The following is a 60948-nucleotide window of genomic DNA, read 5'->3' as shown; positions in this document are numbered from 1 at the left end:
GGTGCACTTTAAAAGCAAAATAAATAAGCTATGGCTCTATGAAGAATGTTACCCTCTTGTTAATAATTTTGGGCCCTATGCACACTATTCCTACACCCCATGACGATTTGTGCAAATTATGGGTGCGACTTCTGGCGTGTAGTATCAGTAAACCAACGTTTTCCATGATGATTACGTTCATAAGCGGCAAAATAAAGGCGCTCTAAGCGAATTGAAGCGTTTTAGACCATAAAACATTTTTTGTTACATACCGGAAACATCTCCTCACTATCTGCTTGCTGCCTGTCCGCTGATCAAACTGTAAAAAAACGCGATCTCTGTAGACAGCCTAGGCTTCACAAACGGCAATATCAACAAGTGGCCAAACCTATCATCACAAAACAAAACAAAGTATTCCAGCCAATAAACGACAAAAAGGTTTTGGGGGTAGGGGTTGGGCGCGTTCATGAAAGCACGGAAGGGAGGGGGAGGAGTTAGCTACGCTCCGTCTGTTTGAAAACAGTTTCAAACTTCAACAATAACTAACGTCTCGCAGATTCGCTTAGAGAGCATTTAAACATGTGGGAACACAGCTTGTTACACCTCAAACACAATAATGTTGTTATCCACATTATTTTCAAACGCGGGAGTAAGAGATGTGACGTATTTCCCTTCTTTGTGTGGGAGCTCAGTTTTAATGGCCAGCCAGCAGAAAACAGTGTGGTGGGAGCACGCATAAAACATGATTAAAACAGTTATGGTAAATATTTACTACACCAGCCATGTATGAGCCAGTGTGAGGATGAAATTAAGAAGTGTCCTGATACATCATATGAAGATATATTCAATCGTTTCATGTTGTTCCTAGGGGTGACGGGTCTTCAATGCATGCAAGTTTTTTTAAACTGGAATTTTAATCGACTTGAGTTTTTATGGCGACACATCAAGCTTCACGCGATCTGACAGCAGCAGTAACTTATCCTTCTCATTCAACACATTGTAAGCTATTTAATCTAAACATAATAAACATACTAAACTACTTTTACATGTATTCAGTATTGTTTTCGTTTTATGGAAATATTATTATGCAGTAGATAAGACATGAGATTATGAAAATATTTGCTTATTTAAAATAATAATTTAAAACAAAAGTAAGTGCAAACATATCATGGACTATTATAAACATTAACAAATAAGCAGTTTATGTCATATATAATATGTACTGTAAACGCATTTTTGTAATAATATATAGTAGCAGAATAAATAAACCAGAATATTTTTTTCAGCATAATTAGTTGTTTTTGAATAATTATTGTATTTATTGTTCATTGTCAGTTTCTACGAAAGGTTTTACTGGATGGATGTATGGATAATAGATACACGTGCGCCAATACACATTCAGTGTTTTTAAGAGATTTACTGCATTTGTATTAGCTATTATGGCAACCCCTAACTGCACAAATTACGCCGGTCTTCCTGGATTTCATAATAAGCATTAAAAAGCCAGTCACAATCGTGTCCCTCGCAATACGACTACCATTAGCTTTAGTGGCTCACTGGAAGTTTTATGAGCTCAAAGATGGCGGTGCCCGCATTTAAGTCAGAAATCAGGTGGATAAACAATTTGATCAAAGACACTGCATAGATATAAATTGTTATGAAAAAGCAAAAAAGTCAACAAATTTATTTAATGTTTTTCCAGCAACCCTAAATCAAAAAGAAATTTGTAAGTCATTTCCCAAACATTTCATTTTACTTTTAATTGACACATTGTAACATGTTTTATAATTCCTGTAAATATAATTAATCTTATTTCCACCTTATTTTGAAAAACAGATTGTGTCACGTGTATCCTCGGGCTACATTCACCAAGTCCGACCATACAGTCTATGAGTTTGATGCAATTTAAATAAATTGCATGTTGTGCTTATAGCCTCTCTTCAGGTAAGACTATCATACTGTAACACTTTGTAAAGTGAAAAACAATTACAGAAAGTCTCTAACCTGCCTGTCAGCTCGCTTAGGTCCTTTTAACTGCATTTACCTTAAAGACTCTAATACGTGTGGACTCCAAATTTAGCAGCTAGCTTGATTGTTTTCTCACAAACGAGTGTCAGTGAAAACTAGGGCTGCAGCTAACGATGATTTTAGTAATCAATGCTTCTATAGATTATTTTAACAATTCATTGATGCGTCATTTAAGAAGTACTTTTGCTTGGCTCAACGTTGGCTTTTTGCTTAGTTAAAGGAATAGTCTACTCATTTTCAATATTAAAATATGTTATTACCTTAACTAAGAACCGTTGACACATCCCTCCACCATCCGTGCGCGCGCACGCAAGCGCCGGAGCGCGCCGCGACGCCCCGACAGCATCCAGCCCAGCCCCATTCATTCAATGGTACCAATCAGAGATAAAGTTAGAAGTGACCAAACACATCAACGTTTTTCCTATTTAAGACGAGTAGTTATACGAGCAAGTTTGGTGGTACAAAATAAAACGTAGCACTTTTCCAAGCGGATTCAAAAGAGGAACTACACTGTATGGCGCAATAGCACCCCTGGGAGCACTCCGACTCCCCTGAAAAGTCCGCTCCCCTTCTCCCTCTCATAATGGGAGAGGGAGGGTGTTACTGCGCCGAGTCCAGGTACTCCCAAAAGTGCTATCACGCCATAAAACGCAGTTCCTCCCCCAATTCCGCTTAGAAAAGCGCTACGTTTTATTGAAAGAATGGGGCCAAGCCCAATGCCATCGAAGCGTCGCAGCGCGCTCCAGCGCCCACGCGCACGCACACAGACGACAGAGGGATGCACCAACAAATCCCAGCCAAGGCAACAACATATTATTGATATATGTTGAAATATGAAAATATGAAATAATATTGAAAATGAGTAGACTATTCCTTTAAAATATGTGATTTATGTGGGTCTTTTCCAGGAGTATGACGTGTTGATTAAGTATTAATTAGACATGTTTTTGATATTTGTTTTAGTTAAATTAAGTACAATCCGAGTAATGCTGAAACGTTTTAAATTAAATTGGGGCGCTGGTGTGTGTCTCGCATTGAACATTACGTCGCGGCAGTTGTGTGTGGCCTTGCTATGACGACCAGCTGCATTTAAGGGGTACTATCTCTGAGTATGATCTGCAATGGAAAATGGAGCACGGACAGAGCTGGTACGGGTAATGGTTGTTTAAGTACCGTTCATGCTTAACATCTAGAAAATGCACATAGGCTTAAAACATGGTCAACTCCTTCAGTCAAACACAATAGAAGCTAAGTTCTTTCCAGTAACAAACAAACAAGTTAATATATAATCAGTATTAATATAAAGATGTGAATGTGCATGCTAAAAAAAGTTCATTTGGCAGATTGATATTCACCCACGTCCTTTCAGAACTCCAACGATGGCTATGATCCTCTGTAGTGGCTTTCACCAGGCCTTGTCCTGAAAAATAAATAAGATGTATCATGCTTGCAAAAATTCCTACACATCAGCCGTGGCCACATTGTATTGTTTTCAATTTACACACAATGGCAACTTTGCCTCCCTCATCGCCAGAGCAGAGCCATTATGTTGCCGCTCAACAATAATTTCAGTTTGGAGCTCGAATGAAAATTGAGCATGAACAAACTTTGCCTCTATTAATGCTTCTAATGCAGGAACATTAAAAGGCAGAGTCCACAATGTTTGAAAGCCAATGTTGATATTTGAAATCACCTAAACAAACATGCCCCTACCCCAATAGACTCCGGACCTTCTGTTGATAGACCCGCCCCACACATACACAACCCGGCAAGGATGTCGGTTAGTAGACACGCTCCTTACTGCTGATTGGCTATAAGTGTGTTTTGGTAGTCGGCTCGTCTCCTTTTCCAAAGCGTTTTTCAAACATTGTGGACTCCGCCTTTAAGGGGTTAAAATGTCTTAAAAGGGTTCAAGCTGCTCTGTAGATGTAATCAACAAAATCTTAAATCCACTTGTAAATAATCTGGATAAACCAGTTGGATTTCCATACAATCCTCACCTTGTGTTCATTAAGACGTGCTTTTCAACTTTTCTTCGAACTCCTTTGCCGCTTCCCTCTTAGCTTCCAGGGTATCAGCCTATCATGTTCTCAGCCATCTGGGTCACCAGCAAAGTAGAGTTTAACTTCACCCGGGCGATTTAAACTGTAGAGCAGGTTCAGAGGCTGGCTGTGGGAGAGCTGTCTGGTCTGGTTCCGACTTCACCACCTGGTCCTTGGCCTCTTGATCCTTGTCAAACTGAACACAGAATATGAACCATAACATGGGTGAGAAAGAATTGATAAACCCCTTTAGGGTCATATGGACAAATGTACAAACATTAAAATGCTACACATAACGTTAACTTACCTGTCCAAGTGGATTTCTCTTCCAGAAAATGGCCCTAACGTGATTTCTTGTTATTGAACAAAGCATTTGGTTTGTTAGATAATGATAAACCCTAACACCATCAAATAATTTTACCTGCAGCCACATTTATCCTATTATGTCTGAGGGTCTTTCCCTTAACGGTTTCCAGCAATTAAAGAAAGGACTGGTGAAGGTGACATGAATCTCCCCTTTCAGTGCGCCACTTCAGGAGAAGAAAGACAAAAGGACAGAAAGTTGCTCAGATTTGTAGAATGAATGTAAGAAAGTTTATTTGGTTACTGAACATAGGACGAAAGATATTTACAGCAATTTCATTACAAACAAGGGGGGCAGCCGGAAAGGTGTAGGCTAAAGCCATGGATTATTACGCCTACCCTGTGTTACTTTATGAAATACAGTATGAAAATCATACTTAATACTATCCTTGGTTTTCGAATAGTACGTGGGTAAAATTGACTTACTGTAGTTGGTGAATGGGTCTTTCTGTTGGTTGTTCTCCCCCGATAAAAATCTTATTCCAATGCTTGATCTAAACAAGTAAACAAATCAAATATCTTTTCAATGTCATTATAAAGAGGTTATGTAAACATATACTCTAACGAATAAATGACTGTTTTATCACTTTAAGTTACTCATTCCCACGCTTTTTTTACCCCTCATGCGTTTGAGTTTTAAACTAACATTAGCTGACAACATTAATCATATAACGTCATATAAAACACAGCAATGTCAGATGGTAATGTACTACGAACACATTGAAATACGTGCTAATATCGCTACGCTAATAGCGAAGCAGTACAAAAACACACACAGCGATAACTTATTTAAGTTATCCTATGAGGTTGCAGTAACGTTATGCTACCCGTGTCCCTAAACGTTAGAGTGTTAATGAAAATGATCTCTTACCTGATATGCAACGAGCACCACTTGAGTATTTTTACAGACCCCGTACGACCCCTTCTTCTATTCACATTCCAGCTTTTGTTCTTCATTGACACATCAACTAAAATTCGCTGAAAATTTAAGAATTTAACAGGCAGATATAAAATAATCCAGGTCTGACAGAGAAATCAACGCAAAGCAGCAGCTGCTCCGACCGATAGTAACGGACGTATTTTCAAACTTAAAATAGGGGCGCAGAGCCGCGCACGATATCAACGTTTAAACAACAACTGACATTATTTTAATCATATCAACGTTAAAGGTAGATCATGTGCCGGCTGGGTAAATATAATTTACCTTTAGTGAAAGCTGAATATCCTGAAACGTCTCTACTCTGGCCACTGCCAGTATGGCGCGATCTTACGTTATGACGTATATCCCCCTCCCAAAGTCAAGCGATGTTATTGGTCGAGATTGCCTCTGCCGTACGATTCGTCCAATGATTGTACAACATTCAATTATTTGAATCTGCGCGCACTTTCTTGATACCTAAAGCACAGAGAGAGAGACTAGAAAAACAATTACGATGATTGTTTACACTTACACGGTTGTGTAATGTTTCAAGCATTTTAATGTCTTCAATTGCTTCACCCCCAGTTTACCAAAGCTCAAGTTTATGCTACAAGAGCCTTGGTTGAACTGTTGAGCCCCAGAATAAATTCCTAGTCTTTCACACATTGTTCACCTATTGTAAATTAAAAAAATATAGCACCCCATTGTAAAGCTTTATTCATAGTGTGGCTGTTTTCCCCATCAACCGGGAAAATTGTGTAGTGGCCTAATGATTTCACTGCAGTGAGGGCCTTGAATTTTGTTGAATACAGATTGACTTTGTGTCTTTAATGTTTTTAAAGTGAACATGTGCCAATATAGTCTATGGTCAATATATACGATAACAGAAAACCACTGTCAGGGCAGCATTTCAAACAGACAAAAAGGACAATTTCACCATTAAAAGCCAAGCCAAAAGAGGACATATCAGGACACAAGATTCAGTCCTTTCACATCAACAAGCAGACAGGCATTAGGAGGTTAGTAGTTTCCAGCATTCTTAAGCCTGGTTGTCTTGCGGAAAAACTGTCCCAAAGCATGATGCTCAGAGACTTGAGGCTGCAGCACCACTTGCCAGACAGCAGCACCTGATACAGTCCATGGGTGGGGTCTGAAAATGTTGCCATTCAATTTTTCTCTGCCACTTATGAAATTGTTACAGAACACTTCAGAATTGTAAACACTAAGTCAGTGCCTGACAGTAAAACACGGTAAATATGATGCATAAACAATCACTGACTATTCTTGATTTCAGAATAATATATTAAACTTAAGCTGTGCAATTATTACCTGTACAATAACTGTATAGGCCTATTTAGCTGTGCAACAATACCTCCTGCAGTATTTCATCTTTCGAGGCAATATTTTTAAATCTGTGTCTGTAGTATAACACACAGTAATTATTATGTTCAATTTTTATTTACAACATATCTGCATGAAAGGTAGCCTACATAGCTCTTTTTATTTTTTATTTTATGCATATATTTTTTATCTACCACTCTTATTTCTGCACTTGTTGAATCTTAAGCTGATGTGGCCAGCAAAGTTTATCTTTGCTTCTGAAATATAATACATTTCTTAATTGTATATTTCTGAATTGGTTGCAGGGGACTTGGAAGTTTTGCAGTTGCCCTGTATTTGATAGGTGTGAGGTGCTAATTTTAATTCCCAGCTGTCTGCATGCCATCTAACTGACATCAGAAGCCAAAGTTGATAAGATACAGACACAAAGTATGTACTGCAAAGTATGTACTGGAAAAAGAGCCTCAGGCCAGCATCTGTAATAGACTTTGGGGCTCATGGGCATGGACTCCGTAAAAGTGGGATGAAGATCACAAGATGGCCATTAATGACTGTGAAGACTTCTAACATGTTAGGATAGTACAAGCTTGTTTTACTCCATTCAGGTCGTCTGGCTCTGTCTGGCTCTGTTCTAAATACCCACTGTGTACTGGTATTTTCATTCTGTATTTAGGCTATATGTTAGGGGAGTGGGCCTATGTATGATGTGAACTGGCTGCATTGTACTTTTTTTATTGCTGTGGTCGAAAACGGAAGTGTCCACAGCTAGCCACCGCCCGCCATTTCAGCAGCAATGTATAATGGCAATGGCATGCAACACGTCAGCCAAGTATGGGCAATGATGGCACTAGATCCATGATGGCAGGTAACATTTGGGCCAATTGTGGGTGGGAAGTATGTGGCCCAGATCAGTTTAATGATTGTAAGCCACATTTGAAAACTGTGATTTACAATAAATAATTATAAGAATTTAAGTATTTTTAGGCTTTCTAAATCTTAATGTAATTTAACCCTTTTTAAATAGTTTTGTAATAAAAGAAGCTAATGTATTTGGACAATTATGTTTGTTTACATTTCAGTTACATAAACATGGTTTCAGATCATGGTCAAGATAATTTTGTTCAAGTGATCCTGAACTTCCAGACGTTTTTCTTTCTGAATTTTAAAGTATTGATAACGTTTCTTGAGCTGTACCATGGATTGTTTCTATTTAAATTTGCTTTTGCGCGATTTTCATTGTAGCAGGGGGTTTATTCCTGCTCAAGATTTCTAACTTCAACGACTGTAAAGCTATCATTGTTTACGATAAAATGTCAGATAGCCTACTGTATATTGTATTTACGCATGTATATCTTGTTCCCCAACGAGAATTTTGTATGTTGGTGCTTTTGTTAATAAAAAAAGTTAGATACTGTCTGTATAAATAAACGATATATGTTTCACTGTGCTTTTTGCCTGCCGAAGTGTTAAAAACGATCGCGTTACATTAAGATGCGTAGTTTATTATGCAGTGCATCAAGAACCTACAAGCGGATGACATCAAAGTACTGCGAGAACGACTCGAAAAATCATGCGCAGGATTCTGATCTCAAATCCCTCTCGCGTTATTTTAACGTCATCCGTTTGTCCGTTCTTGCAACGCAGCAATATGTAGAACACCTTATCAAAAATGATTGAGATGGCCAATCAAATAAAAAAAAGGCGAGTGCCACTGGCCAATCACATAACAGATGACGAGCTTTCCTCTGCTTTCCTGTTGACGCAAGCCGAGCGGCGGCCAATCAAATAAACCAATAGGCGGGGTAACCATTACAGGAGCAACGCTGCCTGCGGCCATCATAACGGACACAGATTTCAAAGCGGGTGAAAGATACTAGTTGCCAACCGCCAATAAAAGTTAAAGAAGAAGAAAGAACAAGATTACTAGTAAGTACCTGAACTTGAGTATTTAAACTTTTTCAATCATTAAAATGTTTTAGTTTAAATGTCTAACAAACGAATAAAGGGATGCAAACGTTTACGTGATCATGTGGTATGTGTTAGGCTATTGCAGTTTGACGGCCATTATTAGCTGTTTTCTATATGTTAGGCATAAGAATTACTGTAATCATATTATTAATGAAGTTAATTAAATTGGTTATCTGGTCTTCCCGTTGTTAGAACATTTATTTTAAAAAAAATATATTTGAAAATGTATTTCTGTAACGTTTTAATTTCTTTTTTGGTGAAAGTGTGTCAGGTCTGTGTTCATCAAGACTTGGAAGACTCTGGAGTAGGACAAAAAGGATGATGGGGTGTAAATTCCAGTAGACACGTAAAACATCAAGGTAAATTAAACGTTGAGGCTCATGTTGTCATCTTTTTGTTTATATCCACCTGTTTCTTGACGTAAATGCGGGCGCCGCCATCTTTGAGCTTTCCGGTTTATGACTTCCGGTGAGCCACTATAGCTAACGGTAGCCTATTACGAAGGACACAAGTGTGCCGTTTTGTGCAATTAGGGGTTGCTATAATAGCTAACACAAATGCAGTAAATCTCTACAAAACATTTGTTTTAACCCCATCCAGTAAAACCTTTCATAGAAACTACCAGTAAACAATAAATACAATAATTGTTTAAAAACAACTAAAATGCTGATAAAAAATATGCTGATTTAACGTTAGCTGATTTATTTATTCTGCTACTATATATTATTACAAAAATGTGATTACAGTACATAATAAACATGACATAATCCGCTTAGTTAATGTTTATGATAGTTCTTAATGTGTTTGAACTTATTTTTGTTATGTTTTAAATAAAAAAGCAAATACTTTCATAAGCTCATGTCTCCACCTGCGTAAGAAGCGATATTTTCATAAACGAAAACAATACTCAATACATATGGAGTAGTTTAATATGTTTATTAGGGTTTGTTCAAATAACTTACACGGGTTGGTTGAATGATACTGCTGACTGTGTCAGAAAGCATCTTTTGCAGCGATTTTTGTGTGAGCATATCAATGAACACCCCTGACCACTCGGTGAGTTTCACGTCTTTGTAAACGAAAGTTTAATGCATTTTAGGAAGGATTGTTCCAGTGCACCTATAGACCCATTATAGAGGTGGGAGGTGATACAAGAAACACCTGAAAATTCTCGGGGCAGCCACATATCTCGAAATTTCAGTCAAAACCGTTCTATTTCATCATAAACAATCCGAAAACAGGGCTTTAAGTGTAAAATGCCGAACTTGTCATTTAAGTACATGCTCAGATCTCATTTGCTTTTGAGTACCTTAATGAAAAGTACGTCTTTAAGGTCTAAGCTATGTTTCATTTTATTTAGACATTTAACACTTTCGTCCAAAGCAACTTCTAATGGTCTATCTGTCTGTTTTGAAGTATATCTTTATGCTTTTAATTGCTGTATTATATGGCTTTGGCTTAATAACAAATATTCATTTGCATCTATTTTCTTTAATATAACAGTGGGCTGCTGTAATGTTTACGTCTATGGAAAGAGGAGCTGAGAAGCAGTACTTCTTGTTGAGGACAATCTTGAACACTTTCTCATACACATTTATTATTATTATTAGTGTTGGATTGTTTTTGTTTCAATTTTATTAATTGTATTGTTTTAATTTTTCGATCGATTTGAAATTACCTCAGTTAGATTCATGCTAATACTTTAACTGGAACTTGTATCTTTGCGTAAAGCTGACTGTAGAGTTGGTTTCACATACACATGAAGTTGTAGTGTTTCTAATTAACTTAAATAACTTTTAAGTTCAGTTTGGTTCAAACTTGTATTTACCCATGGTAATTCATTTAAATTTTAATTCATGCTAATATGTTAATTTCAATGAAAACTTCTGTATTTGTGTATAGCTGGTCATTTGGGCAAACTATGTTTCACACACCAGTGTAACTGTCACAATGTTTTTTTATTTTATTTTTTATTATCAGTTTGTTCTAAACTTCTGTTTGTTTACTAAGAATTAAATTGCTTTGTAATTTAAGTTGTTGGTGTTAGATTCATGCCAATAATGTATTTGAACAAACTAGTATTTTTGTTTATTGCTGGCAGTTTATATTAGAATGGTTCTAACACATACAATGTGGATGTCGTAGTGTTATTGACTTGTGTGTTATTGATTAATAAAAATGGCAAATAATTTCAAAGTAATTTTTTGTGTTATTTATTAACATAATTTGGGCAAGATCAGGCTGAGTTATGGCTCAGTTTTGGAAGTTCTGGTTAAATGCTGGTTTTAATATGGTGACTTATGGCTGAGAACTGGTACCAATGTTAGAACCTGATCTGGGCCGGTTATGGGATATTATCTGGCCCTTGTCTGTAATCCAGAACTGGGCCATTGTAGGGCCGTCATTATTTGTTGTATGTGGGCCGAGGAAAAACTTCTTTTACTTTTGCCAAAATTGCTATGTGGGTCCTTAAATTAATGGGATAAGAATGTAGATGTATTGGACAGTTGCTCTTAAATACTATAAAATAATGTTTATATAAAGTAAACCCTATTCAGTAATGATAAAGTAATGTAGATATATTGGATAGTTGCTTTTATTTACTATAAAACAATTTTATATAGATATATTAGATAGTTGTGTGTAATCACTATAAAAGTAAATTTATTCAACGTAAACCTATAGATTAATGGGAAAAGTACGTAAGTGTATTTGATAATTCCTTGTAATTACTATAAAAGTATGTTCATTTAAAGTAAACCCTGTAAATTAATAGGTAAAGTCTGTAAATATAATTGATAGTTGCTTTTAATTACTATAAAGTAATGTATTTATAAAGTTAACTTCATTCATTAATGAGAAGAGTCTGTAGATATATTGGATAGTTGCTTTTAATTACTATAAAAGTATGTTTTTTTCAAATTAAACCCTATACATTAATGGGAAAAGCATGTAGATATATTGGATAAATGCTTGTAATTACTGTGCAATATGGTTTATATAAAGTAATGACCATAAAAATATGGCTTTGCAAGCTATTATAATGTGATCTTATTTTTTCTACAGTTCAAAAACAAAATTTAACAGGAATTTAATATTAATAGATTTGATAATCCCATAAAATAAAAGCCTAAAGCTGTTAAAATACGGTATTTAAAGTAATGTTATGTAACTTTTTTTGTGTTTTACATCTAAAAATCTGTACTTTGACAGATAGTTCTTGTGGATGTAATTGATAATGTTATGAATTTACCAAAGAATACTGTGTAAAAAAAGAAGACTTCATTTAATTTTATCATTTTGAGGTATTTCTGCAATAATATCCAGTTTATATGCAGATTTATTCATTTCTTTTACATTCTACAGACATTTTTTAATGGGATTTTCTTTTCATTCTTCAGCAGTGGAACTGTAAAAATATAGTAAATTTTACGGAAAATATCTGTATTTTAAAAAACAGAATTATTACGTAGAATAACTTAAGGTTTTTTACTGTAATTTGAAGGTAAGTGTTTGGCAACTTTGCTGCCAGACTTTTTACCCTTTTTTTACGATTGTTTTTTTTACATGTATTTACCTTAAATTTAAGGTTTCATATTAAAAAAACATATAGTTGTCTTATTTTTAAATATGTGATTTTTTTGTATTTTTACATAGAATTCAATGTAATTTAACATTCAAGCCAATTAAAAATAAGAATAATCCTGTAAAAAAACTATGATTTCTCATTAAGTGAAATTACAGTTTATTAATTTTATTTTATGGTTAATGTTTTTAACAAAAGTTTTTTTCTTTATTTTAATGACATTTACACGTAATGTAAAAAAAACAGAAAATTTCAGTAAAATAATACAGTATATTTCTGTGAAAAAAAATTTTTTTTTTACAGTGTAGCTATCCTAGCTATTATTAGGAAGACAGGTTTTTAAATTCAGATGCACATTTTCAGTTTTATATCTCAGTGCTAATTCAATGTAGTGTGTCAAAAGAAAATACACACCATGATTATGTTGACACACTATAAACTGTGAGTTTAAATTAAAGCCCTGAGTGATTATACTGGAATCAACAAAGCTTTCTTCGTACTTCATTACTCCACATTCCTCTTAAATGAACTGAAGAAAGGAACAGCAGCAGAGCTTTAAAATATCTGTCAGTATTTGTTAAAATACAACTGATGCCAAGATTGTTTTAATGTCAATATGGTGTCCCATTGTTTGTGTGTGTGGGGGGGGTATATATGGTTTACGGGGATATGAAGAGTGTATAATGACATGTTTATAATAAACATGTAAAGTGAGGGGCTGAAAAAACATACTAAATGGTACTTTTTCATAAATTAAAGACTGCCAACAGATTTTTTGTGATGGTTGGGGTTAGGGACTTGGGTAGGGGTAGGGAATAGGATATACAGTTTGTACAGTATAAAAAACATTGCGTCTATGGAATTGTAAACCACATACTATGTGTAGACCACATACTGACTGCACTGTAAAAAATTGCAGCATGAAGTTAAAACAACTTGGTTTTGCAAGTCAATTCAACCTACTATTTTAAGTTGGGCTCAAGTTGAAATTGTTTAACTTATTATTTTAAGTTTAAGTAACATTAACATTAATGAAATGCTGCATATTTTTTTACAAACTGACACCAGGATCCGACGTTAATCCAACGTCAAAATCCAACATTGATCCGACGTCAAAATCTGATGTTGATCCGACGTCAAAATCCGACGTTGATTCGAAGTTAATCCAACGTCAAAATCCGACGTTGATCAACGTTAAAATCCGACGTTGATCCGGCGTAAAATTTGACGTTGATCCAACATCAAAATCCAACGTTGATAAAACAACAAAATCCAATGTTGATCCAACGTCAAAATCCAATGTTGATCTAATGTCAAAATCCAACGTTGATAAGACAACAAAATCCAACGTTGATATGACAACAAAATCCAATGTTGATAAGACATCAAAATCCAATGTTGATAAGACAACACAATCCAACGTTGATCTGACGTCAAAATTCAACGTTGATCTACGTCAAAATCCAACGTTGATCCTAACGTCAAAATCCAACGTTGATCCGGCATAAAATTCGACATTGATCCAACATAAAAATTCGATGTTGATCCAACATCAAAATCCAATGTTGATAAGACAACAAAATCCAACGCTGATCCAACGTCAAAATCCAACGTTGATCTAATGTCAAAATCCAACGTTGATACGATGTCACAATCCAACTTGATCTAAAGTCAAAATCCAAAGTTGATCTAATGTCAAAATCCAACGTTGATACAACGTCAAAATCCAACATTGATGCGACGTCAAAATCCAACGTTGATACAATGTCAAAATCCAACGTTGATCTAACATATGGACCCAATATTGGGCAGACGTCAAATTTTAAACTTTGCTTCCACAGATGACTGACAGATGAAACAGCACCGTCAAGTGTGCACTGTTCAATTAGTGTTTAGTAATCTCATCTTAACCAAAAAGTACACATTCTCTTCACTCTATGGAAACGCAGGAAATAAACAATAACTTACGCAATTTAATGCCATAATTTTAAGAAATTAAGACTTGCTGCTCTGATTTAAGACTTTTTAAGGCCTGCAATAAAGTCTTAATAAACCCAATAGATTGAAAGCTAATATTTCATAATGAATATTCACCGATTTAAAATAGATTTTTTTATGTTGTCAGTTTGCAGAATCTACTTGCATACAGCCTACATTTGGATTTTGACATCAAAAGTGTGTGTGTGTGTGTGTGTGTGTGTGTGTGTGTGTGTGTGTGTGTGTGTGTGTGTGTGTGTGTGTGTGCGTGCGTGCGTGCGTGTGTGTGTGCGCCAATGCATTTAATTAAAAATCTATTTAAATGACACTGCATGGCCTGACACTATTAACAAGAAATATATCTCTGGCAGCTGTAATCAATGTAAAAAGCAAAAATCCAACAAAACTTGCCATAAAAAATATTCCATCACTCACATGTAAACTTAAAGACCATTCAAAAATATTCAGTATTTATTGTGCACAATGACATCATGTACTTCATCAAACACTGTGAAGTGCTAACAGACAAAAGCTTACAGCTAAATAAAGAAAAGTTTAAATCTCTCTAATGATTTTTAATAAAAACTGACAATGCAATGATGGACACTTACTATTACCTCATCAAACATTTTGTCCACAAAGTCTACAATTTAATAGCGCTTCTGTGAAATAACAAAGTGAGACAGGATGACAAATAAAGGTTTGATTGAAATAAGCATGATGTATGAAGCCCTTTGTGAATAACAGAATGCAGTGCTAATCCAAATACTTTCTCCAGATGTTTATGTCATACAAATGTGTTAATAATATTCATAATTGTGAACAACAGTGTGTCATTTATGTTAATTAACTATGGAGTTTTAAGATTATTTGTGTGTGTGTGTGTGTGTGTGTGTGTGTGTGTGTGTGTGTGTGTGTGTGTGTGTGTGTGTGTGTGTGTGTGTGTGTGTGTGTGTGTGTATGTGTGATAATACAGCTAAAAAACAAATTGGAAGAAAAAATGTTGATGAAAACAATGCATCCAAGTGACCCAGTTTCTCTGAGATTTGCTTGTTTTTCATGCACAAATGTTCAGATGAATGATCTTCACAGAGTAATGCCGTATCTCCCGTCCGCTTAATCTGCAGCAGTTTTCCAAGATTTCTTGTTTAAGTTTGAAAAATCCCACTGTTTTTTGGCCTCCTCTGGACATACATCAGCTCTGAACCCGTCAGTGAGGCAGGATGCTGAGCTCATGTCTGAGGAAGGACTCTCAGTCTCATTATCTCTCCGTGTCTTTCTTTCAAATCTGGAAGTATTTTAGGTCTGGATTTTATCTCTTTTTTCTTTATCCCTTTCTAATTTTGCCAGACTCTTTCTCTCTCACTCCCTCTGTCTCTCTTTTTCTGTTGGCCAGCAGTCACATGCGCCCAGGGGGTGGTGAACAGTTGTTACTCTCAACTATAATCCCTGTTTTTAGTCTCAGTCACTCAACAGTGACTCTGTATAATGTCTGTTTTACATGAAAATGAATGCTTTTTTAAACCATGTCCATGTGTTCATCATATCTGGTTAATATCATTGACCGCATTTAAGTCGGTTGTTGTACCTGGTGGTCGGTAAGATCTTTGATTCAGTTTTCAGATGCTGTGAAAATACCCCTTAAAATGTATATCTTGTTTTCAAACTCATGTACTTATTGTGTAGACAGAAAATATCTCGTGTTGTGCTTATTATGTGTTTCTTTAGAAGTTGTGGCAGATCAATGTATTATAGTTGTTCGTCTCAGATGGTGTTTAACTGGGCGGCCAAACTCCACTCCCACATACTTTCAGGGCTTATGTAATAGTGTGATAAGCGAAAAAGCAGCTGCTGAAAAGGTCTTGAAAAGTGAAGGAGAGAGAAAGAAAGAAAAAAGAAAAGCCTGTAGAGGTTCTGATGGCTGGCCATGAAGATTCCACTGTAACACACCTTTGTATATTTAAAACTCCGTTCTCCATAAATCATGTGTTGGGAAAGTTTGTGTCACAGGGTAACTGAAAACATCTTAACCCTCAAAAGCTTCACACATTTAGTAGAAACACAAAATCTCCATATAAGTGTTGCGCAAGGATTCACATATTAAAAACTTCTTTCCTCACGCTTTGATTGAATTTTTCCTTTTTAGTCTTGTGAATATGTTAGAATGAGGTTTGGCAGAAGTGATGCCTATGCGTTGTAACAGTTTTTTGAAAACCCTCTGGAAAATATTCTTACATCAAATCTGTCTGTAAAAGTCAATTTAATTTTCCTATTTGGTTATTAACATTAACAATAGATCAGTCAAGGGTCACAGTATAACTGTTACAGAATGCTAAATCACTGTCCTTTTACTGTCTGAATCCAACAATCTTTCAGAAGAAAAGGTTACATGTTTTGTTGAGAAAAACAAGTTAAACTCAACTCATTCTGACCATGCAAAGATGATATAAATGAGAAGTGTTTAATAAATTTACACAGATACAAAAATATACTGAACAAAATATGCTTCAGAAGCGCTGTTAAAATAACAGCCTCGTACAAAGCATATGGGAACCAAAATCTGAAGGAAAAAACTGAAAAAGATTGATGAGGATTTCTGGTTCCCAGCTTTGCATTGGTTTTATGTTAAAACAAAGACTTGTTAATGTTTAATGTTCATTTAACTTTGAACAAACTGTTGCCAGTACATAACATAAATTTGCAGTAAGTTACTGGCAAACAGCTGTATAACTATAGCAAGTTTTTACAGCGTATTAAAGAATACCATTAAATCTTCGAGGAAAACATAAAAATTGTTAACAACCCTAAGGGAATTTTCTGGCTTTGTAGTGATTAAAATTTTTTGATTTTCTTTTTCCACATAATAAATATTTTTTATGATGTTTGGACTGATCATATTTCATGTTTGCCTGTAATCATTCACAACTTTTGACACAAAATAAAGCTGTTATCTCACCATTAATAATAAGTCTCTCCAGTCAAACACAGTTTGCACATGCCCACTAAGCTTGTAAAAACTGTAGCAGAAGGCCTTCAAATAAGTTAATAAAAAAGTTACTTTAGCCAAACCCAGTCCCGACTGATTATGTAACTTAATTGTCCTTGGATCAACAAAGCATTTAACCTTGTCTGCTTTGATACAGTCATACATGGGAATGCTCAATTAATATTTCACTCAGTCTTATGTCCCGTTTACATTACAAGCGGCATGCAGCGACAAAGCAACACAATCCCATACATTTTAAAGGTCACTTTCTTCCTGATCCCATTTTTTAAAACCCTAGTTAGTGTGTAATGTTGCTATAATATAGCATAAATAAATACCTGTAAAATGATAACGCTCAAAGTTCACTGCCAGGTGATATATTTTCTTTAACAGAATTCCCCTTTCAAAGCCTACAGTGAACTACCTGCTAATGACGTCAGTAGAACCGTTTTCTGACTAAACTCCGCCCACAGGAATATGTCAGTCGGCAGCTAAGCTAACGGCAAGCTAAGCTGCTATCCAATCACAACACACTAAACAAGCTATACAATCAGAACTCATTACGTATTTCTGAAGGAGGGACTTCATAGAACAAGGAAGACATCAGCCTGTTTTTAGGACAGTGAAAATAGCGGTAGTCAGATAAGAAAAATGTGTGAAACATACCACGTTTTTTTACATGTGAAACATGAACACATGTTATATTGAGCACTGTAAATACAAACAAAGCTTCAAAAACACAGAAAGAACGGGAGCTTTAATGGAGAGCTTGAAATTTCTGGCGACACGAGCAACAGTAACTGTTAGCGACCGGATGGAGAGTGTTCAGCGAAGCGACAAATTTGAGAAAACCCTCAAGTTTATGCAATTGATGAGTGAGTTTCTGGAGCGACTACCAATGGGAGTGAAGCGTGGCATTCAAGTCATCCCTGCTGAAAAAAACAATAAAACCATTACATATTCTAATGGTTTCCATTAAAATGCCAATAGGAACCATTAGTTTTTACCATTAAAACCACTTCACTGTAGTGTGTTTTGGGCAATATTACATTAGAACCAATACATAGAACCAATAGAACCAATACATACCATTAGAGACCAACAAAAACCAATACACTTTAGTGTGTTTTGGGCCATATTCCATTAGAACCAATAAAATTCCCAATAAAACCATTAAAATTTTCTGTAATGGTTTTATAGTTTTTAGAGTGTTACTACGACAACAAGAATTGTCCCCTATATTGTTTGATGTCTTGTAGTTTAATTGTCTGGCCTGTGGGTATCAAGCTTTTGTTTTTCAGGGGAAGTTTATGGCTCAATTTATTTTTATATTTATTACGATCCTTATGAAAACTTGTGAGTTTCACAAGTGCTAAAATGAAAAGGCTTGGACAAGAGCAACGGCCAATGCCTCTCGTAAAGAGTCAAGAAAGTAAAGCAAATGTTAGACATTCATTAGTTTCTTTAAGAAAAGTTTATACTTGAAAACAGCCTTAAACAACCTCTTATTGTAAGACACTCGCTAGGACCAACTTCCATAAGGGCTATTCAATTGGCGGCCCGCGGGCCAAACCCGGCCCCCAAGGTAATTTGATCCGGCCCTTTATGTAGTCTGTAAAAAAGACATCTCTAAAATAAATTTAGTAAGTTAGACAACGGGCCGTACAGTTACGAGTTGATGCGCGTGCGTCTGTTTCATGCAGCATGAGCTGCAGAGCGCGAGTCACGTGACTGGCGCGAGCAGCTGTGTCACGTGATTATATTCCCGCTTTGGTCCACAAAGCGATCGCCTCCCCCGCTCGCGCCCGCGTCTCAAGACGCGATAGCTGACAGTGGTGAGTTAAGAGACCGAACTCTAAGGTTGTTTTAACTTTATTTGTTGTATTTTCAAACACCTTTTCCGATAATTGTTGTCTGATATGTTTATGCTTATCCACAATGACGTTAGATAAAGGAAACTCGTTGAAACGATTTTGTGAACTAGATAAAAAGATCCTGCAGTTTCTCCAAAATTCAAAGCAGACAAAGGCTCAAATATTATGCGAGTCATCGTTCTCACACAAGAATGCAATTAAAACGAGTAGCAGTAGTCACCCATCGCTCACAGCCCAGCACCTGCACCACTGTATGTGTATCGCGCTGACAAACATACACCTGATTTTACTGCTCTTGCGAAATCTAAAAACATATTCTGTTTATTAGAAGGTAGCCTACTGTTTGCCAAGTATTAAGATGGCTGTTGTAGTTTAAATAGGGCTACTGTAATAATTAGCTTTTGACAAAAAAACATCATAAAACAATTATGTTCCATATTATAAACTTTTTTGCTATGTGCATAGTGCACTGAAGTGAGTAAATGAGTTAAATTCTCAATAAGTGTGATATGGATCTTATTTACCTATTTAAATGAAGAATAAAGCTTACTTGGGCATCTTACAATGCACTTATGTTGTTATGCAGTTTTAAAATACAACATATGAACATATCTGGATGTAGAAAAAGCCTACTTTGACATCTAACAATGCACTAATGTTGTTGAATGCAGTTTCGAAGTACATGTTTGTAGAAAAAGCCTATTGTACAATGCACTGATTTTGTTGTTGTGCAGTTTCAAAATACAACATGAATATGTTTAAATGAAGAAAAATGTAGTCATCATCACTGTTATATCTCCGGCCCCTCATTTAAGATACTTTTTATGAACTGGCCCCCACGACAAACTAATTGAATAGCCCTAAGCAGTAGGCGAGGCAAGAAGTATGTGAAAAAAGTACCCTGCTACTATACTTCTTGCAAGATTCTAAAGTGTGCATTTGATGGACACTTTACTATCCCTTAAAGGCGGAGTGCACGATTTCTGAAAAACGCTTTGGAAAAGGGAGTCGGGATGACTACCAAAACAAACTTGTAGCCAATCAGCAGTAAGATGCGTGTCTACTAAATGACATCGTTGCCTGGGTTGCATATGTGTGGGGCGGGTCTATCAAAAGAAGGTCCAGATTCTATGGGGTAGGCGTGTTTGTTTAGGTGATTTCATATGGCAACATTGGCTTTCAGAGATCATGGACCCTGTGGGAAATCAATGATTCGTGAGATCTATTGTAGATGTTGAACAGTCATTTACAGTTTACATTTTATAGTTTATTGCCAGAATTAAAGGTTACAATTTAATCTGCATCGAAGTATGCAGTCTTTGAAGTCCACGAAGCTAACTGAAATAAGAATGGAAAACAAAGGACTAATTTGGAGGCCACATCGGAAGGCCCATTGGGACAGCCTTCGTTGCAGCTCGGTGACATCATTGGCCTTCAAATACGGCCATCGGAGAATGCTGCCGAATTGGGACGCAGCCTCAGTCACACTTTGTGAGTGTTTTAATGTTTGATCGAGTAGGTACTTCATTTAATTCAGTATGCGATTTTGAACGCAGAGACTCCATGTCAAACGTTAATGTTTATTAATAACATTAAAGGGGTAATTCAACCAAAAATGAAGATTCTGTTATCATTTACTCACTCTCATGTTGTTACAAACCTGTACAAATTTCTTTGCTCTGATAAACACAAAGTATAATTTGAGTAATGTTCGTAATCAAATCATTCATGAGCCCCATTCACTTATATAGTATTCTTTTTTCTACTAGAACAAAGAAATTTGTACAGGTTTGTAACAACATGAGAGTAAATAAATGATGACAGAGTCTTTATTTTTGGGTAGACTATCCCTTTAATCACATTTCCAATTTGTGGGTATACAACACATTATAATATAATAATTCTGTTGCTGAAAATCAACACTTAAAAAACCTTTATATAGTTGTACTTATACAGTGCTGTAGGCAAAGCCGTCTGTTGTCATTTAAGAACAATCACTTAAAAGCAACCAAGACAGAGGGAGAAGAACAACATGCCACCTGCTGGGACAGTGTAAGTATAGCAACCTGTATTTATAAATCATATATTCTTTAAAAAAAAACATCTCAGCCCATCCCTTCTGATAAATTAAATCCCTTTAAATAAATTTAATTACATTTAAAACACATTTAATGTAAACAATGCATGTATGTATGTATGTACACATACATACATGCATATATATCCATGTACCACTCACTTCAATAGGCCTACACTTCAGTGAAAATGACTTATATGTAAGTATAAACACAAATGGTTGATTAGATTTCTGGTAAATTAAAGAACACTTTCAATTTTGTATACAGTTTTTTTATTTGCTTTGGTACTATTTTCACAAGTAAGGTGTACATTTTCAAAACTCTTAGTACAAAAATCCAAACTGATCACACTTGTAACGCAGCTAGTCATTCTTTCAAAACCTGATGTAATGCTTTCAGTAAGTTGCACATGTTTTCAGTACACATAATCATTGTTCCAAATACAATATTATTGTAATATGTAATGAGAACATTTGGTTTACAGTTTTTTTTATTCGCTTTGGTACTATTTTCACAAGTATGTAGTACAAAACTCAAGGCAGATCATCAAAAAGTCAGTTTTTTCAAACATGTAATCACATTTTCAATTGACTTAGTACAACACACAAAATGATGCATTCACTTTTTCACCACACTTAATCATTGTGTCATCAAAGAAATACATTTCATTTGAAGTAATTGTCTTTCACAATGCAATGCTCACAATACTTTTGATATGCTTCTCATCTAATTTGCGTAAATACATTTAACCAGCACTAAATCCAACTGATCTTAATGGTTAATCACTGAACCATTTGGCAAACCTATATATTTTCATTTCAGCAATATACAGTATATGGATTTTGAGAACTACAGAAATAAAATGTGTGTTTGTACAAACATATAAATTATGTGTAACCACACATGATAAAATACTCTTTATTGCTAATTGATTTTACATAGTGGTAACCACAACTGGTCATTACAGTAGATATACTGAAAAAGTGGGGGTGTAAACACTGGCAATTTCTTTCAACATGGAGCAGGACAGACAGCAAGAAGATCTTGTGGAGAAGGGATCCGTCAGGAAGGTGGGCATGGGCACCCACAGAGACCTCAAAGAGGTGGACAAAAATCTACGGCCAAATGCTCAAGACAGGCTTGATCCAAATTACTGTAATGTAATGTAATGTGTGCACTAAATGTTATGTTCTAATTCAGTTACATTACAGAAAGTATAGCTATGTTACAATTATATCTGAAAAATAAAAACTACTGTAATTTGCTCAAATGATTGTAGAGGATGTCTTCATTGATCCTTCATTTGATTACACACAGGATGGATATTTTGGAAATTATAGATTATGTAAGTAATGTAAGTGTATTGCCTAATATGAAACTGTGTAATATGTATTTTTTAGTACTGTAGCATATTAATTTCAGGACTTTTAAGTCTGGTTTGAAGCATGTATCTTGCAGTGTTTGCTGTTGGATGAAGTGATTGTTAAAATTACTAAACTGAAAGAAGATCATACTGTTGTGTTTCGGTGATTAAACCAAATGTTCTCATTACATATTACAATAATCTTGTATTTGAAACAATGACTACGTTTACATGCTGTCAATATTCGGGTTATGGTCGAGTTAAGGTCGGGTTTCGGGTCTCTGAAACATTCGGAATAACCCGTTTGCGTGAGCAGAGAGAGTTACCCCTGTATAAATGGAATTGGCAATATCTCGATGTAAACTGTGATTGAAAGGTAAATGCGGTGATTTTGCGTGCGCTCACTAGTGCGCTTTGCGGTTTTACTGCCTTCATTTACTAAAATAAAAGTATTATTTAAATCCAGAACAAGCTGCACCGATGTAGAAGCAGGGTAGGCTAAGTTACATGTCTTTCCTTTTTTTGATAAAAAGATTAACAAGCTATATACTAGCCTTCAGCTAAATATATTTTTGAAAAAAAAAATAATTGAACAACAATTTTCTAACAAGAAGGTTTTTAAGTGCAAATTTACAGAGCATCGGTAAATAGAGAACAACCACGTCTTAAAGAAATTTAAATTAGACAGTATTTATGCACCTATAAATGTACAAAACGAATGCAATAGCTTACAGAAGGCAATGAATATTTATTTATGGCATTTTCAATAATATATTAGTAGATAAATTAACATATATAAAGTATGAAAACGAATAAATCATTATTTTGGCTAAATTAAGCTGGAAAGATCGTTTTTATAATTGTCATCCTTTCAGAACAAGCTTTTATGCTATCTATAATAACTTACATTATATCCTGAGTGTTACTTGGCCGAAAATATGTAGAAATACATGCAAGTAAAAAGTACAGAACAAAAATGTTTAGCTCACGCGGATAGAACGAAAAGCCGTTAATTAAGCGGACTGAGGACGTGCAGAAACAGAGTCGGCAGATAATCATCAATGTTTAATGTTTCGCGCAGGTACTGTTGATGGTAAACGTTCATATCTAAATGTCAGGTAAGAGTCAAGTATTCAGTCAGTTAATAATAAAGCCACCGCCGTTATTGCAACATCCTAATCCACAGAGCGGACGCTGCATACAAAGAAAAAACCTAAGGTTTTTATTTTAAGTGGTTTTAATGCTGGTAAGCAATCAGTTATATTATGCCGCTTTGTATTTGTGTGGATCAGTTAAATTAAAGTAATTTTAATCTTAGAAACTGCATCTATGCAGACGACGCTATGCAGTTATTCTGTCATCTTTCACTTTTTTTCACACGTTCACTGTATTTAACGAAATATGAATAGCATAGTATTACATTTTGAATTCAAATTCACAAAAAAAACCAAGTTACTCTCATAACTATTGACAACCTATTTGAACTTTATTATACATGTATGATGTGGAAAAACAAGAAGGGCATAGCAATATATTAATTTAACGTGCAAAGCGCGGTTGTTGCAATTGGTTTCCTCCTCGCTCTGAAAGTGTATATAAGAAGTTCCTCTACTCAAAAGACCAAGATTCCTTGCGAATAGAACATGCGCAGAACACAAATCAATGTTCCTTTTGATGCGAATATCCCGATGCGCGTTTACATGACCAAAATTTCGGGCTAGAAAAGAGGTAACCAAGGGGTAATATTCGGGATTTTAAAAACAGTAATATTAGCATATTCGGGTTTTTGCCGGTGTTTACATGGACGTGCGCGACCGGGTTATTGCTAATATTACGTATTTGAACGGGTTATTGGCTGCATGTAAACGCAGTGACTGAAAGCATTAAATCAGGTTTTGAAAGAATGACTAGCTGTGTTACAAGTGTGATCAGTTTGGATTTTTGTACTAAGAGTTTTGAAAATGTACACCTTACTTGTGAAAATAGTACCAAAGCGAATAAAAAAAACTGTAATCACTGAAACACAACGCTATGATCTTCTTAGTACTTTTGACAATCAGTTCATCCAACAGCAAACAATGCAAGATACATGTTTCAAGCCTTAAAAGTGCTGAAATTAATATGCTACAGTACAGTACTATAAAATACATATTACACAATGTCACATTAGGCAATAAACTTACATTACCCAACATTTACATAATCTATAATTTTCAAAATATCCATCCTATGTGTAATCAAGTGAAGGATCAATGAAGACATCCTCTACAATCATTTGAGCAAATTGCAGTAGTTTTTATTTTTCAGATATAATTGTAACATATGTATACTTTCTATAATGTAACTGAATGAGAACATAACATTTAGTGCACACATTACATTACAGTAATTTGGATCAAGCCTGTCTTGAGCATTTGGCCTTAGATTTTCGTCCACCTCTTTGACCTCTCTGTCGGTGCCAATGCCCACCTCTCTGGCGGATCCCTTGTCCACAAGATCTTCTTATTCCTTGCTGTCTGTCCTGCTCCATGTTGAAAGAAATTGCCAGTGTTTACACCCCCACTTTTACAATATATCTACTGTAATGACCAATTGTGGTTACCAATCAATTAGCAATAAAGAGTATTTGACAGTATCATGTGTGGTTACACATAATTTATATGTTCGTACAAACACACATTTTATTTCTGTATTTCTCAAAATCCATATATTGCTGAAATGAAAATATATAGGTTCACCAAAAGGTTCAGTGATTAACCATTAAGATCAGTTGGATTAAGTGTTGGTCAAATGTATTTACGCAAATCAGATGAGAAGCATATCAAAAGTATTGTGAGCATTGTATTGTGAAAGACAATTGCTTCATATGAAAGGTATTTCTTTGATGACACAATGATTAAGTGTGGTGAAAAAGTGAATGTATCATTTTGTGTGTTGTACTAAGTCAATTGAACATGTTTGATATTTGACTATTTGATGATCTGCTTGAGTTTTGTACAAACAGTTGTGAGGTTTTATCACATACTTGTGAAAATAGTACCAAAGCGAATAAAAAAATGTAAGAAACAGACTTTGCTTCTCTCAGATGTTGATTTTATAAAATGTAAACTAGGTCTATTATATATGTATTAATTAATATACACATGTATATAATATACCTATGTGTATATATGTGTATGTATATAGACCAGTTCAAAAGATGCAAACAACACTGGTCCAGAAGCACCTCCTGCCTCCGTTTTTTAACACTAGATAAACGTTGGGATAAAATAAACCAACAGAACATATAAACCTAAATTAACTGAAGTTAAACAAACATCTTAAAGATAATAATATATGTGAAATAAAAAAATAACTGTCACAAACTGTAACAGGAAGTGTTTCTGGACCAGTGCTGCTTACATCATTTGAACTGGTCTATATATGTGTGTGTATGTGTGTGTGTGTGTGTGTGTGCGTGCGTGTGTGTGTGTGTGTGTGTGTGTGTGTGTGTATATACCTTATGATAAATCTAGAACAAATAGGAGGATAAACGTGAATAATTAAATGATAAAATGTATACTTTTAAATATAAACAAATTTGTCCACATTTATATACCACATATAAAAATGTTTACATATGGCTATATTTAGATTTCTGTATAGAATGTGTATTTTACTAGTATATATAGTTATATTAACCAATAGCAAAATATCCCTCCCTCTCATATAGGCTTATCTAGAACTTCCATCAAAATGCAAAACATGACTATGACAAAGCACATACTTATGACGCACACATGCTCATCTGCATGTAAAAATAGCCTGTGTCTTTTGTGACCGGATCAAGCCGGAAAGAAGAAAGCAGATCTGCATAACCTGTGTTGCCATGGAGACAGGCACAGGTGGAATGCTCAGAGGCCGAGCACGGCAGGTTCTCCTTCCATCAGGGAATTACAGATTCGTAAAGATCTCATTAAACCTTCTCACTTTTAAACCCACCCCCTGGATTAACCTGTGAACAGTGAAAAGGTGTGTTTGACTGACGCAGGAACAGAAAGTGACACGAAGCTTAAGCTGACGCACATGCATTGTTTCGTTGTTTGCATCAAAGAACTTTGATGCAGAGGTGTGGTCTGCAGGTGCAAATTCAGGTAAGTCCAGTTCCCGGATAACTAAGCTAGATAGATCCCTCCCATTTTCTCTTGTGTTTGAATGCACTGAGTCTCTGAGTCCTCAAACGATACTGCTTTAACCTTCCTCGAACATCTCACCTGTACTCATCACACAAAACTCAGGTAGGTACACGGTTTGTAGCCTTAATACATAGAAACATAATGTGTGTGTCCTTTCTTAAATATCGGACTGGTTGGGTTTGTTGTAGTTGCAGTAAAATGGAGAAAAGGGATTAGATGTCAGTGGCATGGAGGCTATTGAAATGCTAATCCTTATCAGAGTTTGGATCGATAAGACATAATAAATCATCTTTGGGATCTGTGATGGATGACTAAACATGTAAAGATTTAGTATGTGAATTCATTAGTAGATGTTATTATTACAGACCCTCCAGAAGCTGGATAGCTATTTAAAGTAATTTCTCAAACAAATCTATGGCAAACAAATCTTGCTTAACCACACATTTTCCATTAAATATGCTGAACCGAGTTTATCTTTGAACCGATTTGTTTCCTATCTGACTTTATTCTGCTATGTGCATTATACTTTTATAGGCCACGTCATGCCACAAACTCTTCGAAAACTTGTTTTGGTACATTCTAGGAGTAAAATATATGGCTCTAGGATGTTTTGTGAAAAAGGGGACATGTTTAAAATTGTGTCATAATTTTTTTTGTCAAACTTTCACATTGATTTTAAACATGTGTAATAATAATATTAATAAACAACATAAGCTAAAATAACTCATTTACCAAAAGCAATCGGCAGCTGGTTTATATAACATGCATAGCTGCTCTGAATTCTGGACACATCTTTTGAAATCTTTTGAAAAGTGTGGAGGGTTCCCTAAAGACAGGTCATATATGATTACGTATCATAACTTCTGTAGGATTATCAGTTAAATGTAGGTTTTGTTTGTGGTTAAGAATAATGGATGACAACTGATAAACTGGTCAAACAAGAAATTTCTGTGGAGTATCAATGACAAGTTACTTACGTAGTCACATATGAATCATAGGTGTGTCACTTAAAGATCATTTAAGTCATTATATCATTAATACATAAACATTATTCATACATATCAATTAAGCATTACTATCATCTTGTATGATATGTGTATCACATCTTCAAGACATTTTTTAAATCAGTAAACCCCTGTCCTTTTCATATTTGCGTTGTTTTTTCTCAAAAATGTTTAAATATAGTTTGGGTGTGTACCTTACCAAACACATAACAACTCATTGTCTGCTCAGTACACTTTCAAGGTTGATTGGCATGTACCACTCACATCAAGAGGCCTTAGATACACTTCAGTGAAAATCACTTATATGGGAGTATAAACACAAATGGTTGATTAGATTTCTGGTAAATACACTTTCATTTTGTATAAGAAACAGACTTTGCTTCTTTCAGATGTTGATTTTATCAAATGTAAACTAGGCATATTATTTTAGAGATAAATAGCTTTTTAACTTTAAGCCAAAACCATGTGGCAACAGAGTGGTCACCTCCTGGAGATCACATGACTCTGGCTGCTATAAAACAATATTGAATGCACCTTCTATTTTGTGAATTTTTATTTTCTTAGGCTTTACTTTGACCACAGTATCATTTTGTTAACATGAACAATGTCTTCTTTGGCCAGGTAGGGGAACCAGACATGAAACTGCCACTGGGCATCACGCTCGCACTTACGCTTCTGATATTTCAGAACTTACAACAAGTGTCCACTCAGATTCCTCAGGAGTGGCTGAGAATTAGCAATACATCAAGTGAAGAACAACCAACAGCTGCTGAACAATCAGGAGAAAATGAATTAAGCAATGTAGTTACATATGCCATACCTCTAAACAGTGAGGAAAATGATGGAGAGTCATATGGCTCTATGGTTTATAATGAACAGAATCCCGCAGTGACAGAACCGATGCCTCCAGCGACAGAAATTATGCCTGGTAGTGTCACAGAGGATGGTAGTTCTCCAACACCACCTCTTATGATGGCATATAATTCAAGCTCTGAAGTCTTAGAAGCAGAACACAATGAAACAGAGACGCAAGAGACACCATCACAAACAACCCCATCAGTACCAGACCAGACCAGTCAAATTGATCTTAATGACACACATCCTGATCCAAATCCAGACGGTGAAACAGAGACACCATCACAAACAACCCCATCAGTACCAGACCAGACCAATCAAATTGACCTTAATAACACAAATCCTGATCTGATGCCAGACAATTCCACGGAGGACAGCAGTCATGAAGAAACTGGATCTGGATACGTGCCCACAGAAGTGAGCCCAACCACCACAACGAAAGATCCTGCAGATCAAGAGGACGCGCAGAACACTACTACAGTGATACCACCTGAACCACCAACAGAGGCAATGACTCCACCTGCCGTCCCTGAGGACTGGACAACTGCTGCCCCAGATACTGAGAATGCAGACGCCAACCTGACTGGACCTTTTGACACCAGGGGTGAATCACCAAAAGGTCAGACTTACAAATTATTCCCAGGAACAAGCACTGCAACACAAAACTTTACATTTGTCAGACAGTTGTTTACAAAATCTAACTTTTTCTATCGAAACATTAGAAATGAAATGAATTTGATAAACACAGATAGTGTTTGACATTTCATAAGCATTATATCACTGTGCTCTCTCAAAGGTCAGATAGTTTCAAAGCACGCAAACCTTTCAATTTCAGCCCTCAAGCTAACCCACATTCTCAGCTTCTTAATTCAGTTATAAAAGCCAAATTTGCTGCTGTTCCTCTGTATTGGATTGGGTTTCAGGCTTTGTTTGTCCCCTGTTCAGAGTGTCCAGTTACTGACACCCTCTTCTCTAACAATAAGAGTGGTGTTCACCCAGTAGATATTGGGAGGGGCTCCTTTCGAAGTCATGTGTGGAACAATTAATGTTAGCTAGAAAGTTCAAACTGCAACTTGAAAGTTGCAGTTCTATATTATTAAATTAAGCAATACTCACTTCTCATGATGTAATGTGATGTCATTAAAGCTCCCGTTCTTTCTGTGTTTTTGAAGCTTTGATTGTGTTTACAGTGCGCATGTTTCACGTGTAAAAAACGTGGTATTTTTCACACAATTGACTTATCTGTATAGCGCTGTTTTCACTGTCCTAAAAACAGGCTGATGTCTTCCTTGTTCTATGAAGTCCCTCCTTCAGAACTACGTATTGAGTTCTGATTTTGTAGTTTGTTTAGTGTGTTGTGATTCGACAAGCAGCTTAGCTTGCCGTTAGCTTAGCTGGCGACTGACGTATTCCTGTGGGCGGAGTTTAGTCAAAAACTGTTCTACTGACGTCATTAAAGCAGGAAGTAGAGGGCTGTAGCCCAAACTGGCCGTTCGCTGTAGGCAGGAATTCTGTAAAAGAAAATGTATCGCCTGGCAGTGAACTTTGAGCTTTTTCATTTTACAGGTATTATTATTTATGCTATTATAGCAACATTACACACTAACTAGGGTTTAAAAAATGGGATCAGAAAGAACGTGACCTTTAATGAAAGAAATTCAAACAATGCAATTACAAAGACTTTTTAACCACACTACTGAACCACATACGTTTAACTCGGTCAGGATGGTATCACTGTGTAGTTTTTAGCCCACTGTTTGCTATTTTCATATGATCTAAAATATATATATATATATATATATATATATATATATATATATATATATATATGTGTGTGTAAATATATACGTAATGTTTTTAAGTTCTTGTAATAGCAACTTTGAACAATGCAATTGTATTTGGTATTAACATCAAATATGTCTTTACAGAATTTTCAGGTGTAGAGAATGAAGACAATGTAGAGAATAAGAATGGAAAGGCATGGGCTGTCATTCTAGTCATTGGGATCATTGTGGGGCTCATTGCACTCACAGCCTTTATCATCCTAAACCGAAGGAACAACAGAGATTTCTCTCACAGAAAACTGGAGGAAGAAATGTCACCTGATCCAGGTAATGCAAAACTGTCTTTTGTTATCATCGGTTCTATAACTGAATTGACACTGAACCTTGACCTATTTAAATTAGGGCTGTCAAAAGATTAATCGCAATTAATCGCATAAAAAATAAAAGTTTATTTTGCACAATATATGTGTGTGCACTGTGCGTACTTATTTTGTGTAAATACACACACATGCATGTATGAATTTAAGAAACAATTACATGTATATATATATATATATATATATATATATATATATATATATATATATATATATATATATATATATATATATATATATATATATATATATTAAGAAACAATTACATGTGTGTATATATATATATATATATATATATATATATATTAAGAAACAATTACATGTATATATATATATATATATATATATATATATACATATATATATATATATATATATATATATATATATATATATATATATATAAAATATACATAAAAAAATTCTAAATGTTTACATGTATGTGTGTATTTATATATACATAATAATTACAAACAATACACACACAGATATTTCATGCCAAAACAAACTTTCATTCTGTATCTGATTAATCGCGATTAATCTTTTGACAGCCCTAATTTAAATATATATAAGGGTTTCTTAAAGCACAAAATTGAATTCATATTTTACTGTTGTGGTTTTGTGGTTGTGGATTTATTAATTTAGTTTGTTTTGTCTCATGTGATTAAAGTTCTCAGACTGGACAACAGTGAGCCACTAGACTTTGGTTACTACAATCCAGGACTACAAACGGACAACATCCAGATGACCAACTTTCCACATGGCCGTTTAAACTGAGAAGAAATCTGTGATGCCAAAAAGACACTTTATTTAATTTTAAATTTATGTGAAGACAGAAGGATGTAATAAATGAAATGTAATTTTTGTAAGTGCTTTGCCAAATGAATTAATAGGCAATTTTACACAGCTATACAATTAAACCGTTCTGCTTTAGGTGATGTCTTTTAACTATCTCAAGAAACCATAAACAAAGAAACCAAGAAAATTTCTGTTATGTTTGAATTTCAATGTACTGTAAAATGTAGGCCTCTTATTATTTTCTTCTGAATGTCTAGTTTACTTGACATATTGTTATTTGTCAAAACCACACTTGGTTTTTGAATGTAAATATTGCAAAATGGTAGCCTATGTCATGACCACCATTGTAACACACCACCTTTATGCACACTGTGTTTGAATGTATGTACAAAAAACAATAATGTGAAGGAATTGGAGATAAACCTATTTTTTGCTTCCCTTATTCAGTACCTTTCTTCTGAACCTATAATGTTTACAAAACATTTAAGTAATCTGAAAGAGTATTGCAAAAACAATGTAGTGAATCAATAATATTACAAATAGATTTTATGATTATAAATAATAAATAAGATATCACTGTTTATGTCAGCATCTGACCATTGTATAACAGATATATTTTACAAATATTTAAAGACCTTTCCTTTGTTTTGAGGTAGCCTGTCCTACTGATCATCATTTTTCAATAATAAACGTGTGTTAACTCCAGTCCTGTAGATGGCGCAGGATCCATTTGAATGTAATAAACACCTCTCTTAGTAAACAAAGCGAAGAAAAATTGAATAATTTGGCTGTGGTTGTTGGCTTACCTCAGATTAGTTTATTTTTTAAAAGAGTGTGACATGATCAAAACTGAAAAGATTTTACACTTGAACAGCTCAAAGGGTAGAAAGGTTCGTGTAGTGCGCGAGCATTATGTGAGGGAACAGGTGGAATGTGGAAGTTCACTGTGTCTCGCGGGCTGTCACAACGGTAAGAACATTAACAGACAGACAGACAAACCACACACTGATCCATTTATAACTGCATGCTTTACAAAGGTATACATATTAAATACGTTTAACTGGTAGCGTTACATTATCCTAAGGGTAAGTTTACTCTACGTTTACAACGCATCCAGAAAACCCTCACAGAAAACCGCTATTGTAGATTTTTAAAAATCAAACATTGATAAGCTTATTTTCTCATGAGGACCAAAAAATGTCCAAATAGGGTAAAAAATTGATGGTATTATTATCTTTATGGGAAACACAAGCATATATTATGTATGAAAACCTTTAAGTGACCAGCAGGTGCCAGTTTACAGTGGGTCCACATATTTTATACAGCATTGCTTAACCAAGTGCTATCACAGTAGGGTATGTACACAAAACCCATAGTCAAAAAACCCCAAAAGTTTCAGTGATATGATTTTTATACTCCTAACAGATGGCAAGGTGCTGTCCAGTGATGTGACCCACTACGTGGTTCCGGATGGAGGGGTGGTTCGGGATTTTCTGGAGATTCTGGAGTTCAGGGATTTGCAAGGGATCGTGATCACCCAGACATCATACCAGCACACTCGTGGACGCAGGTCATCCCTTCACATATCACAGTTTTACTACCTTTAATAAATTTCTTGGCTTACTAATTTGATTAATTTCACATGTTTTGAATGTATGTTGTAAAATAAAGCAGAAAGAAAATTGAAAGGATGACTGTGTGGTTTACTTTTGTAAGTTGCCTTTTTTTAGAAGGATCTCTCTTTATCCTCTTTAGACACTGCAGTAGACTGCGTGCTTTACTTAAGGACCCTCGACATGATTGTGTCCTATTTGCCAATGAGTTTCAGCAGAACTGCTACTGCCCCAGAGAAAAGGGCGAATCTCAGGATAAGTGGCATACGAGGTACATCCTGAATCAACTTTGAAGAAATATTAAACCACACATTTATTGTTCTGAATTGTCTACTTTACGCAATGTATACTAGAGAAAGTTTATATGACATTATGGGTCACACTACCTAACCTATTTTTAATACCTTAACATTTTCCTGTTCTTTTTAAAAGCTTATTTGATATAAACTATTACAGAGACATAATCTGAATTAGCTTCATATAAAGTTCATATAAGTTCATAATAATGAAAAGAATCCGTAAATTAAATAGTATTAGATTGATGTATAACATCATTGGTAATGTACCTGTAGTCTGCAAATTGCACATAATAGTTGAATGTAATATAATGGCGCCCTAGTGCAGGCTAATTCAACTTATATTGTATGAAAGAGGGGTGAACTTTATTTTGGATCTAAAGTTGAATTAAATGCATTTTAAGTGATATTTGTAAGAAATAATGATGGTATAAAGTTTTTAAATGCAAAATAATGAATGATACTTTCTCGTACTCATAGAAGTGAAGCTATTTTCTTGATTATTGTTGACACTTCATAAAGTCAGTAAACACTGTCCCAAGACTTGGTTGTTATTGTTTATGAAAAAATTATGTGTAAAATAATACTTTTTTTTCAGATGTGTCTACAATGCAGCAGTATGGTACTATAACCATCTTGCTGGACTTAGGCCGGTGGTGATGCTTACAGAAAACCGTGATACTATTTCAGAATTTAGTGCCCTAAACAGTGGAGTGTATGTCATCTCAACTCAGGCATGTACTTTTTATTTCTTGTGAAGTCAGTGCTGTTTGAATTTGTAGAGGCTGAATAATAAATGAATAATAAACTCTGCTGTAGGATTACCTGTCAAGTTTCTGGCCAGACCTGCAGGCAGCTCAAGAGCTGTACAGCTCCATTGCTCAGACCCTGCAAGAGCGAGAGAGCGAGGGAGCAGAAAAGGTGTATACTGAACACCTGCCTGCCGAGGTGCTGGAGGCTGGTATTAAATCTGGCAGGTACATCCAGGTAAGTTCCCCTCACCCACCTGTTATTTTAAACCACCGGACTTTTCCGGACTGGTAGATTAACTACAGTATATCTATAATCCATTATGAATTTCTGTATTTTTTATAAAGGGCATCCTCAGTGTGAACAAGCATCGGGCCCAGTATGAAGCCTTTGTACGTTATGAAGGCTCTACTAACAAGAATTCAGGTTGTTTTCAACACATTATACCAAATCTGTTTTTGACTGCTTACTATGCTGTTATTGTTGATGCTGATGGGGTTGCCTTTCCTTGTCTCTGTAATCTTGTGTTTAGAGCTAAACAGTGATGTGCTGGTCAGCGGAGTGAAGTATCGTAACCGCGCAGTTCATGGAGATATGGTTGCCATAGAGCTGTTGCCACGGAATGAGTGGAAGGGTCGGAATATGGCACTAACAGAGGGTCAGGGGGAGGAGCGGTCAGTGGAGGACACACAAAGCCAGCCCATGCCCACAGGTAACCATGGGTAATGCATTATTTGGCTATGACATTTGAAAGTTCTGAGCAGAACATCAGATGATAAATAAAATGAAATACACACGGCCTCACAAAAAGAAAATTGGTAAATTGGTAAATAGAAATAGTACAGAATCTATAGGTCAGAATGTCCCAGAATCCTAGATGGATAGTTGTATTAAGATATACTTATGCTTCTGCTCTTTTTTTCCTTTAGGCAGGGTGGTGGGTATTCTGCAAAGAAACTGGAGAGATTATGTTGCGAGTTTTCCTCCTCTAGAGGAGGTGCAGTCCCAGAGCAGAAATTCACAGAAGATCCTGCTTATTCCGTGGGATTACCGCATCCCGAAAATCCGTATAAGCACACAGCAGGCTGAGACGTTGCAGGTTAGTGGCTAAATGAGGTTTTTGAATTACATCAGGGTATTTAATAAAAACCAAAGGACAGTGTGATGAACTCAAAATTCTAATTTTAAGAAGACTTGCTATCTTTTGTTTATATCCTGTTTGTGCAGGACCATCGAGTGATTGTGCGTCTGGATTCATGGGAAAGTACTTCTATGTACCCAAACGGTCACTGTGTGAGGGTGCTGGGAAAAGCAGGGGAGTTGGAGACAGAGATTCAGACCATCCTGGTGGAGAATAGCATCCATGTGTCTGCATTTTCAGAGGCCCAGGTACTGAGAATTTGCCAAATAAACTAAAGAATAAAAAAACATTGGTTAGTTGCGTCAGTAGAACACCAACCCACTGGTATCAAAAACCCACTGTTATCTTTAAAAGCAATGTTTTCTTTAGTTGCGAGAGATGCCAGTTAACACAGAAGAGAACCCATGGCAGATGGACAGTAGTGAGGTATCCTCCAGACGGGACCTGAGGGACACTCACCTGGTGTTCAGTATAGATCCTAAGGGGTGTGAGGATGTAGACGACACCTTGTCAGTTCGGATGCTACCAGGTGGGAAACGTTTAGAGCTGGGTGTGCACATTGCCGACGTCACCTATTTTGTCAAAGAAGGCTCTCTTACAGACTTGGAAGCACGGTCCAGGTATGGTGATTTGTCATTTTTCAGCATGTATGCATATGGTATGAAATACAGTGGGGCAAAAAAGTATTTAGTCAACCACCAATTGTGCAAGTTCTCCCACTTAAAAAGATGAGAGAGGCCTGTAATTTTCATCATAGGTACACTTCAACTATGAGAGACAAAATGAGGAAAAAAATCCAGAAAATCACATTGTCTGATTTTTTGAGAGTTTATTTGCGATTTATGGTGGAAAATAAGTATTTGGTCAATAACAAAAAAGCAAGATTTCTTTCTCTCACAGACCTGTAACTTCTTCTTTAAGAGGATCCTCTGTCCTCCACTTGTTACCTGTATTAATGGCACCTGTTTGAACTTGTTAGCAGTATAAAAGACACCTGTCCACAACCTAAAACAGTCAGAATGCAAACTCAACTATGGCCAAGACCAAAGAGCTGTCAAAGGACACCAGAAACAAAATTGTAGACCTGCACCAGGCTGGGAAGACTGAATCTGCAATAGGTAAGCAGCTTGGTGTGAAGAAATCAACTGTGAGAGCAATTATTAGAAAATGAAAGACATACAAGAACACTGATAATGTCCCTCGATCTGGGGCTCCACGCAAGATCTCATCCCGTAGGGTAAAAATTATCACCAGAATGGTGAGCAAAAATCCCAGAACCACATGGGGGAACCTAGTGAATGACCTGCAGAGAGCTGGGACCAAAGTAACAAAGGCTACCATCAGTAACACACTATGCAGCCAGGGACTCAATTCCTGCAGTGCCAGATGTGTCCACCTGCTTAAGCCAGTACATGTTCGGACCCGTCTGAAGTTTGCTAGAGAGCATTTGGATGATCCAGAAGAAGAGTGGGAGAATGTCATATGGTCAGATGAAACCAAAACATAACTTTTAGGTAGAAACTCAACTTCTTGTGTTTGGAGGAGAAAGATGCTGAGTTGCATCCAAAGAACACCATACCTACTGTGAAGCATGGGGGTGGAAACCTCATGCTTTGGGTCTGTTTTTCTGCAAAGGGACCAGGACAACTGATCCGAGTTAAGGAAAGAATGAATGGGGCCATGTATCGTGAGATTTTGACTAAAAACCTCCTTTCGTCAGCAAGGGCATTGAAGATGAAACGTGGCTGGATCTTTCAGTATGGCAGTGATCCAAAACATACCGCCCGGGCAAAGGAGGAGTGGTTTCGTAAGAATAATTTCAAGGTCCTGGAGTGGTCTAGCCAGTCTCCAGATCTCAACCCCATAGAAAATCATTGGAGGGAGTTGAAAATCTGAGTTGCCCAGCGACAGCCCTAAAACATCACTGCTCTAGAGGAGATCTGCATGGAGGAATGGGCGAAACTACCAGCAACAATATGTAAAAACCTTGTGGAGACTTACAGAAAACGTTTGATCTCTGTCATTGCCAACAAAGGGTATATAACAAAGTATTGACATAAACTTTTGTTATTGACCAAATACTTATTTTTCACCATGATTTGCAAATGGATTCTTGGAGGGTCGGACGGTGTGATTTTCTGGATTTTTTTTTCTCATTTTGTCTCTCGTGGTTGACGTGTGCCTTTGACGGGGATTGCAGGCCTCTCTCATCTTTTTGGGTGTGAGGGCTTGAACAATTGGTGGCTGACTGGATACTTTTTTGCCCCACTGTATATGAAAAAAGGGTTAATGTGTTAGTTAAATATGCATTTGTAGATTTTAATATTTCATTCAATTTAGCACAATTTAAGTTAATTTTAATAGCACTTTTCACAGTTTACATTGTTGCAAAGCAGCTTTACAAAAGACACGATGTAGAATGTACAGAAAACACATGCAAATCAAGAATTCAATATCAATTCACAGTTCAGAGCCCTTGTATGGGCCGGCGTCATCTTTCAGGAAAGCTTATATAGTTTAAAGGTGTTTAAGTCTCCTGATATAAAATTGTTACTTAATCACCTCTTTTCTTAACACAGGGCAACCACTTACTACCTGGCCGACCGCAGGTATGACATGCTACCAGCAGTGCTGAGTGCTGACCTGTGCTCCCTACTTGGAGGAGTGGACCGGTAAGGAACACCTTTTTCTGCTTTAAGAAACTGATGGCCATGGCATCGTAGTAATTTCTTAAAAAGTTCACTCAAATTTTATGAATAATCTGTCTTTTAACCTTAACAAAGGGATTTAAAAGGACATTCTGCTTTTTCGAAAATATCCATTTTTAGATAGCTTAGCATAATCCATTGAATTTGATTAGACCATTAGCATCGCGTAAAAAAATAACCAAAGAGTTTTGATATCTTTCCTATTTAAAACTTGACTCTTCTGTAGTTACATCGTGTATTAAGACAGACGGAAAATGAAAAGTTGCAGTTTGCAAATTTCTAGGCCGATATGGGTATTACGCAGCACCTGTAAATAGTCCCCTTGGTAAGTTTCATTAGCAGGGGACTATTTTCAAGCATTGCGTAATATCATTGCACCTCCTGCAGCCATGTTACAGCAGCAAAGAGAGTATATACTCATAGAGAGTATAGTTCCTAATCCTAGCCATATCTTTTAATTTACTTGTAATTAACTCTTTGGTTATTTTTTAGCGCAATGCTTATGGTCTAATCAGATTTAATGAATTATGCTAAGCTATGCTAAAAGTGGTACCGCCAGACCCGGAGATCAGCTGATTAGATTGCAAAGTGGTAAAAATCAAATGTTTAACTCTAGGGAAGCTGGAAAATGAGCATATTTTCAAAAAACTTGTGTTCCCTAGGTTCGAACCCATAACTTTTTATTTATAGCACTTTTCACACATTTGCAATGTTGCAAAGCTTTAAGAGCAAAAGTAAAGAAACAAGGAATAAGAAATCATAGAACAAATGAAAATTATAATACATACATATAATACATACTCTGTATATTCTTTATGTTCCAGATATGCTATGAGTGTCCTTTGGGAGCTGGATGCCGAGTCCCTGGACATGTGCAAGGTTTGGTACGGTCGCACTCTTATCCGTTCCTCCTATCAGCTTCACTATGAGCTCGCCCAGAGCCTGCTGAATGGAGAGAAGGTGGAGGTGCCTGAACTAGGCCAACTGCAGGGCTCTCAGAGGGACCAGAAACTTGCTGAGCTTTTGCAGGCCCTGGAGACCCTGACGAGGGTGGCCAGACACCTCCGGGCACAGAGGGATAAAGGAGGTGCCCTGGAGTTAGAAGGGGTGGAGGTGAGGGCTCAGCTAGATGAGGACAAGAACATTACTGCCCTTGTACCCAAACAGCCTCTGGAGGTTCATGAGACTGTGGCTGAGTGCATGATCTATGCCAACCACTGGGTGGCGTGCAAGATACAGGAGAGCTTTCCACACCAAGCACTTCTGCGTCATCATCCACCACCCAAGCAGGAGTTCTTTAATCAGCTCATTGACTGCGCAAAGGCTCGTGGCTTCAGTGTTGATACAAGGTCAAATGACATATTTGACCCAGTCTGTATAAAAAATATTTCTGCAAAAATGTAATGTCACTACCAATAGGAATACATATGCATGTATGCATTTACAGTATAACCATGTTGGGTATGTCTGTCTTGCATTAGGTCAAACAGGGCTCTGGCTGATTCTTTGGAAAAGGCGGTGGATCCTCGGGACCCCCTAGTGAACAGGTTATTCAGAATGATGGCCACCCAGGCAATGTCTAATGCCCTTTACTTCTCCACAGGAGCGTGTCCAGAGGAACAGTACTATCACTACGGTAAATGCGCTTATATTTTAATCTGTACTCCAGATCATAATCTCATGAATTCAAGCGTTTGGTAATAAATCATGTGTTGTTTTCATGCTACATACAGGTCTTGCTCTGGACCGATACACTCACTTTACTTCTCCAATCAGACGTTACGCTGATGTAGTAGTTCATCGGCTCCTTATGGCCGCCGTTCAGATGGAGAAGCAAGGGTTGCTAAGCAAAGCCTTGGAAAGTAACAAAGAGCTTGAGGAGCTGGCTCAACATATCAACAGTAAAAACAGAGTAAGTAAGGCCGTTAGTCCCACATATTATAGCAAAATCTCAAAAATGAGTCTAACATTTGCATTTCTCTTGTGTTTGAATGACAGGCAGCGCAGCACGCACAGAAGCAGTCCACAGAGCTATTCCAGTGTCTCTACTTCAGAGACAAAGACCCACAAACGGATGAACGCTGTGTGGCTGATGCTGTGATCTATGCTGTCAGAGCCAATGGCATTCTTGTCTTCGTACCACAGTAATTACCTGCTTTTAGCTTTTTGTGTTAACCGTAGTACTTGCTTTTTTAAAATGAAGAATATTTTGTGGGAAAATTGAGTTTGAAAACGTTGTTAGACTGAACAAGATGTTAAAGGCGGGGTGCATGATCTCTGAAAGCCAATGTTGACATTTGAAATCACCTAAATAAACACGCCCCTAACCCAATAGAATCTGGACCTTTTTTGGATAGACACGCCCCACACATATGTAACACAGGCAACGATGTTGGTTAGTAGACACGCCCCTTACTGCTGATTAGCTACAAGTGTGTTTTGGAAGTCGTCTCGACTCTCTTTTCCAAAGTGTTTTTCAAAAATCACGCACCCTGCTTTTAAAGGATTAGTCCATTTTCTTAAAAAAATCCAGATAATTTACTCACCACCATGTATGTCATCCAAAATGTTGATGTCTTTCTTTGTTCAGTCAAGAAGAAATTATGTTTTTTGAGAAAAACACTCCAGGACTTTTCCCATTTTAATGGACTTTATTGGACCCCAACACTCAACAGTTTTAATGCAGTTTAAAATTGCAGTTTCAGAGGACTCTAAACAATCCCAAACGAGGCATAAGGGTCTTATCTAGCAAAACGATTGTCATTTTTGGCAAGAAAAATAAAAAATATGCACTTTTAAACCACAACTTCTCGTCTTCCTCTGATCAGCGCGACCTCACGTAATACGTCATCACGTCAAGAGGTCACGGATGATTTATGCGAATCTACGCCCCAGTGTTTACAAGTGTGGAGAAAGAGGACCGTTTCGACGTTGTTGTATGTCGAATAATACAAATTAATGTCTTTGTGTCAGTTTATTGTTTAAAATGGTCCGCAAATGTGTGTTTCATATATGTAACACGTGACCTTTCCACGTCATTACGCATTTACGTGAGGTCGCGCTGGCTCCTCACCCAGCCGGAGGAAGAAGTTTTGGTTTAAAATTGCATTTTTTTTTCTTGCCAAAAATGACAATCGTTTCGCTAGATAAGACCCTTATACCTCGTTTGAGATCATTTAGAGTCCTTTGAAACTGCAATTTTAAACTGCATGTTAAGTGTTGGGGTCCATTAAAGTCCATTAAAATGAGAAAAATCCTTGAAAGTTTTCCTGAAAAAACATAACTTCTTCTCGACTGAAGAAAGAAAAACATCAACAGTTTGGATGACATGGTGGTGAGTAAATGATCTGGATTTTTTTTTTTTAAAGAAAATGGACTAATCCTTTAAACAGGAGAATTGTAGAGAGTATATAACAAAAATGAAATCTTCTGTATGATCTGCATGATGTTGTGTTGCTTATGTAACTTTATCACACAGGTACGGATTAAAGGGAGCGGTGTACCTTAAGGATCGGGAAGGTCAAGTGGTCAGCGTCAGAAAGGATGGAAGTTGTGAGTGGCAGGCCGGGATGCTGCAGAGATACCCTGATAGGATCAACACCTGCACCAGCTCTGGGACTCATACTTTTCACCTCTTTGCTCACGTAACAGTGAGTACATTCTTAGCAAATCAATGTATTACCATAAGGGATATTTGCCCGGCATCATTCTTTGATTTTCCTCTTCAGGTTCGTATTTCTGTAAAACCCTCCTGTTGCCATGCTGACAGCTTGTGTCTGGAGCTTATCAGCAACAAGCCCCATCTTACTGTGCAACCCGAGCTGCAGCAGCCAGCTGGCCGTGGTCGTTCCGAGCTGGTTCAGGATGTAGTGCGCTGGGCAGAAGAGGCTTCACTTCAGGCTGAGGAGGAGAGGAGAAGGAAACCCAAACTCAGCAGGGAGGAGAGGCAGTTCAGACAGAGCAAAACACCAAACCTCTATGTCATTCTACAGGAGATCAGTGAGCTTGCCCTGTTGGATCTGTCTGCTTGCCAGATCAAAAATACAGAGGGACAGACTTGCACTGCATCATCTTAGCGTTATAGTGTTGTAAATTTCATTTCCTAGACATATTAACTTGCATAGATGTAGGGATAGATTTATTATACCTGCCATAGACATAAGATCAGTTCTATTATTATGTCCAGATGTAGGCTGACCTCACTTCAATAATTTTGAATTGGCCCATTCTGGGTAAATATCTTGCCAATGATGGTATTTTTTAAACGAATAACTAAATGATTATTAATACAGTCATAAACATCGAAATAAGGATATTTGTTAAATCTATTGAAGGGCTGAGAAATTCCTCTGAACGAAGACTTTGATGCCTTACCTTTGTTTTAATAAGAAAGCTTTCAATTCTCAATAACAGTAAATATTTAAGAGAAACCAGTGTGTAATCTAAATATTTTTTAGATTTGGTAGATTACATCTTTACATTTTGCTCATGGAACTTTTTTTAAATTTTTTGAGAATTAAAAATGTTTTATATGCATCACTAAAATTGTAATGCTTCAGATTTTGTCCTTTAAACAGCAGAGCACAACCTAACACTTTTTGGCTTTGGCTCTATTATTCAAAAAATATTTAAGCTAGATGAATCATTTTTTTTACACAATCAACACACACATCTCTGCTACAAATGAACACTGAAAGTTTGTTTGTGGGACCCTCTGTTATCGTACAATTACGCAGAAAGTGACAGGAGTGCAAACGTAAAAGCTTACCCCGTAGATGTTGCTTATTGTAACAAACAGAGAGTTTGTTGTAACACCTGCTAGAAAATTTGGTTTAAACACAAATAATTCAATACAATTCTGTCTATATACTAAAGGTGGATATTGTTTTTATGTCTGCCTATAATAGATATCCACACATTTATCCATCCATGTTCCTTCATCTTACCATCCTTATGCATCAATGCATATTAATAGATTTTTTTGAAAGGGCTTCACAATTAGGACAAAAAAATCATAATTGTCAATTATTGTATTAACAATTATCATTTTGATTAATAGTATTAACATTATTTTCATTTTATTATCATTGTATACTGGAGTCTTAATTGTAACACTGTGTGACAACTAATCCTGCTGTGCAAAAATGTTTTCAATCCCAGCTATCAGATACTAGGAGTTGCTGACATGTTTCAAAATGGTGTTATGTTTTAGGTAACAAAATAATATAGGGTTGGATTTGGTGACTACACACCCAAAACATGAGACAAAATTAACTTTTATGCCTCCAAAACACTTTTTGTTTAATATCTTAATCAAAAGACATCAAAACTTTTCACAAATTCACAAAAGATCATGTTCTGACAGCAAGAGAAAAAGACCAAAAGCATAGATTGCTCGGTCCTGTAGAAATATGTAAAGTAGCTGTGATACAATTAACCCTGCGTTAGTTTGTGCCCCGCTCACCCCTACTATTACTTTAAAGTGCAGGTGCTTCACTTCTAAGTAAAGATGGGGTGCACTGTTTGAATGACAGCAATAAAACATTCAAGATTTCTACATAAACGCTTTTATTTAGAATATCAAAACACAGAAACTTACACTGAACTTTTTGAATGACATGACAAAAACGATTTTTAAATGGACATATTTGGCCAACTTCAAAAAGCTCCCCTTGTATGATAAATTTGGACATTCATAATGTTTTAGCCAACAATAAAAATGAAACCGATGAATGCTAGGACCATCTGTGAGGGAGAGATGTGATTTCCTACAAATATGTTTCTTGAACTAGTTTAAAATCCTCACAGAGGATAACGCTAAAGTGTTAAAATTGCTGTGTCTGCAAGGCCATTAGAGGTGATATTAAGTCCTAAGTTGATGTGACTTTGTCCTAAACATTCCACTGAGATGCAGATGAAGTTTTGAAATATGACAATAAAGCATATCTGTAAAGCTAAAGAGTATAGAAGTGATATTGCTTTGTGGTGATTTTAAAGAGAAAAAATTATTTTGCAGTTGTCATGCAGGGTCCAGAGTTTGGATGTTGGTGGTATAAAACAGGGAACATGAGATCAATTACTATCATCATCATCATCAACAATGCCATTTGGAACTGGGCTGGCACACTCATTATCAAATAATGGGGAACTGGGAAGTTTTGCTGGCTTTTGTTTGGGTGGAGTTTGGTTGGATGTGCTCTGCTCGACAACGCCCTCATTTTCTTGACTTAGGTGCAGTTCAGAAGAACTGGTCGAAGGTTCATCTGCATCTTCCTGGGTCACATTCTGAGAGGATGCTGTGGAAAAATACATGAAAGTATATAAAATAATTTTAGTCAAATGTCCTAATGACTTATACAAAGCCTTTAGCCTCAGGCTAATGTTATATCCGCATTATATCAAGAGACTGCATACCCAGCTCCTTTTGCCGTGCTAGTCTTCTCTCCAGAGCAAGCTGTTTGTTGAGCTCTATACGCTTCTGCTGTTCCTCAGTGAGGGAGACTGGAGCAGGAGTTGAATGGACAAACGGATCCTCAGGAAAACCTATGTCTTCACCTAGATCAGCCTCTTCCTGTGGAGGACCCTGTACCTCTTCTGAGAGAAGCGAGGAGTCATGTCAGTGAAACCACATCAGTTACTTCTTTACCTACTGATTTCATGCTACTGTAATGTAGTTAAATACAATTATTACCAGTAAAGTCCTCGTGTGTTAACGGCATGTCCAGTCGAATTCGTTTGAGACATGTCTGATGTAGAAAAACATGAAATATTATTAACTCCTATTAGTATTGTTTAAAACTGACACTGCTCTGTACATAAGTTAATATTAAGCAAAAGCCAAAGATTGCAATCTAGTGCATGCGTACATACACCTAACAATCTAAAAACAGCAATGACTGAAAGCAACAACACAAAATGTATAAACAGGCCTCAAGTGAGGTTGATCTTGGTTCTAGATTAAATAAACTTTATAACATTAAGGGGTGGTTTCCCGGACAAGGATTATCTTAAACCAGGACTAGGCCTTAGTTTAATTAGGAAATATAACTAGTTTTAACAAACATGTCTTACAAAAAACATTACTTGTGTGCATTCTGAGGCAATACAAAGGGCACTGATGCATTTTAAGATATGCCAGTGCAAGTTGTTTTCAGTTTGGACAGCTCTTTATTTTATTTTAGTCTAGGACTAGTCTAATCCCTGTCCGGGAAACCGCCCCTAAGGGAGGGTTTCCCGAACAGGGATTAGTTTAAGCCAGGACTAGGTCTTAGTTTAATTAGGAAATATAACTAGTTTTAACAAACATTCCTTGCTAAAAACATTACTTGTGTGCATTTTGAGGCAAAACAAAGGGCACCGATGTATTTTAAGATATGGCAGTGCAAGTTGTTTTCAGTTTGGACAGCTCTTACATTTATTTTAGACAAGGACTAGTCTAATCCCTGTCCGGGAAACCGCCCCTTAGAGGGGGCTTTAGATTAAGCCCGGACTATGGATTCATTGTAATACAAACATACCTTACCAAAAACATGAATGGTGTGGATCTTGGGACAAAACAATGGCACTGATATATTTTAAGATGAATGCTCAAACATACTTTTTAATTTGGGGCTAATCTTAAGCCCTGTCCCTGAAATTGCCCCTTTATTAATTAGTCTCACCTGAACTTCTTTTTTGGCCCCCAGACTTTCTACTTTCTCAACGAATTCTTCAAACCGCAGTTTGGGATAAAGCCTATGTGCCCAGTTTTCCATTTTCCGCAAGAGTAGCTTCAGATCGTCTGCCTATATCAGAAAGAAATAGGATGAAGGTGAGTACATATAACTCCACGATTACAGCTGAAATAATACAGCAAGAAATTCAGGAATACATTTAAAAAAAACAAAAACACACGTGTAGTGAAAGTTATGTAAAAAGTTAGCCATTACCTCGTGTCCTTTGCCATTGAACTTAACATTGTCAAATAATGTGCGTAGAGCAGGAAGACCCTTCTCAGAAATCAACCTGAAGAGAAACAGGTCATAATGTGTCTACTAAAAACAAACATATCAATAAATAATCATTTGGTTAAAAACCTGTTAGCATCCAGTTTAGGCTGGGGTCTCTTTACTGATTTTCTTTTTGCAACCGGCACTTCTGCTAGTTTAGATACTTCTCCTTCACCTAAACACAAAGCAACAACAAAACGGGGATTATTTAGGGGACACCATGAGCTTTCACAAGACAGCTCCTCCTGGGATTAAACTATATAGAAGATTCTGCAAACAGATTATCGGATAGCAGAATGAGGAGTTTGTTTAGTAGGCAAGAAATCTTTAGTAAAGGTTTTAAAAAGTCCCTCAACACTTTATTTAAACTAACATAAAGCACAATTATTCCCACTGAATGCATACAGTTCTATTTTTTTAAATGGAATAAGCAATGTACCCTCTTCGTTGCCAAAAGGATCCTCCTCAAGGTCCCTCTGTCCCGGTGATGATGGACCAGGCAGAGGAGGAAATTTCTCATCCAATGTATGCTCATAATCTGGGATGTCATACAGACTATTCTCTGATTGATCAAGCATGGTGCACGAGATCCTGTGGAAAAAGAGCAACACAAGTTTTTTTCTTGATCATAATCACACTTTTACTTTATTCTTATACCAATTTTTTGTTTTACCTGTTAGGCTTAGATGCACTTAAATTTCTCTCTTATTTATATGTGCATATTTATTTATGCAAATAAATCATTCCTTAATATGGTTAATATTTGATACAGATTTATGATCATTATTATTATTAATGTACAATAAATAATGTTAAAAATAACAATCAATAAATGTAACAAAAAGTTAAGGATGATAACAAGTGTGTAGCTCAAAGTAGACCGCAAGGGTGCACAAAATAATATATACAACCACTGTTACAGTTTTTAATATTATTTGTATAGGCTACTGTAAAAAACAAACATCGTGGTTATCTTTTGTTACTTTATACTGTCTGTGTTGGGGACCAAATCACGGTTTTCAACAAGCTGTGCCAAAACAAAGTGTTCAGCAGTGGTTAGTACAAGAAATTTCCAAAGGGGACAAATCATGCGAGCTGAATTACAGCCCGACTGTTTGGTGTTTCAAGAGCAGTCTCCACAATTATGAGAGCAGTATACAGCTACTCCAACCTCTTTGAATCGTCAAATTACAGTATTGGTGTTTAACGTCACATTATTTATTTTTTAGATTAAAGGTAAGAATCGGTTTGTTATTATCATACAGCGGTTTGACATCTAATACACACGGTGAAAATAACACGATCGCAAGCCTAAACAATAACAATGCCCTTTATGTAAAGATAAAAGTAATGTAAATATGATGTTTCCTACTTACTAAACGGGCATTAACAAAAGATGAAACTTCACGGACGATGACAACAGTTCGTGGACAACACTTTCCAGCCGCGGATTTTCGACAGCCAATCAAATCTTCTTTCTTCTTTTTTGGTTTACGGCGGTTGGCATCCAGAGTATTGGTACATTAGCGCCACCTTCTGCTCCGGCAGTTTTTTGATCTCTCAACAAAATGGGGAAATGGAAAGTGTCTCAGACTATTTCAAGTAGAGGTATTTTCAGCGTGCATTGAATCACTTTAATCAAACCTGAACAGTAATGTATAAACTACCAACCGGTAGTAGGACATGTGTTACTTGACTTATCTTGATCAGAAAAATACAGAGACATGTTGCAAAACAGCTTTACAGAAGACACAGTAAAATCAGATGTACAGATGTCTTTATCTACTGTAAATGTAGCTGGCATCCATGTAAAAACTACAACAGACACCAAGAGTGAAAAAATTGCCTGCATAATTTTTATGACATATATTCCCTAATCTCTCTTTGTGTTTAACCAATAGGAGCATGCTTTAGGAATTTTTGTGTAACTTAAACACACAAATAATACCCACACTTTTTATGTGTCTTGTGTAGTAGAATAAAACGTGAAAATATCTTGGGCTTGTGTTAACCCCAAGATCTTATTTAAGGCATTTAACTGAAATGCCATTAAAAAACCCATTGACTTTGGGGCGATGGAACAGGAAGAGCTGTCCCTAAAACATACAATGCTTCATATGTTTAGAAACATGGTTAGGTAGGTGGTGAAATTAGAAACCACAATCTTTTAGTTATTTTCTACAAGCTTACCATGTCAGTGGTACTATTTTAATTAATAATCCAATAATAACAAACCGCATAGTGATTTGCACATTTACTGTAAATGTCGAAAATGAAAATCACTACAGTATAGCTGTTTTGCTTTTATGAATAAAGACAACCAATGTGTTGGTAAAGTTTTGTTCATAAATGTGTATAAAAACAGGCAGATACAGTAGACCAGGGTCTTCAACTACTCTTCTTCGGGGGCCAGATTTTAAAATTGTAAATATGACGAGGGCCAGCCAAACGTTTACCCATTTTTTTTTAATTTACCATATAAATATATATATATGTGTGTGTGTGTGTGTGTGTGTGTGTGTGTGTGTGTGTGTGTGTGTGTGTGTGTGTGTGTGTGTGTGTGTGTGGTGTTGTTGTTTTTGTTACTTTTGTTATGGTATATTAAAAAACATATTAAAAAGCATGCATTTTCAAAACAAATGCACACTTCTTGTATCCAGTGTGTTGCCTTTTAATTACTGAAAACTCATATGTTCTTTATTAATATTTAGAAACAATTGCAACATGTAAGTGTAAATGTTAATAGAAAAAGTGTAAAAGATCAACACTCTTAAACATATTTAGTTTATAACGGTTTAACTTTCGTTAATAGTTAAATGTCAAGTATTCACAACATATAGCCACTCCTAATGACTAAAATTGCACTACATGTTTTCTTTTTTTATATTTTATAGATATATAGGCTAAACCGCTTTTCCGTTGTACATTACAGATATAACTGTCCAGAGTTCGCCCCCTAGAGGCAGTCGTAATGAAATTGTAGTTTAATCGTAAATCTGTCATGGGAGAGAACCTTTAATCTACGAATATTTATAGTTAATAATGTACTTACCAGTAATCAATCGTTTTTAAAGTATTTAAGTGTTACTGATAAAGTGAAACAAAAAATAATTCATAATTTTTACTTTGCCCACAGTTTTGTTTGGAACACACTGAAATACATCACTTCCGGTCGCCGCGTCACATGTGGTGAAGCCGCGTTTGTTTTCTTTAACGCATCCAAAGCTCGAATTGGATCAGATATTAAAGCACCCACGTTTGGCAGGACCTTTCTGACTCACTTTCCGTGTTTTCGGCTGTCGTTTTTCATGTACAGTGGAAAGGTAAAAGTAACCACGCTGAATTTAAATCAGACTATAGTAATTTCTCACTCCGAAGGCTGCAGCCTCGGAGGTCTGCATACGTCATTAAGTCTTATTTCAGAATTTTTACAATTATAAAGTTGACTAGTATTCTTAGTTAATCGTAAATTGTTGAAATATGCTTATGATTTGTGAATGTAATAATGCTCAGTTAACTTAAACTTGATGACATATGCAGTTTGCATATATGCGACCTCCGGAGGCTGCAGCCTTCTGATTGAGAAACGGCCAAAGGTGACCGGCGGGCCGCAGTTGACTAGCCTAGACACTGTTGTGATTATACACTGACTTCTCTTCTCAATTCTAATTTGTGCATACTCGTTTCCTTTTCTCGCGTCTAAGTTCCATCCTCCTAGGAAGCAAGCGAGGAAAGACGTAAGAACGAATTCGTGAAAAAATTAAAAATGAAGATATTTTGAAGAATGTTTGTAACCAAACCAATCAGAGGCCCCATTGACTTCCATATTATTCTTTTCTTACTTTGGAAGTCAATGGGGTCTGATCGGTTTGGTTACAAACATTCCTCAAAATATCTTTTTTTTTTAGTTTTTCAGAACAAAGACATGTATACAGATTTGTTACCAAACCGTTCTTGGACCCAATTTACTTCAATAGTAAATAGATTTTTTTATTTTTGGGTGAACTATCCCTTTAAAGATTGATTGATTTCTCAAACATTGTTGCCATGGCGAGGCGATAATTGTATTGATTAATAAAGTGCACTTATATTTACCAGAATAATGTAAAGACATCATGGTTGTAAAATTGTGAAAGGCTTTGTGGTATGTTAAAAAGTGTTTCCTTGGCAATGTTCCATACTTCAAATTTATATTGTTTTTTATTTAAGGCTCTGAGAATGCTTATGAAATAATATAAAAATTATCACAGACTCTAGAGATTTGGGTCGGCCATAAGTGTTGGATAAAACCGTAAATATCCGTTGCAGGGGGGTCCGTAACTCCCCGTCTGACTAAAGTGGTGGTTAGTTTTACCTATAGTCCACAAACTTGTCAATAACAACAACATTAAAATAGTCCACTGATATTTACTCACTTAAATGCAAGTGCCCACCATGCTGCCATAGTGCTCAGACTCTGCTTGCAGCTATAATTAGGGGCCGAGCACCGAGGAGCAGGCCAGAATGGCCTGCACCGTGGGTGCAAAGCCCTATTGTTTTTGCTCAGTTTCTTTTTCTTCTTCTTCTCCAAAATGAATCGCATTTTTGAGGGCCTAAACATGCTCGAAAACTCATGAAACTTTGCACACACGTCAGAAGTGACGAAAATGTAGAATGTAGAAATGTAGAAATGACTCTACAGCGCCACCTGCAAAATTTCAAGAGAACAGCTTTCCCGCTACGAAAAACTTACATATACGAAATTTGGTAGGGTCATCTATCACCTCAAGACCTACAAAAAAGTCCCTTGGAATCAAGCTCTAAACCCCACAGGACGTCGGCCATTTTGAATTTTCTCTGTGATTTCTGTGCAAATTTTGCCATTTCCAGGCTTCGAACTTTAACAAACTCCTCCTAGAGATTGAATCAGATCATCATCATATTTGGTCAGTGTCATCTAAAGGCCTTTGCGATGTTAAATTGTGGAGCTTTTGACTTTTCGTTGGAGGGTGTGTCCATGGCGGCCTGACAAATTTCACCATTTTTGCATTAAACAGGAAGTTGTTATAACTCAGGCATACAATGTTCAATGTGCTCCACGCATCACATATTTGATAAGGGTCTTGGCCTGAACACATTTCAATGTCAATATTCAGCTTCAGTCATAGCGCCACCTAGTGGCAGCAGGAAATACCATGTTTTAAGCTGTGATTTACGGCTCTTAGAGATTTAATCAAATCATCATCATATTTTGTCAGACTGATGTTAAGCCCTTTGCGGTGATAAATTGCAAAGATCTTGACTTTTCGTTAAAGGGCTGTCCGTGGCGGCCTGGCAAAGTCTGATGTTTCGTCATGAAACAGGAATCTGTTGCAATTCAGGCATACATTGTCCGATCTGCCCCAGACTTGACACATTTGATAAGGGTCGTGGCCGAAACACATTACCATGATTATATTCAGTAACAGCCATAGCGCCACCTAGTGGCAGCAGGAAATACCATGTTTTAAGCTGTGATTTACGGCTCTTAGAGATTTAACTATATAAACATCATATTTGGTCAGACTAATCTTGAGGCCTTTTGTTATGAGAAATAGCGACGACCTTGACTTTTCATTAAAGGGTGTGCCCATGGCGGCCTGGCAAAGTATGGCTAAACTAATTGCAATTTTGACAGCCTAAACAAGCTTAGAAAGTCATGACACACGTGCCCCAGTGTCAAATGTGGTGAATATTTTAATTTGATATAGGCTTCAGACCTGGGGGTGTAAAAAAGGCTCGATAGCGCCACCTTCAAAAATTCAAAACAGCAGCCCGCCAGCTACATTAAACGAACAGATACAAAATGCGGTAGGATCATGTAGCTCCCCAAGATCTACAAAAAAGTCTCTTGGAGCAAAGCTCTAAACCCGACAGAAAGTCAGCCATTTTGAATTTTCTCTGAAATTTCAGGGCAAATTTTGTAATTTCCAGGCTTCATACTTTAACTAACTCCTCCTAGAAATGTAATCAGATCATCACCATATTTGGTGTGTGTGATGTAATTGCCTTTGCGATGCTAAATTGCGGAGATCTTGAGTTTTTGTTGGAGGGTGTGTCTGTGGTTCCCTGCCAAATTCTGTATTTCGCAATGAAACAGGAAGTTGTTCTAACTCAGGCTTAAACCGTCCAATATGACACACGCTTCACATGTTTCGCAAGTGTCCTGGCCTGAACACATCAACATGACAATATTCAGAAAAAGTTATAGCGCCACCTGCTGGCAGCAGGAAATGCCATGTTTTACACTTACTGCTCATTAAAATATATTCAGATCATCATTATATTTGGTCAATCAACATTTATTTTATGTTACTTTAACTTTAAAAAAATAAGTTTAACAATTTAACTTGATTTTATAAGTTATGTCAACAATTTAACACTGATGTTTTAAAAATTAATGTTTTAACATTGAATTTCTAATAACTTAACACTGACAATTTAACACTGACAATTTAACACTGACAATTTAACACTGATAATTATTTAATAATTTAATAATTTAATAATTAATTATTAAATTATAATTTAATACTGATAATCGGGTATTTAAATACTGATACATAAACAACAATTTAACACTGATGTTTTAAAAATTAATGTTTTAACATTGAATTTCTAAAAATTTAACACTGGAAGTTTAACACTGACAATTTAACACTGGAAGTTTAACACTGACAATTTAACACTGGAAATTTAACACTGGTAATTTAACACTGGTAATTTAACACTGGTAATTTAACACTGGTAATTTAACACTGGAAATTTACACTAACAATTTAACACTGGAAATGTAACACTGATAATTTAATTTTATGGATAAAATTGATAAACAAATTAATTTAACACTGATAATTTAATTTTATGGATAAAATTGATAAACAAATTAATTTAACATTGAATGACCACGTGGCTCCCTAAATATATACACACAAGCTTGATTAGATGCATTGTGTCTCTACACTTGGAATAAACTTCTTATTATCCTATTACCATCATCTGTAGTTTATAGCAGTATGCAGTAGCCCAATATTTGTATAAAAATTGTGAAACATTACATGATTATCTTCGGAGGTGTACTAGAGTGGGAAATTACAACAGTTGCAACTTGCAAGTATTCTCCAGCGACTCTAGGGGTCGCTGTTTGACAAAAATGCCGAAAATGCATAGATCGGCTTTAAGGTAAATTGTTACAGTAATTTTTACAGTAATCTTACGCTGGGTGGCTTATTGTTATGGATAAAATTGATAAACAAATTAATTTAACATTGAATGACCACGTGACTCATTCAATGTTAAATGAGCCACGTGGCCATCCCACACTGACTAATCTCTCGAAATACAGAAAGCACACATGTTGTGCTCTTAAAGGTGTGTCCTCTCAACCTGAGATCAACGATACCAAATTCGATTAAAAAATTAGTTAATGTGCTGGAAAATAAAAAAAAATAAGCAGCATTTTTGTCAAAATCAACATTTATTTTATGTTACTTTAACTTAAACAATTTAACACTGATGTTTTAAAAATTAATGTTTTTAACATTACATTTCTAAACATTTAACACTGATAATTTAACACTGGAAATTTAACACTGGAACTTTAACACTGAAAATTTAACACTGTCAAGTTAACACTGATAATTTAACACTGGAACTTTAACACTGACAATTTAACACTGACAATTTAACACTGACAATTTAACACTGATAATTTAACACTGATAATTTAACACATATAATTATTTAATAATTTAATACTTAATTATTAAATTATAATTTAATACTGATAATCGGGTATTTAAATACTGATAAACAGAAACAAAAAAGTTAACAATTTAACACTGATGTTTTAAAAATTAATGTTTTTAACATTCAATTTCTAAACATAATTTGATAATTTAACACTGAAACTTTAACACTGAAAATGTAACACTAACAATTTAACACTGAAAATTTAACACTGATAATTTAACACTGGAAATTTAACACTGGAAATTTAACACTAACAATTTAACACTGGAAATTTAACACTGGAAATTTACACTGACAATTTAACACTGGCAATTTAACACTGGAAATTTACACTGACAATTTAACACTGGAAATGTAACACTGATAATTAAATACTTATTAATTATTTAATAATTTAATACTTAATTATTAAATTATAATTTAATACTGATAATCGGGTATTTTATTACTGATAAACATAAACAAAAAAGTTAATTTATTTGAATTAAGGTAAATTTGTTACAGTAATTTTTACAGTAATCTTACGCTGCGCGGCTTATTGTTATGGATAAAATTGATAAACAAATTAATTTAACATTGAATGACCACGTGGCTCCCTAAATATATACACACAAGCTTGATTAGATGCATTGTGTCTCTACACTTGGAATAAACTTCTTATTATCCTATTACCATCATCTGTAGTTTATAGCAGTATGCAGTAGCCTAATATTTGTATAAAAATTGTGAAACATTACATGATTATCTTCGGAGGTGTACTAGAGTGGGAAATTACAACAGTTGCAAGTATTCTCCAGCGCCTCTAGGGGTCGCTGTTTGACAAAAATGCCGAAAATGCATAGATCGGCTTTAAGGTTAATTGTTACAGTAATTTTTACAGTAATCTTACGCTGGGTGGCTTATTGTTATGGATAAAATTGATAAACAAATTAATTTAACATTGAATGACCACGTGACTCATTCAATGTTAAATGAGCCACGTGGCCATCCCACACTGACTAATCTCTCGAAATACAGGAAGCACACATGTTGTGCTCTTAAAGGTGTGTCCTCTCAACCTGAGACCAACGATACCAAATTCGATTAAAAAATTAGTTAATGTGCTGGAAATGTAAAAAAAAATAAGCAGCATTTTTGTCAAAATCAACATTTATTTTATGTTACTTTAACTTAAAAATATTTTATAAGTTATGTCAACAATTTAACACAGATGTTTTAAAAAATGTATGTTTCTAAAAATTTATCACTGATAGTGTAACACTGTAGCCTGACGTTGTCATACTCAATTCTAGTTAGAATTTGAGTCTGATACCGCTCCATTGGGCTATAATTATGAGGCGTGTCTCAACCGAAAAATGCCTCTGCACTCAATTGGAAGTTTGAGTTAGCGAATGTACATCACCACCTACTATCATAGAGTAAGACTATCTCTTACCATTTGTACGTTAGGTGAACTTCATCCACGACGATACCCATTACGTTGGCTTGAAAATATTGGAGCCTAGCATGTTCCTTTACACTTATTCAGCAACCATGATTCCGGGCTTCCGAAAAGAAGCTGGCAACGACCGCTAATTATATCCATCTCGTCGTGCACGCCGAGTTGCATCGCCGTGATAACGTTACCCATTTCAGTTGCGACCAACTTTTGCCGAATCCCGTGGGAAGGACAGCAAAAACATCAACAAATGCCCTGCTCGCGTTTCTCTGTTCCTCTTTTAAAACCAATGCTCTGTCGATATCTTTTAGAACAGACTCCATGTCAGAATCCACACATCTGAACTCTACAGCGGCAGCCATTCAACACACGCGCTCTTTGGTGACGTGGTTCATTACGTTACTGTTGATTATCTGTCCATCATCGTATAAAGCCCGCCCTGACAATTTGATTGGTTCGACCAGCTCTAGTCCTAGCATAGCAGCTCCTCAACGGAAAAACGCCAGACCGATCTTCCCGTTTTCAAACTCTTGTGGGCGGGGCTAAGATCGGCTGGCACCCAGGCTAGTAACACTGTGAATTTAACACTAATAATGTAACACTAATAATTTAACACTAATAATTTAACACTGATAATTTAACACTGGCAATTTAACACTAATAATTTAACACTAATAATTTAACACTAATAATTTAACACTGATAATTTAACACTGACAATTTAATACTGATAATTTAACACTGGAAATGTAATACTGATAATTGAACACTGGAAATTTAATACTGATAATTTAACACTGATATTTTAACACTGATAATTTAATACTTATTAATTATTTAATAATTAAATACTTAATTAGGGCCCGAGCACCGAGGAGCAGGCCAGAATGGCCTGCACCGTGGGTGCAAAGCCCTATTGTTTTTGCTCAGTTTCTTTTTCTTCTTCTTCTCCAAAATGAATCGCATTTTTGAGGGCCTAAACATGCTCGAAAACTCATGAAACTTTGCACACGCGTTAGAAGTGACAAAAATGTACATGTGGTGCAGGCGTCAGAAGTGGGCGTGTAGAAATGACTTTACAGCGCCACCTGCAAAATTTCAAGAGAACAGCTTTCCCGCTACAAAAAACTTACAGATACGAAATTTGGTAGGGTCATCTATCACCTCAAGACCTACAAAAAAGTCCATTGGAACCAAGCTCTAAACCCCACAGGAAGTCAGCCATTTTGAATTTTCTCTGTGATTTCTGTGCAAATTTTGCCATTTCCAGGCTTCGAACTTTAACAAACTCCTCCTAGAGATTGAATCAGATCATCATCATATTTGGTCAGTGTCATCTTAAGGCCTTTGCGATGTTAAATTGTGGAGCTTTTGACTTTTCGTTGGAGGGTGTGTCCATGGCGGACTGACAAATTTCACCATTTTCGCATAAAACAGGAAGTTGTTATAACTCAGGCATACAATGTTCAATGTGCCACACGCATCACATATTTGATAAGGGTCTTGGCCTGAACACATTTCAATGTCAATATTCAGCTTCAGTCATAGCGCCACCTAGAGGTAGCAGGAAATACCATGTTTTAAGCTGTGATTTACGGCTCTTAGAGATTTAATCAAATCATCATCATATTTTGTCAGACTGATGTTAAGCCCTTTGCGGTGATAAATTGCAAAGATCTTGACTTTTCGTTGAAGGGCTGTCCGTGGCGGCCTGGCAAATTCTGATGTTTCGCCATGAAACAGGAATCTGTTGCAATTCAGGCATACATTGTCCGATCTGCCCCAGACTTGACACATTTGATAAGGGTCGTGGCCGAAACACATTTCCATGATTATATTCAGTAACAGCCATAGCGCCACCTAGTGGCAGCAGGAAATACCATGTTTTAAGCTGTGATTTACGGCTCTTAGAGATTTAACTATATAAACGTCATATTTGGTCAGACTAATCTTGAGGCCTTTTGTTATGAGAAATAGCGACGACCTTGACTTTTCCCATGGCGGCCTGGCAAAGTATGGCTAAACTAATTGTGACAGCCTAAACAAGCCAGCTACATTAAACGAACAGATACAAAATGCGGTAGGATCATGTAGCGCCCCAAGACCTAGAAAAAAATCTCTTGGAGCAAAGCTCTAAACCCGACAGAAAGTCAGCCATTTTGAATTTTCTCTGAAATTTGAGGGCAAATTTTGTAATTTCCAGGCTTCATACTTTAACAAACTCCTCCTTGAAACTTAATCAGATCATCATCATATTTGGTCCGTGTCTTGTAAAGGCCTTTGCGATGCTAAATTGCAGAAATCTTGACATGTTGTTGGAGGGTGTGTCTGTGGTTCCCTGCCAAATTCTGTATTTCGCAATGAAACAGGAAGTTGTTCTAACTCAGGCTTAAACCGTCCAATATGACACACGCTTCACATGTTTCGCAAGTGTCCTGGCCTGAACACATCAACATGACAATATTCAGAAAAAGTTATAGCGCCACCTGCTGGCAGCAGGAAATGCCATGTTTTACACTTACTGCTCATTAAAATATATTCAGATCATCATTATATTTGGTCAGTCTGAACTTAAGGACTTCAAAATGATAAATTGTGAAGATCTGGACTTTTCGTTGAAGGACGTGTCCGTGACGGCCTGGCAAAGTTTGATGTTTCACCATGAGAAAGCTGTTGTAACTCAGGCATGCAATGTCCGACCTGTCACAGACTTCATATGTTTTACAAGGGTCCTGGCCTGAACACATCAATATAACAACAATCAGTTACAGTCATAGCGCCACCTGCTGCACACAGGAGGTGTGGCACATCAAAGTTCCTTTGAATATCCACCTGAATACCCACTTAAATTTAAATCCCCTTGGTTCACTGCTTTACTAAGGCTATAGGGTGGCGGTACCCATACGTGCGAGGGCCCTACCATCGCTGCTTGCAGCTTTAATTTTTTCTTGTATCTTCTGTTTATAACCGCCTTTCCTGATAAGCTAGCAAGTTGCTTATTGCTTTCAAAGTTACAGAATCTTTTGTTACCTCAAAGTGAGAAATTTGCATTGAGAGATGTTTAGATGGTCCACAAGTAGTAAACACAGATGCACAATTATGGACCATTTTATTTGAAATGTCATGGAAACAAGTCTCTGCATATCAAATGTAATAATAGTAAATGCAATGTGAAAAAATAATATAGTTGTGTAAATATGATAAAGTAGTCTGCATTATATTCTCCTTCTCAGCAGAAACATGAGAAAAACAGCACTGATCAGAATGCAGAGAGTGCACACGGTGGGGACAACAATCTCTGTGACCATCTCCATGTGGCTGATTAATGGATCTGCAGCAAACATGTAAGTATATTAGTAAAAGAAAAAAAAATATAGGATACATAGTCAAGATATTGAAAGTGTATTTAGACTAAATTAAAAGCACTAGACCCGCACAGAGAACCTTTAAATATGTAACAGTTCTCAAAATATCTGCCTGTACCTAAACTTCATCATGCACTGGCCAAACCTTTGGCATATCTGCATGTTCTTTATTTTCCTTCGATTTTCTTCTAGCTGGAAGGGCAAACAAAAGAAAATTCCCGTTAGAAACATACGTTATAATTTACTTCCTCTCTATGCTGCACTTGACTATAAATAGCCAGTGTCTTATGAGAGAGTTTTCTTTTATTTGCCCCAGCTAGAGCACTGCAGGCTGTGTGTTTAGTGTAAAGAGTAAATTCAGCAGCCGTTTACTAACCTGCAGCAAGGAGCTGGTTACTCGAGGTGCATGTTTCCAGTGCTTTTCTTTTCCAGCTTTCAATCTGTAATAAACATTATAATGTTTATAATGTATAATATGCGAAAAGTTTACATTTAAGAGGGATTGGTTTTAAGATTTGCATTGGTTGCATCACTTTCTGGTCACTGCTTTGTACGTGTTTTTTAAAGCTGTACCTCTCTTTGATTGGGGAAACCATTGGAGCTAATGATGCGCTTGTAGTACTGAACTGATGCTTTAGGATAGCGTTGTTTATTCTTGCTCCCAAAGTCCACATAATACAGGCCAAATCTTTCAGAGTAGCCCTCATCCCATTCAAACTTGTCAAGCAGTGACCAAGCTGTGTATCCCTTTATATTCACACCATCTTTGACCGCTGAATAAAAAAGAAAAGAATGAGTGGTTACGCTTATAGTTTTTTATGAATAGTGATTAGTATACTTGTTGTTAGAGAACTTTCAAAAATAGGAGGTATATGTTTCTGTATTAGTTCTGACCCTTGAGCATTTCGTTGATGTAATCCCTATAGTACTGCATTCTCCAGTCATCACAGAGATCTGTGCACATCATCTTCTCCGAAACGCCATTTCCTGTTACGTATATCATGGGATTTCCATACTGGGTCTAATAACAAAAATGATTTGAGCAACAAAATTCCAGGTTGCTGGAATTCACAGGTGTTTTGTTATTATTTGTCAGACTACTGGCCTCGTCTGGAATACGTTTTTTGAAAGAGGCTCAACAAAATGCTTTTCTACAGACACACCGATGAATTCCTTGTAGTACCTTCACAAAGTGGAGCAGGCGGCGAAATCCCCACGGCACAGAGTAGAGCCACTCTGATCCAGGGTCAGGCCAGCGTGGATCCACCAGCTCCGCAAGGTCACGGTCTGTGAAGTAGCTGTTTCCACGGTTGGAGGGGAAATTCTTCTGCGTGATGTATCGAGTGGTGAAATGGGAGATACCCAGAAAGTCACAGGTACCTCTTATATAACTTTTCTCTTGAGGGCTGAAAGTAGGCAAGCGAGAGCTACTCAGGCCCTGATGGGCACTCTTCCTACCTGCGGAAATAAGACAGGGAAATTCCAATGCAATGCTTAGTAAACCGCGTCAGATTCATCAAATTAATGCTTGTTTTTGCTACTTGCCTACGTAATCTTTCATTATTTGAGGATAGTCTCCAAAAAAGAGTGGTGTGGCAAACCAGCCCAAGTAGAACTGAACGTATCTTTCAGCAGCTTCTATATCACGTTGATTGGTAACATCTACTGGTTCTCCCCAGTCAGCGGACAGGGAGATGCCAATCATTCCTGAAATTAAAGAAACACCATTTTGGACCTTATGCCTATTCGAGACAATAGCCTATAGTATCTAAAGATTGTCTACCTTTCTGCTTGTTGCGCCATTGAGCATCATACGTGTGCCAGACTTTAGCATGAGCCTTTTAGAAGGACAGAGAAATAATTAATTCACATTAATATTTGTTCAGTGATTCTCAGCAGATTTACACTTAACATCCAGTGGTGATCAAACACAGTTTCAAACCCCTTACAATGTATTTTTTCCTATTATAATTTTAACTATATGGTTAATAAAAGTATATAAGTATATAAAAGTGTTACTTAATTATTCATATGCTAATTGTTTCTTAACCCCAAAATTGTTTTTTATGGGGTTGAGAAACAGTTAGCATATGAATAATTATGTAACACTTTACAATAAGGTTGTATTAGTAAACGTTATTAAATGCATTTATTAACATGAACAAGCAATAAACAAGTTTTTCAACATGTTTTATTTCCTGTTAATGTTATGTCAAGACAGTAATTCATGGTGCATGTTAACAGTTACAACGCTTGATTTTATAAATGTATTACTAAATGCCAAAATTAATGTAAACTAAGAATAATACTGTAAATGTTGTAGAAGTATTGTTAGTTTATGTTAGCTAATGCATTAAAGGGACAGTAAGTAGGATTTTCCCC

General features: G+C 36.3%; 4 protein-coding genes and 2 long non-coding RNA genes across 11 annotated transcripts in view; 3 read left to right on the top strand and 3 right to left on the bottom strand.

Annotated features, from left to right (window-relative positions):
• Nucleotides 1-1631: 1631 nt before the first annotated feature.
• LOC141352891 (uncharacterized) lies at nucleotides 1632-6984 on the bottom strand. Its single transcript, XR_012359956.1, has 6 exons — nucleotides 5617-6984; nucleotides 5284-5390; nucleotides 4839-4906; nucleotides 4357-4579; nucleotides 4008-4245; nucleotides 1632-3427 (listed from the first exon to the last, which is right to left on the bottom strand). It is a non-coding gene; the product is annotated as an uncharacterized lncRNA (long non-coding RNA).
• Nucleotides 4521-10840, top strand: LOC141352894 (uncharacterized). The gene is made up of 4 exons (XR_012359957.1): nucleotides 4521-4634; nucleotides 6978-8598; nucleotides 8904-8999; nucleotides 10144-10840. It is a non-coding gene; the product is annotated as an uncharacterized lncRNA (long non-coding RNA).
• Nucleotides 10841-26513: 15673 nt separating this feature from the next.
• On the top strand, nucleotides 26514-31939 carry LOC129444132 (uncharacterized). 3 transcript variants are annotated; one of them, XM_055204543.2, is made up of 4 exons: nucleotides 26514-26637; nucleotides 28305-29157; nucleotides 30467-30649; nucleotides 31370-31939. In XM_055204543.2, exons 1-4 carry the CDS (start codon nucleotides 26605-26607, stop codon nucleotides 31474-31476), a joined length of 1176 nt encoding a protein of 391 aa, XP_055060518.2. In that variant the 5' UTR covers nucleotides 26514-26604; the 3' UTR covers nucleotides 31477-31939. The 3 variants fall into 3 exon arrangements, with proteins under 3 accessions (XP_055060518.2, XP_055060534.2, XP_055060526.2); XM_055204559.2 differs by lacking the exon at nucleotides 26514-26637 and adding an exon at nucleotides 26661-26785 and having other exon boundaries at nucleotides 28309-29157; XM_055204551.2 differs by lacking the exon at nucleotides 26514-26637 and adding an exon at nucleotides 26877-26998.
• A 279-nt stretch (nucleotides 31940-32218) lies between these two features.
• On the top strand, nucleotides 32219-42550 carry dis3l (DIS3 like exosome 3'-5' exoribonuclease). The gene is made up of 17 exons (XM_055204532.2): nucleotides 32219-32466; nucleotides 32923-33067; nucleotides 33253-33381; nucleotides 34005-34140; nucleotides 34226-34393; nucleotides 34504-34582; nucleotides 34689-34868; nucleotides 35086-35255; nucleotides 35384-35545; nucleotides 35667-35917; nucleotides 37877-37969; nucleotides 38830-39354; nucleotides 39487-39641; nucleotides 39739-39917; nucleotides 40004-40149; nucleotides 41484-41655; nucleotides 41734-42550. The coding sequence occupies exons 1-17, from the start codon at nucleotides 32337-32339 to the stop codon at nucleotides 42079-42081; spliced, it is 3168 nt and encodes a 1055-aa protein (XP_055060507.2). The 5' UTR covers nucleotides 32219-32336; the 3' UTR covers nucleotides 42082-42550.
• A 1006-nt stretch (nucleotides 42551-43556) lies between these two features.
• tipin (timeless interacting protein) lies at nucleotides 43557-47523 on the bottom strand. Its single transcript, XM_055204521.2, has 8 exons — nucleotides 47370-47523; nucleotides 46433-46584; nucleotides 46081-46168; nucleotides 45934-46009; nucleotides 45667-45789; nucleotides 44697-44751; nucleotides 44420-44599; nucleotides 43557-44301 (listed from the first exon to the last, which is right to left on the bottom strand). The coding sequence occupies exons 2-8, from the start codon at nucleotides 46569-46571 to the stop codon at nucleotides 44078-44080; spliced, it is 885 nt and encodes a 294-aa protein (XP_055060496.2). The 5' UTR covers nucleotides 46572-46584; nucleotides 47370-47523; the 3' UTR covers nucleotides 43557-44077.
• Nucleotides 47524-58293: 10770 nt separating this feature from the next.
• The window catches only part of lctla (lactase-like a), a 5140-nt gene continuing 2485 nt past the window's right edge, over nucleotides 58294-60948 (bottom strand). For 3 of the 4 annotated variants that reach the window (XM_055204445.2, XM_055204428.2, XM_055204435.2), the window contains 7 exons: nucleotides 60350-60404; nucleotides 60108-60273; nucleotides 59750-60020; nucleotides 59461-59587; nucleotides 59140-59339; nucleotides 58943-59006; nucleotides 58294-58532 (listed from right to left, as the gene is read on the bottom strand). In XM_055204445.2, the coding sequence (XP_055060420.1) occupies nucleotides 58417-58532; nucleotides 58943-59006; nucleotides 59140-59339; nucleotides 59461-59587; nucleotides 59750-60020; nucleotides 60108-60273; nucleotides 60350-60404 (999 nt within the window). In that variant the 3' untranslated portion in view covers nucleotides 58294-58416. Of the gene's footprint in view, nucleotides 58533-58684; nucleotides 58759-58942; nucleotides 59007-59139; nucleotides 59340-59460; nucleotides 59588-59749; nucleotides 60021-60107; nucleotides 60274-60349; nucleotides 60405-60948 lie in introns of all 4 variants that reach the window. The other variant, XM_055204455.2, reaches the window with a different exon arrangement.

The sequence above is a fragment of the Misgurnus anguillicaudatus genome, chromosome 21 (genome assembly GCF_027580225.2).
Source record: "Misgurnus anguillicaudatus chromosome 21, ASM2758022v2, whole genome shotgun sequence".
Taxonomy (NCBI): Eukaryota; Metazoa; Chordata; class Actinopteri; order Cypriniformes; family Cobitidae; genus Misgurnus; species Misgurnus anguillicaudatus.
Note: the sequence above shows the minus strand (reverse complement) of the source record. Positions and strands in the feature narration are given on the sequence as shown.

Coding starts and splice junctions, on each gene's coding strand:
- tipin (XM_055204521.2), bottom strand. CDS start 46,571: ATGCTTGATCAATCAGAGAATAGTCTGTATGACATCCCAGATTATGAG. Junction 46,169..46,432: donor TCCTTTTGGCAACGAAGAGG/GTACATTGCTTA, acceptor CTTTGTGTTTAG/GTGAAGGAGAAGTATCTAAA. Junction 44,302..44,419: donor AGCACGGCAAAAGGAGCTGG/GTATGCAGTCTC, acceptor ATTTTTCCACAG/CATCCTCTCAGAATGTGACC.
- dis3l (XM_055204532.2), top strand. CDS start 32,337: ATGATCAAAACTGAAAAGATTTTACACTTGAACAGCTCAAAGGGTAGA. Junction 33,068..33,252: donor CAGCACACTCGTGGACGCAG/GTCATCCCTTCA, acceptor TATCCTCTTTAG/ACACTGCAGTAGACTGCGTG. Junction 39,642..39,738: donor GGAACAGTACTATCACTACG/GTAAATGCGCTT, acceptor TGCTACATACAG/GTCTTGCTCTGGACCGATAC.
- LOC129444132 (XM_055204543.2), top strand. CDS start 26,605: ATGCAGAGGTGTGGTCTGCAGGTGCAAATTCAG. Junction 26,638..28,304: donor GTCTGCAGGTGCAAATTCAG/GTAAGTCCAGTT, acceptor TTCTTTGGCCAG/GTAGGGGAACCAGACATGAA. Junction 29,158..30,466: donor CAGGGGTGAATCACCAAAAG/GTCAGACTTACA, acceptor ATGTCTTTACAG/AATTTTCAGGTGTAGAGAAT.